The sequence below is a fragment of the Rutidosis leptorrhynchoides genome, chromosome 5 (assembly GCF_046630445.1).
Source record: "Rutidosis leptorrhynchoides isolate AG116_Rl617_1_P2 chromosome 5, CSIRO_AGI_Rlap_v1, whole genome shotgun sequence".
Classification (NCBI taxonomy): domain Eukaryota; kingdom Viridiplantae; phylum Streptophyta; class Magnoliopsida; order Asterales; family Asteraceae; genus Rutidosis; species Rutidosis leptorrhynchoides.
In genome coordinates, this window is record NC_092337.1 from 252,949,692 (window position 1) to 253,021,780 (window position 72,089).

Consider the following 72,089-nt stretch of genomic DNA (forward strand, 5'->3'; position numbering starts at 1 on the left):
GTATTAGGATTGTGATACACTACGATTTAACCTAAATTGTTAGACAAATATTGACCAACATATAAATATATATAATTAATATAGGTTCGTGAATTCGAGGCCAACCTTGCACTTGTTCAATGACGTCATATGTATTTTTACTACGAAATACAATAGGTGAGTTTCATTTGCTCCCTTTTTAAATGCTTTTGCAATATATATTTTTGAGACTGAGAATACATGCGCTACTTTTATAAATGCTTTACGAAATAGACACAAGAAATCGAAACTACATTCTATGGTTGGATTATCGAATCGAATATCACCCTTTTAGCTTGGTAGCCTAAGAATTAGGGAACAGACACCCTAATTGACGCGAATCCTAAAGGTAGATCTACGGGCACTAACTCCCCCATACTGGAAAATAGTATGCTTTAGTACTTCGAGTTTATATTATTCAGATGGATTTCTGTTTTGGGGATATTCTATATGCATGATGTTAATGTCGGTTACCAGGTGTTCAATCCATATGAATGATTTTTAAACACTTGCGAGTGTATGATTATTGAATAAAGGAAATCTTGTGGTCTATTAAAATTATGGAAATGATCGATTATGATAAACTAATGAACTCACCAACTGTCATAACCCGTCCTTAACCATAAGAACGTGTTAGATAACGTATGATTTCATTGCGAGGTATTGACCTCTATATGCGACATTTTTTTTAAAAAGGAAAACTGCATATATTATACATTACAAACCAAACCATTATTTTTGTTACAAGCTTTAGACAATAAAAAGATGATTATCGTTTAACGATAATCTTCGACTTACAAACTTTACAAATGATAATAACAACACGATTTCTAGCATATTTTACAACACACGTCCTCGGATATGCAGTTTTATTTTTGACACAAATATGAGTACGCATGATCCTGCTTAGATTCAACATAATGCAGCGGAAGCTTTAATTATCACCTGAGAATAAACATGTTTAAAAACGTCAACATAAAGTTGGTGAGATATAGGTTTAGTGCGCAGCAATATATATATATAGACCACAAGATTTCGTATATAAACAGTTTAATAAAAGTATTCTAAGTGGTTGAGCACTTGGTAACCATACTTAACATTTTCACGTCGCATATTCCCTTTAATATGAAATCTTACTACACCGTACCAAGTGTAGTCACAAAACGAAGTACTGTGCAACCGTTGAATACTGGTCGTCCAGTCCGGTTGGGGTTGTCAGGCCCGATAGATCTATCAACAGGATTCGCGTTTACAATACCGCTGTAAATAATAGTTACCAAGCTACAGGGAAGTATGCCAGTGGTACAACTCAACGTAGAATATATTTTTCAGTTACTTGTGTCCATAACGTAAAACATAAAATACATGTATTCTCATCCCGAAATATTTAGAGTTTAAAAGTGGGACTATATACTCACTCTTGTCTTGATGATATATATATTTTGACTCGGTCTTCCGGTTGATATCACGAACCTATCCATATATAATATATCAATATGTTTTCATTTTAAAACAAACGTTATATATATATATACTTGTTATACTTTTAATATTTTGAATATTTCCTTAGTCCGTAGTTAGCATTCCGATGTTAGTAATTCAATTTTTAATGGTTCATTTTTAGATGTTTAATATACCCGCAATAAACAAAACCCCCAACGAAATAAATAAAACCCCATCGTATATGTATTGGTCGAGATTAATCTTGACCCATGGTACCGGTGTTGTCAAATGACGTGTTGCGTACATAAAGTACCGGTGTTGTCAAATGACGTGTTGCGTACAATCATGGGATCTTATGATTAATCTTCTCGTGTTGTTTACGGGTGATCCTGAACCATATAAAATTGAATTATAAGTACATATATATAAAATATCATGTTATCTTAGAAATATGTGATTTATATCATTTTTTTCCAATTGATCCCGTAGTTGAAATGATCTAGGATAACCAATTTTGTTTCGGTCATAGTTTCTTCGTTACAAATCCGTTTTCGTTGATTCAAATTGCCATCTTCTTGGATCGAGTTCTTCTTTAAGACTATGAACTGTAAATACCTTGGTTTGTATTCAAAATCATACGGCATAAGTGAAACATTAGTGAAACATATGAAGTTAAACATTTTTGTTACAACAAAATCATTTAATGACCATTTTTCTAAAAAATACTTATACTTTGAAAAACCAAGTTTTACCTTGTTAAATTAGCATATACATAAGTTATATTACAGGTCTTGAAGTATTTTAAAAGTTAAGTTAGAAGGATCTATTTAGTTTGTAAACAAGTTTGAAAACATTCAAACTATGTTCTTGTTGTTAAAATTTTATACCATAAAATAAGATAGCTATACATATATGAATCGAATAAGGTTATGAACATAGTTACTACCTCAAGTTACTTGGACAAGATTGCTGTAAAAGAGGAGTAAGAAGCTAGAATCAAAAGGGTGATAGAAGTGGATGAAAGATTGGAAGTAAGTTGGTGTTCTTGGAGGGTTTTCTTGAAGTGTTTTTGTATGGTTTTCTTATGGTGTTTTAGTATGGTTTTTGAAGCTAGATCTTTATGGAACTTTGCTGGATTGTTATGGAGTTTAGAGAGTAAGAAAGAGTGTGTGTTTTTAGTTAAGAGATTGAAGTAAAAATGAATCAAAAATGATGATACATATATACTCCTAAAAATGTGATCTTTAAGGATAACATGACAAAATTTTAGTTTGTATTTTTGTAATTAGTCTTGCAATGATTCAAAAGTAATTACCTTATACATAAGGCATGAATAAGGGCTGGTTAGGTGGTGATTTGATGTGTATATACCAATAGTAAATACGTATAGAAGCTTGGTATGATACGAGTACAAATACTCTAGGTATACGTATAGAAATTTTGTGAAAAATGGAATGAGGATTCAAATATAGCTATCTTTTGTGAATACACTTATATGATTTTATGTATTTAAGTTCTTAAAAGTGATTAAATACATTACTTATACAATATATGTATAAACATTATAGTCTTAAGTATTTAAGTCAAATAACGTTACGTATTGTTATCGTTTTGAAAACTTAAGTTAGTAGTTTCAAAATACACATATAACTTGTTGTTATTAATACAAAATGAGATATTAAAACATTCATTAATCATGTTAAATATGTATATATACATATATATACACAAACGTATAATTATCATATATTGTATAGTTCGTGATATCATCGGTCAAACTAGACGGTCAAACGTTGTGTAAAATTCTTTTCGGAAATATAAATCTCGACAATTTGGATTGCTTATCATGTTGGCAAGGTTTAATTTATGTAAATATTAATCTTATAAGTATAGTATGATCGAAAAAGTGCGGGTCGTTACATTACCTCCCCGTTAAATAAATTTCGTCCCGAAATTTTAAAATTGTACCTATTTTGCGTCATCGAGAAACAAATGCGGATACTTTCGTTTCATCTGATCCTCTCGTTCCCAAGTAAACTCGGGACCTCTTCTAGCATTCCAACGAACCTTAACAATCGGTATATTGCTCTGTTTGAGCTTTTTAACTTCACGGTCTATGATTTCAATTGGTTCTTCGACGAATTGTAGTTTCTCGTCGACATGGATTTCTTCAAGAGGAATGGTGAGGTCTTCCTTTGCAAGACACTTCTTCAGGTTTGAGATGTGAAAGGTATTATGTACTCCAGCGAGTTGTTGCAGTAACTCGAGCCGATAAGCTACCGGTCCAATGCGTTCGATGATCTTAAACGGGCCTACGTACCTTGGGTTCAGTTTACCCCTTTTTCCAAAACGTATCACACCTTTCCAAGGTGACACCTTTAGCATAACCATGTCCCCGACCTGAAACTCTAATGGTTTCCTTCGAACATCGGCGTAGCTCTTTTGGCGACTACGAGCTGTTTTCAATCTCTCCTTGATTTGTACTATCTTCTCGGTCGTTTCGTGTATGATTTCGGGACCAGTTAAATGTCGATCTCCTACTTCATTCCAACAGATAGGAGATCTACACTTCCTTCCGTACAATGCTTCGAATGGCGCAGCTCCAATGCTCGCATGATAACTATTATTATACGAGAATTCTGCTAACGGTAGATATTTATCCCATCCGTTTCCAAAATCGATCACACATGCCCTGAGCATGTCTTCGAGAGTCTGAATCGTTCTCTCACTCTGTCCATCGGTTTGTGGATGATATGCGGTACTCATATCCAACCGAGTTCCTAGTGCCTCCTGTAGTGATTGCCAGAATTTTGAGGTAAATCTACTATCACGATCGGATATAATGGAAATAGGTATTCCATGCCTTGAAACAACTTCCTTTATATACAATCGTAATAGTTTCTCCATTCTATCCGTTTCCTTTATAGGCAAGAAATGTGCAGACTTGGTGAGACGATCAACAATCACCCAAATGGTGTCGTATCCCCAGGCAGTCTTTGGTAACTTCGTGATGAAATCCATGGTAATACCGTCCCATTTCCATTCTGGAATTTCTGGTTGTTGAAGTAACCCTGACGGCTTCTGGTGTTCTGCTTTAACCTTGGAACAAGTTAAACACTCCCCAACATATGTTGCAACGTCTGTTTTTAAATTAGGCCACCAATAATGCGTCTTAAGATCTTGGTGAAATGTCCCGTTCTTATTGATTAAAAACGTTCCATATTAATTGATTTCGTTGCGAGGTTTTGACCTCTATATGAGACGTTTTTCAAAGACTGCATTCATTTTTAAACAAACCATAACCTTTATTTCATCAATAAAGGTTTAAAAAGCTTTACGTAGATTATCAAATAATGATAATCTAAAATATCCTGTTTACACACGACCATTACATAATGGTTTACAATACAAATATGTTACAACAAAATAAGTTTCTTGAATGCAGTTTTTACACAATATCATACAAGCATGGACTCCAAATCTTGTCCTTATTTAAGTATGCGACAGCGGAAGCTCTTAATAATCACCTGAGAATAAACATGCTTAAAACGTCAACAAAAATGTTGGTGAGTTATAGGTTTAACCTATATATATCAAATCGTAACAATAGACCACAAGATTTCATATTTCAATACACATCCCATACATAGAGATAAAAATCATTCATATGGTGAACACCTGGTAACCGACAATAACAAGATGCATATATAAGAATATCCCCATCATTCCGGGACACCCTTCGGATATGATATAAATTTCGAAGTACTAAAGCATCCGGTACTTTGGATGGGGTTTGTTAGGCCCAATAGATCTATCTTTAGGATTCGCGTCAATTAGGGTGTCTGTTCCCTAATTCTTAGATTACCAGACTTAATAAAAAGGGGCATATTCGATTTCGATAATTCAACCATAGAATGTAGTTTCACGTACTTGTGTCTATTTTGTAAATCATTTATAAAACCTGCATGTATTCTCATCCCAAAAATATTAGATTTTAAAAGTGGGACTATAACTCACTTTCACAGATTTTTACTTCGTCGGGAAGTAAGACTTGGCCACTGGTTGATTCACGAACCTATAACAATATATACATATATATCAAAGTATGTTCAAAATATATTTACAACACTTTTAATATATTTTGATGTTTTAAGTTTATTAAGTCAGCTGTCCTCGTTAGTAACCTACAACTAGTTGTCCACAGTTAGATGTACAGAAATAAATCGATAAATATTATCTTGAATCAATCCACGACCCAGTGTATACGTATCTCAGTATTGATCACAACTCAAACTATATATATTTTGGAATCAACCTCAACCCTGTATAGCTAACTCCAACATTCACATATAGAGTGTCTATGGTTGTTCCGAAATATATATAGATGTGTCGACATGATAGGTCGAAACATTGTATACGTGTCTATGGTATCTCAAGATTACATAATATATAATACAAGTTGATTAAGTTATGGTTGGAATAGATTTGTTACCAATTTTCACGTAGCTAAAATGAGAAAAATTATCCAATCTTGTTTTACCCATAACTTCTTCATTTTAAATCCGTTTTGAGTGAATCAAATTGCTATGGTTTCATATTGAACTCTATTTTATGAATCTAAACAAAAAAGTATAGGTTTCTAGTCGGAAAAATAAGTTACAAGTCGTTTTTGTAAAGGTAGTCATTTCAGTCGAAAGAACGACGTCTAGATGACCATTTTAGAAAACATACTTCCACTTTGAGTTTAACCATAATTTTTGGATATAGTTTCATGTTCATAATAAAAATCATTTTCTCAGAATAACAACTTTTAAATCAAAGTTTATCATAGTTTTTAATTAACTAACCCAAAACAGCCCGCGGTGTTACTACGACGGCGTAAATCCGGTTTTACGGTGTTTTCCGTGTTTCCAGGTTTTAAATCATTAAGTTAGCATATCATATAGATATAGAACATGTGTTTAGTTGATTTTAAAAGTCAAGTTAGAAGGATTAACTTTTGTTTGCGAACAAGTTTAGAATTAACTAAACTATGTTCTAGTGATTACAAGTTTAAACCTTCGAATAAGATAGCTTTATATGTATGAATCGAATGATGTTATGAACATCATTACTACCTTAAGTTCCTTGGATGAACCTACTGGAAAAGAGAAAAATGGATCTAGCTTCAATGGATCCTTGGATGGCTCAAAGTTCTTGAAGCAAAATCATGACACGAAAACAAGTTCAAGTAAGATCATCACTTGAAATAAGATTGTTATAGTTATAGAAATTGAACTAAAGTTTGAATATGATTATTACCTTGTATTAGAATGAAAACCTACTGTAAGAAACAAAGATTTCTTGAGGTTGGATGATCACCTTACAAGATTAGAAGTGAGCTAGCAAACTTGAAAGTATTCTTGATTTTATGAAACTAGAACTTTTGGAATTTATGAAGAACACTTAGAACTTGAAGATAGAACTTGAGAGAGTTCAATTAGATGAATAAAATTGAAGAATGAAAGTGTTTGTAGGTGTTTTTGGTCGTTGGTGTATGGATTAGATATAAAGGATATGTAATTTTGTTTTCATGTAAATAAGTCATGAATGATTACTCATATTTTTGTAATCTTATGAGATATTTCATGCTAGTTGCCAAATGATGGTTCCCACATGTGTTAGGTGACTCACATGGGCTGCTAAGAGCTGATCATTGGAGTGTATATACCAATAGTACATACATCTAAAAGCTGTGTATTGTACGAGTACGAATACGGGTGCATACGAGTAGAATTGTTGATGAAACTGAACGAGAATGTAATTGTAAGCATTTTTGTTAAGTAGAAGTATTTTGATAAGTGTATTGAAGTCTTTCAAAAGTGTATAAATACATATTAAAACACTACATGTATATACATTTTAACTGAGTCGTTAAGTCATCGTTAGTCGTTACATGTAAGTGTTGTTTTGAAACCTTTAGGTTAACGATCTTGTTAAATGTTGTTAACCCAATGTTTATAATATCAAAAGAGATTTTAAATTATTATATTATCATGATATTATAATGTACGAATATCTCTTAATATGATATATATACATTAAATGTCGTTACAACGATAAACGTTACATATATGTCTCGTTTCAAAATCATTAAGTTAGTAGTCATGTTTTTACATATGTAGTTCATTGTTAATATAATTAATGATATGTTTACTTATCATAATATCATGTTAACTATATATATAACCATATATATGTCATCATATAGTTTTTTTTTTTACAAGTTTTAACGTTCGTGAATCACCGGTCAACTTGGGTGGTCAATTGTCTATATGAAACCTATTTCAATTAATCAAGTCTTAACAAGTTTGATTGCTTAACATGTTGGAAACATTTAATCATGTAAACATCAATCTCAATTAATATATATAAACATGGAAAAGTTCGGGTCACTACAGTACCTACCCGTTAAATAAATTTCGTCCCGAAATTTTAAGCTGTTGAAGGTGTTGACGAATCTTCTGGAAATAGATGCGGGTATTTCTTCTTCATCTGATCTTCACGCTCCCAAGTGAACTCGGGTCCTCTACGAGCATTCCATCGAACCTTAACAATTGGTATCTTGTTTTGCTTAAGTCTTTTAACCTCACGATCCATTATTTCGACGGGTTCTTCGATGAATTGGAGTTTTTCGTTGATTTGGATTTCATCTAACGGAATAGTGAGATCTTCTTTAGCAAAACATTTCTTCAAATTCGAGACGTGGAAAGTGTTATGTACAGTCGCGAGTTGTTGAGGTAACTCAAGTCGGTAAGCTACTGGTCCGACACGATCAATAATCTTGAATGGTCCAATATACCTTGGATTTAATTTCCCTCGTTTACCAAATCGAACAACGCCTTTCCAAGGTGAAACTTTAAGCATGACCATCTCTCCAATTTCAAATTCTATATCTTTTCTTTTAATGTCAGCGTAGCTCTTTTGTCGACTTTGGGCGGTTTTCAACCGTTGTTGAATTTGGATGATCTTCTCGGTAGTTTCTTGTATAATCTCCGGACCTGTAATCTGTCTATCCCCCACCTCACTCCAACAAATCGGAGACCTGCACTTTCTACCATAAAGTGCTTCAAACGGCGCCATCTCAATGCTTGAATGGTAGCTGTTGTTGTAGGAAAATTCTGCTAACGGTAGATGTCGATCCCAACTGTTTCCGAAATCAATAACACATGCTCGTAGCATGTCTTCAAGCGTTTGTATCGTCCTTTCGCTCTGCCCATCAGTTTGTGGATGATAGGCAGTACTCATGTCTAGACGAGTTCCTAATGCTTGCTGTAATGTCTGCCAGAATCTTGAAATAAATCTGCCATCCCTATCAGAGATAATAGAGATTGGTATTCCATGTCTGGAGACGACTTCCTTCAAATACAGTCGTGCTAACTTCTCCATCTTGTCATCTTCTCTTATTGGTAGGAAGTGTGCTGATTTGGTGAGACGGTCAACTATTACCCAAATAGTATCAAAACCACTTGCAGTCCTTGGCAATTTAGTGATGAAATCCATGGTAATGTTTTCCCATTTCCATTCCGGGATTTCGGGTTGTTGAAGTAGACCTGATGGTTTCTGATGCTCAGCTTTGACCTTAGAACACGTCAAACATTCTCCTACGTATTTAGCAACATCGGCTTTCATACCCGGCCACCAAAAATGTTTCTTGAGATCCTTGTACATCTTCCCCGTTCCAGGATGTATTGAGTATCTGGTTTTATGAGCTTCTCTAAGTACCATTTCTCTCATATCTCCAAATTTTGGTACCCAAATCCTTTCAGCCCTATACCGGGTTCCGTCTTCCCGAATATTAAGATGCTTCTCCGATCCTTTGGGTATTTCATCCTTTAAATTTCCCTCTTTTAAAACTCCTTGTTGCGCCTCCTTTATTTGAGTAGTAATGTTATTATGAATCATTATATTCATAGATTTTACTCGAATGGGTTCTCTATCCTTCCTGCTCAAGGCATCGGCTACCACATTTGCCTTCCCCGGGTGGTAACGAATCTCAAAATCGTAATCATTCAATAATTCAATCCACCTACGCTGCCTCATATTCAGTTGTTTCTGATTAAATATGTGTTGAAGACTTTTGTGGTCGGTATATATAATACTTTTGACCCCATATAAGTAGTGCCTCCAAGTCTTTAATGCAAAAACAACCGCGCCTAATTCCAAATCATGCGTCGTATAATTTTGTTCGTGAATCTTCAATTGTCTAGACGCATAAGCAATCACCTTCGTTCGTTGCATTAATACACAACCGAGACCTTGCTTTGATGCGTCACAATAAATCACAAAATCATCATTCCCTTCAGGCAATGACAATATAGGTGCCGTAGTTAGCTTTTTCTTCAATAACTGAAACGCTTTCTCTTGTTCATCATTCCATTCAAATTTCTTCCCTTTATGCGTTAATGCAGTCAAGGGTTTTGCTATTCTGGAAAAGTCTTGGATGAACCTTCTGTAGTAACCAGCTAGTCCTAAAAACTGGCGTATGTGTTTCGGAGTTTTCGGGGTTTCCCACTTTTCAACAGTTTCTATCTTTGCCGGATCCACCTTAATACCTTCTTTGTTCACTATGTGACCGAGGAATTGAACTTCTTCCAACCAAAATGCACACTTTGAAAACTTAGCGTACAATTCTTCCTTCCTCAATACTTCTAACACCTTTCTCAAATGTTCACCGTGTTCTTGGTCATTCTTTGAGTAAATAAGTATGTCATCAATGAAAACAATGACAAACTTGTCAAGGTATGGTCCACACACTCGGTTCATAAGGTCCATGAACACAGCTGGTGCATTAGTTAAACCAAACGGCATGACCATAAACTCGTAATGACCGTAACGTGTTCTGAAAGCAGTCTTTGGAATATCATCTTCTTTCACCCGCATTTGATGATACCCGGAACGTAAGTCAATCTTTGAATAAACAGACGAGCCTTGTAGTTGATCAAATAAGTCGTCGATTCTCGGTAGTGGGTAGCGGTTCTTGATGGTAAGTTTGTTCAACTCTCGGTAGTCGATACACAACCTGAATGTACCATCTTTCTTCTTGACAAACAAAACAGGAGCTCCCCACGGTGATGTGCTTGGTCGAATGAAACCACGCTCTAAAAGTTCTTGTAATTGGCTTTGCAGTTCTTTCATCTCGCTGGGTGCGAGTCTGTAAGGAGCACGAGCTATTGGTGCAGCTCCTGGTACAAGATCTATTTGAAATTCAACGGATCGATGTGGTGGTAATCCCGGTAATTCTTTCGGAAATACATCGGGAAATTCTTTTGCAATGGGAACATCATTGATGCACTTTTCTTCAGTTTGTACTTTCTCGACGTGTGCTAGAACAGCATAGCAACCTTTTCTTATTAGTTTTTGTGCCTTCAAATTACTAATAAGATGTAGCTTCGTGTTGCCCTTTTCTCCGTACACCATTAAGGGTTTTCCTTTTTCTCGTATAATGCGAATTGCATTTTTGTAACAAACGATCTCCGCTTTCACTTCTTTCAACCAGTCCATACCGATTATCACATCAAAACTCCCTAACTCTACTGGTATCAAATCAATCTTAAATGTTTCGCTAACCAGTTTGATTTCTCGATTCCGACATATATTATCTGCTGAAATTAATTTACCATTTGCTAATTCGAGTAAAAATTTACTATCCAAAGGCGTCAATGGACAACATAATTTAGCACAAAAATCTCTACTCATATAGCTTCTATCCGCACCCGAATCAAATAAAACGTAAGCAGATTTATTGTCAATAAGAAACGTACCCGTAACAAGCTCCGGGTCTTCCTGTGCCTCTACCGCATTAATATTGAAAACTCTTCCACGGCCTTGTCCATTCGTGTTCTCCTGGTTCGGGCAATTTCTAATAATGTGGCCTGGTTTTCCACATTTATAACAAACTACATTGGCATAACTTGCTCCGACACTACTTGCTCCGCCATTACTCGTTCCGACACCATTTGTTCCTTTCGTTCTATTAACCCCTGGTCCGTAGACCTCACACTTCGCCGCGCTATGACCATTTCTTTTACACTTGTTGCAAAATTTGGTGCAGAACCCCGAGTGATTCTTTTCACACCTTTGGCATAGTTGCTTCTGATTGTTGTTGTTGTTGCGGTTATTATTGTTGTTGGGATGATTGTTGTAGTTGCTGTTGTTGTTGTTGTTGTTGTTGTTGTTGTTGTTGTTGTTGGGCCGTTTGTTGTAGTTGCGATTGATGTTGCGATTGTTGGGATAATTGTTGCGATTATTGTTGTAATTGTTGTTGTTGTTGTATTGGTGATTCTTATCACCGTTTTCCTCCCACTTTCTTTTGACTTGCTTCACATTGGCCTCTTCAGCAGTCTGTTCTTTAATTCTTTCTTCAATCTGGTTCACTAGTTTGTGAGCCATTCTACATGCCTGTTGTATGGAGGCGGGCTCGTGTGAACTTATATCTTCTTGGATTCTTTCCGGTAATCCTTTCACAAATGCGTCGATCTTCTCTTCCTCATCTTCGAATGCTCCCGGACACAATAGGCACAATTCTGTGAATCGTCTTTCGTACGTGGTAATATCAAATCCTTGGGTTCGTAACCCTCTAAGTTCTGTCTTGAGCTTATTGACCTCGGTTCTGGGACGGTACTTCTCGTTCATCAAGTGCTTGAATGCTGACCACGGTAGTGCGTACGCATCATCTTGTCCCACTTGCTCTAGATAGGTATTCCACCATGTTAACGCAGAACCTGTGAAGGTATGCGTAGCGTACTTCACTTTGTCCTCTTCAGTACACTTACTTATGGCAAACACCGATTCAACCTTCTCGGTCCACCGTTTCAATCCGATCGGTCCTTCGGTTCCATCAAATTCCAAAGGTTTGCAGGCAGTGAATTCTTTGTAGGTGCATCCTACACGATTTCCTGTACTGCTAGATCCAAGGTTATTGTTGGTATGTAGCGCAGCCTGTACTGCGGCTATGTTTGAAGCTAGAAAAGTACGGAATTCCTCTTCATTCATATTCACGGTGTGTCGAGTAGTCGGTGCCATTTCCTTCAAAATAGTTAAATGGAACAAGTTAATCATACAGAATATTAAGAGTAGTTAATAGTATTTCGTAGCATAATATGAACTCATTTATAAAAGCTTTTTCTTCATATTAGCGTTTTATAAGTTTAAATTCGGGTAGTACCTACCCGTTAAGTTCATACTTAGTAGCTAATATACAATTCAACTACTACAATTCTATATGAAAAACTGATTATAATAATATTTCGCGTTCAAACTTTTATACAATATTTTACAAACTTACAATACCGCTTATTTTACATAAAGCATGAAATATAGCACACAATAACTTTGATACAAGATAGTTGTGAAGACAATTCTAGCTAGTACACAAGTCGTTCAGCAAAGGCAATAAAGACACGTAATTCATACGTCCAGAAACAAGTCATGCATTCTGGTTTTACTAGGACTACTTCCCATCCTTGGTCTTGTGCAACATAACCGTTATGGCCGTTGATAAGACAGCGTGTTGTAACGTCATCAAAGGGACGAGGGTTACGTAATGTCCAACAGTCCCGTAATAATCTAAAAACCTCATTTCTTACCCCAATTACCGACTCCGTCACTTGTGGAAACGTTTTGTTTAATAGTTGTAGCCCGATGTTCTTGTTCTCACTTTGGTGAGAAGCGAACATTACTAATCCGTAAGCATAACATGCTTCTTTATGTTGCATGTTAGCCGCTTTTTCTAAATCACGAAGTCCAATATTCGGATATATTGAGTCAAAATAATTTCTTAACCCGTTGCGTAAAATAGCATTTGGGTTCCCCGCAATATATGCGTCAAAGTAAACACATCGTAACTTATGGGTTTCCCAATGTGATATCCCCCATCTTTCAAACGAAAGTCTCTTATAAACCAAGACATTCTTGGAACGTTCTTCGAATGTCTTACAAACTGATCTCGCCTTAAATAGTTGTGCCGAAGAATTCTGGCCGACTCTAGACAAGATTTCATCAATCATGTCTCCGGGTAGGTCTCTTAAAATATTGGGTTGTCTATCCATTTTGTGTTTTTAAACTGTAAAATAGACAAGAGTTAGATTCATAAAAAAATACTTATTAATACAAGCAAATTTTACATATATCATAAAGCATAAGAACACTATATTCCATATATTACACCACACGAATACAACTATCTTATTCCGACTCGCTCGTTTCTTCTTCTTCGGTTTTGGTTCGTTTTGCCAAGTTTCTAGGGATATATGATGTTCCCCTAATACGAGCCGTCGTTGTCCACATTGGTTTAGAAAAACCTGGTGGTTTAGAGGTTCCCGGGTCATTGTTACAACTTAAGGACTTCGGGGGTTGACGATACATATAAAGTTCATCGGGGTTGGAATTAGATTTCTCTATTTTTATGCCCTTTCCCTTATTATTTTCTTTTGCCTTTTTAAATTCAGTTGGGGTAATTTCTATAACATCATCGGAATTCTCGTCGGAATCCGATTCATCGGAGAATTGGTAATCCTCCCAATATTTTGCTTCCTTGGCGGAAACACCATTGACCATAATTAACTTTGGTCGGTTGGTTGAGGATTTTCTTTTACTTAACCGTTTTATTATTTCCCCCACCGGTTCTATTTCTTCATCCGGTTCCGATTCTTCTTCCGGTTCCGACTCTTCTTCCGGTTCCTCTTCGGGAACTTGTGAATCAGTCCACAAATCATTCCAATTTACATTTGACTCTTCGTTATTATTAGGTGAGTCAATGGGACTTGTTCTAGAGGTAGACATCTATCACATAATATCAAACACGTTAAGAGATTAATATATCACATAATATTCATATGTTAAAAATATATAGTTTCCAACAAAAATGTTAAGCAATCATTTTTAAAGAAAACACGGTCGAAGTCCAGACTCACTAATGCATCCTAACAAACTCGATAAGACACACTAATGCAAATTTTCTGGTTCTCTAAGACCAACGCTCGGATACCAACTGAAATGTCCCGTTCTTATTGATTAAAAACGTTCCATATTAATTGATTTCGTTGCGAGGTTTTGACCTCTATATGAGACGTTTTTCAAAGACTGCATTCATTTTTAAACAAACCATAACCTTTATTTCATCAATAAAGGTTTAAAAAGCTTTACGTAGATTATCAAATAATGATAATCTAAAATATCCTGTTTACACACGACCATTACATAATGGTTTACAATACAAATATGTTACAACAAAATAAGTTTCTTGAATGCAGTTTTTACACAATATCATACAAGCATGGACTCCAAATCTTGTCCTTATTTAAGTATGCGACAGCGGAAGCTCTTAATAATCACCTGAGAATAAACATGCTTAAAACGTCAACAAAAATGTTGGTGAGTTATAGGTTTAACCTATATATATCAAATCGTAACAATAGACCACAAGATTTCATATTTCAATACACATCCCATACATAGAGATAAAAATCATTCATATGGTGAACACCTGGTAACCGACAATAACAAGATGCATATATAAGAATATCCCCATCATTCCGGGACACCCTTCGGATATGATATAAATTTCGAAGTACTAAAGCATCCGGTACTTTGGATGGGGTTTGTTAGGCCCAATAGATCTATCTTTAGGATTCGCGTCAATTAGGGTGTCTGTTCCCTAATTCTTAGATTACCAGACTTAATAAAAAGGGGCATATTCGATTTCGATAATTCAACCATAGAATGTAGTTTCACGTACTTGTGTCTATTTTGTAAATCATTTATAAAACCTGCATGTATTCTCATCCCAAAAATATTAGATTTTAAAAGTGGGACTATAACTCACTTTCACAGATTTTTACTTCGTCGGGAAGTAAGACTTGGCCACTGGTTGATTCACGAACCTATAACAATATATACATATATATCAAAGTATGTTCAAAATATATTTACAACACTTTTAATATATTTTGATGTTTTAAGTTTATTAAGTCAGCTGTCCTCGTTAGTAACCTACAACTAGTTGTCCACAGTTAGATGTACAGAAATAAATCGATAAATATTATCTTGAATCAATCCACGACCCAGTGTATACGTATCTCAGTATTGATCACAACTCAAACTATATATATTTTGGAATCAACCTCAACCCTGTATAGCTAACTCCAACATTCACATATAGAGTGTCTATGGTTGTTCCGAAATATATATAGATGTGTCGACATGATAGGTCGAAACATTGTATACGTGTCTATGGTATCTCAAGATTACATAATATATAATACAAGTTGATTAAGTTATGGTTGGAATAGATTTGTTACCAATTTTCACGTAGCTAAAATGAGAAAAATTATCCAATCTTGTTTTACCCATAACTTCTTCATTTTAAATCCGTTTTGAGTGAATCAAATTGCTATGGTTTCATATTGAACTCTATTTTATGAATCTAAACAAAAAAGTATAGGTTTCTAGTCGGAAAAATAAGTTACAAGTCGTTTTTGTAAAGGTAGTCATTTCAGTCGAAAGAACGACGTCTAGATGACCATTTTAGAAAACATACTTCCACTTTGAGTTTAACCATAATTTTTGGATATAGTTTCATGTTCATAATAAAAATCATTTTCTCAGAATAACAACTTTTAAATCAAAGTTTATCATAGTTTTTAATTAACTAACCCAAAACAGCCCGCGGTGTTACTACGACGGCGTAAATCCGGTTTTACGGTGTTTTCCGTGTTTCCAGGTTTTAAATCATTAAGTTAGCATATCATATAGATATAGAACATGTGTTTAGTTGATTTTAAAAGTCAAGTTAGAAGGATTAACTTTTGTTTGCGAACAAGTTTAGAATTAACTAAACTATGTTCTAGTGATTACAAGTTTAAACCTTCGAATAAGATAGCTTTATATGTATGAATCGAATGATGTTATGAACATCATTACTACCTTAAGTTCCTTGGATGAACCTACTGGAAAAGAGAAAAATGGATCTAGCTTCAATGGATCCTTGGATGGCTCAAAGTTCTTGAAGCAAAATCATGACACGAAAACAAGTTCAAGTAAGATCATCACTTGAAATAAGATTGTTATAGTTATAGAAATTGAACTAAAGTTTGAATATGATTATTACCTTGTATTAGAATGAAAACCTACTGTAAGAAACAAAGATTTCTTGAGGTTGGATGATCACCTTACAAGATTAGAAGTGAGCTAGCAAACTTGAAAGTATTCTTGATTTTATGAAACTAGAACTTTTGGAATTTATGAAGAACACTTAGAACTTGAAGATAGAACTTGAGAGAGTTCAATTAGATGAATAAAATTGAAGAATGAAAGTGTTTGTAGGTGTTTTTGGTCGTTGGTGTATGGATTAGATATAAAGGATATGTAATTTTGTTTTCATGTAAATAAGTCATGAATGATTACTCATATTTTTGTAATCTTATGAGATATTTCATGCTAGTTGCCAAATGATGGTTCCCACATGTGTTAGGTGACTCACATGGGCTGCTAAGAGCTGATCATTGGAGTGTATATACCAATAGTACATACATCTAAAAGCTGTGTATTGTACGAGTACGAATACGGGTGCATACGAGTAGAATTGTTGATGAAACTGAACGAGAATGTAATTGTAAGCATTTTTGTTAAGTAGAAGTATTTTGATAAGTGTATTGAAGTCTTTCAAAAGTGTATAAATACATATTAAAACACTACATGTATATACATTTTAACTGAGTCGTTAAGTCATCGTTAGTCGTTACATGTAAGTGTTGTTTTGAAACCTTTAGGTTAACGATCTTGTTAAATGTTGTTAACCCAATGTTTATAATATCAAAAGAGATTTTAAATTATTATATTATCATGATATTATAATGTACGAATATCTCTTAATATGATATATATACATTAAATGTCGTTACAACGATAAACGTTACATATATGTCTCGTTTCAAAATCATTAAGTTAGTAGTCATGTTTTTACATATGTAGTTCATTGTTAATATAATTAATGATATGTTTACTTATCATAATATCATGTTAACTATATATATAACCATATATATGTCATCATATAGTTTTTTTTTTTACAAGTTTTAACGTTCGTGAATCACCGGTCAACTTGGGTGGTCAATTGTCTATATGAAACCTATTTCAATTAATCAAGTCTTAACAAGTTTGATTGCTTAACATGTTGGAAACATTTAATCATGTAAACATCAATCTCAATTAATATATATAAACATGGAAAAGTTCGGGTCACTACACTTGGTACATCTTTCCAACTCCAGGATGTATCGAATATCTTGTCTTATGTGCCTCGTTCAATATCAACTTCCTTAATCCACCCAACTTCGGTACCCAAATACGATTTGCAAAATATCGAATTCCATCTTCCCGCATAACGAGTTGCTTCGCATACTTCTTCATTATTTCATTTCCTATATTTTCTTTAGTAAGTGCTTCTCGTTGAACTTATTTGATTTGTGAGTTGAGATTCATACGAATTTTTATGTTCATTGCTCGAACTCGAATTGGTTCTCGTTCTTTTCTGCTTAAAGCATCAGCCACCACATTCGCCTTCCCGGGATGATAACGAATTTCACAATCATAGTCGTTTATTAACTCGACCCACCTACGTTGCCTCATGTTCAGCTGTTTTTGATCGAAAATATGTTGAAGGCTTTTATGATCAGTAAACACAGTGAATTTAACCCCATACAAGTAATGTCTCCACATCTTCAATGCAAACACGACTGCTCCCAGTTCTAGATCATGCGTCGTATAATTCCGCTTGTGAATCTTCAATTGTCGGGATGCAAATGCAATTACTTTCTTTCGTTGCATAAGAACACAACCAAAACCTTGTCGCGAAGCGTCACAATATATTTCAAAATCATCGTTCCCTTCAGGTAACGATAAAATAGGCGCCGTAGTTAACTTCTTCTTCAATAATTGAAATGCGTTCTCCTGCTCCGAGGTCCATTCGTATTTCTTCCCTTTTTGCGTTAATGCTGTCAACGGCTTAGCTATTCGAGAAAAATCTTGAATAAACCTTCTATAATAACCGGCTAAACCCAAAAATTGGCGTATCTGCATTGGTGTCTTAGGAGTCTCCCATTTTTCAATGGCTTCAATTTTTGCTGGATCAACCTGAATTCCTTTGCTACTAACAACGTGGCCAAGAAATTGTACTTCTTTCAACCAGAAAGCACACTTAGAAAATTTAGCATAAAGTTGTTCTTTTCTCAACAACTCCAGTATCAACCTTAAATGCTCTTCATGCTCTTGCTCACTCTTGGAATAGATAAGAATATCATCAATGAAAACGATAACAAACTTATCTAAATACGGACTACAAACTCGATTCATGAGGTCCATGAATACAGCTGGCGCATTCGTCAATCCAAACGGCATAACCAAAAATTCGTAATGACCATAACGTGTCCGAAAAGCAGTTTTCGGAATGTCCTCTTCTTTGACGCGTAGTTGATGATAGCCCGATCTTAAGTCGATTTTCGAATAAACACATGATCCTTGCAATTGATCAAATAAGTCATCAATTCTCGGTAGTGGATACCGATTCTTGATAGTTAACTTATTTAATTCACGATAGTCTATACACATCCTAAAAGATCCATCTTTCTTCTTAACAAACAAAATTGGAGCTCCCCACGGTGAAGTACTCGGTCGTATGAATCCACGGTCCAGTAATTCTTTTAACTGACTTTGAAGTTCTTTTAACTCGGACGGTGCAAGTCTATATGGAGCACGAGCCACTGGTGCAGCTCCTGGTACTAAATCTATTTGAAATTCTACCGATCTAAATGGAGGTAATCCCGGCAATTCTTCCGGAAAAACTTCAGGAAAATCTCTTGCCACAAGCACGTCGTTGATGCACTTTTCTTTCTTTTCGATTTTATTAACATGTGCTAAAATAGCGTAACATCCCTTTTCTAAACACTTCTTGGCTTTCAAACAGCTAATGAGTTTTAGCTTTGAATTACCCTTCTCTCCATAAATCATCACCGGTATTTTATCCTTACCAGGAATACGAATTGCCTTCTTAGCACAAACAACTTCCGCTCCTATTTTGGACATCCAGTCCATGCCGACTATTACATCAAAACCTCCTAATTCTACGGGTATTAAGTCGATTTTAAACGTTTCTCCGGCTAGATTTATTTCACAACCACGACAAATTTTATCGGCTTTAATTAGTTTACCATTAGCTAACTCAATCAAGTACTTAGCATCTAGAGGTAATGATGAACAATTCAATTTAGTGTAAAAATTTTTACACACATAACTTCTATCGGCGCCAGTATCAAATAAAATAGATGCTGATAAGTTATTAATGGTAAACGTACCCGTAACAAGCTCCGGGTCTTCTCGTGCCTCTCTAGCATTAATAACAAACGCTCTTCCACGTGCAGGTCCGCCATTCTGATTCGGGCACTGACTCTTATAGTGACCTTGTTTTCCACAACCAAAACAAGTAATGGTAGCCAAAGCAGTTCTATTTGCGTTGGTGGCAGGAGTCTTGTTGCCATTTGTAACGAGAGCCTTACAATCTTCCGCAAGATGACCTTGTCGATTACACTTGGTGCATAACACACTACAGTAACCAAAGTGATGTTTGTGGCAACGGTTGCATAAAGGATTTTGTCCTTTATAACCAAAGCTTAAACCACTACCCGCACCTTGCGTGTTTTCTTGTTTCTTAAAAGATTGTTGTTGGTTACCTCGATCATAATTTCCATTCCACTTTCTTTTGTTACCTGATACCTTCACATCAGTATTGGATACTTTCTTATCCATGATGACCTGATCCATTAGCTCGTTTGCCATGGTTATAGCTTCATGAATTGTCTTAGGTTTCGATGCTGTAACATTTGCCTTGACCTTTTTGGGCAAACCAGCTTTGTACATTTCAATCTTCCGTTCTTCGGTTGGAACCAATTCAGGACATAGCAAAACTAATTCCATGAATCGCTGGTTGTAGTTGGTGATTTCAGTACCAACCACCTTCAAACTTCGTAACTCATCTTCTAACTTAATAACCTCATTCCTTGGACAATACTCGGTGATTATCATTGCTTTGAATTCTTCCCATGGAGTATCATAAGCTACATCTCCTCCTACCGCCTTCACATAATTCTTCCACCATGTGAGTGCACTATCTTGTAAAGTGCACGATGCAAACTTGGTCATGTCTTTTTCATCACAACCGCTGATTTTGAACACCGTCTCCATCTTTTCTATCCATCGGGTTAAACCGATAGGTCCTTTCGTTCCACTGAATGATGATGGCTTGCAAGCTTGGAACGTCTTGTAGGAGCATCCTACACGAGGATTTGGATTAACTGCAGCAGCTCTTGCAGCCTCAACCCATAACATTCTGTCGTTCACTCGCTGGTTGATGAGTTCCTCGAGTTCTTGTTCCGTCATTCGATTCAATCGCGCCATTTCCTAATGAAAGAAAATAATTATTCACATGGATTATTATAGATGTAGTGTGTATTTATAGTACATTATAGCTTATTAATAATATGAACTAGGTATTATTATAAAAGCCTTTTCTTCTTATTAGCGTTTTATAATTATATCTTGGGTAGTACCTACCCGTTAATGTTCATACTTAATAGCTTAGTACAGAATCAATTACTACAATCTAAATAATACTTAACCATGGAAAATTATTGCATTTCATACTTCAATATTTTACATATGCTTATCTTACATCGAACATTAAGCAAACCACACTATTAATATTATACAAAACATTATTCGGTTCCATGGTTTGACACAGCAGCGCATTGTTTGATCTATTTTCTAGGACGTTTAGACACAAAGATTTGCTTAACGCTTATCCTAACTGTCTGCCTATATTTTGGCTGTGGGACTGAAGAACTGGATGCCGGGACAGAACGAATAGGAATAGCGGGGATAGGGGTGGTAGTGTTGAGTGGAATTGGTGCCACATCATTCTCATTAAACTCGGGATTTGGATTTTCTAATTCATTAGCCTTTCGTTTCTTTCCTAGTTCGAACTCGTCTTTTGTAATTTCCTGTATTTCTTCCTCGGGTTCACTTTCCTCCTCGGGTTCACTTTCCTCCTCGGGTTCACTTTCCGGGTTCTCTATAGTTGGTTCATCCGGAATTTGTGAGTCTTCCCCAAGGATATCATTTTCGTCATCGGACAGGTTAATGACTGGAACGCCATCTGAAGATTCTGATTCGGAGTCGTTGATTGTGATAACAATTTTTGAGCTCGACATCTATCACACAACAACTAACCCATTAGTACTTATATAATATTTACATATAAATTTTTTAACCAACAGTGATAAGCAATGGTTTTTAAAATCAGACCCGGTCAAAGTCCAGACTTACTAATGTATCCTAATGGCTTCTCGGTTAGACACACTAATGCAGACCTGGTTCGCTAAGACCAACGCTCTGATACCACATGTCATAACCCGTCCTTAACCATAAGAACGTGTTAGATAACGTATGATTTCATTGCGAGGTATTGACCTCTATATGCGACATTTTTTTAAAAAGGAAAACTGCATATATTATACATTACAAACCAAACCATTATTTTTGTTACAAGCTTTAGACAATAAAAAGATGATTATCGTTTAACGATAATCTTCGACTTACAAACTTTACAAATGATAATAACAACACGATTTCTAGCATATTTTACAACACACGTCCTCGGATATGCAGTTTTATTTTTGACACAAATATGAGTACGCATGATCCTGCTTAGATTCAACATAATGCAGCGGAAGCTTTAATTATCACCTGAGAATAAACATGTTTAAAAACGTCAACATAAAGTTGGTGAGATATAGGTTTAGTGCGCAGCAATATATATATATAGACCACAAGATTTCGTATATAAACAGTTTAATAAAAGTATTCTAAGTGGTTGAGCACTTGGTAACCATACTTAACATTTTCACGTCGCATATTCCCTTTAATATGAAATCTTACTACACCGTACCAAGTGTAGTCACAAAACGAAGTACTGTGCAACCGTTGAATACTGGTCGTCCAGTCCGGTTGGGGTTGTCAGGCCCGATAGATCTATCAACAGGATTCGCGTTTACAATACCGCTGTAAATAATAGTTACCAAGCTACAGGGAAGTATGCCAGTGGTACAACTCAACGTAGAATATATTTTTCAGTTACTTGTGTCCATAACGTAAAACATAAAATACATGTATTCTCATCCCGAAATATTTAGAGTTTAAAAGTGGGACTATATACTCACTCTTGTCTTGATGATATATATATTTTGACTCGGTCTTCCGGTTGATATCACGAACCTATCCATATATAATATATCAATATGTTTTCATTTTAAAACAAACGTTATATATATATATACTTGTTATACTTTTAATATTTTGAATATTTCCTTAGTCCGTAGTTAGCATTCCGATGTTAGTAATTCAATTTTTAATGGTTCATTTTTAGATGTTTAATATACCCGCAATAAACAAAACCCCCAACGAAATAAATAAAACCCCATCGTATATGTATTGGTCGAGATTAATCTTGACCCATGGTACCGGTGTTGTCAAATGACGTGTTGCGTACATAAAGTACCGGTGTTGTCAAATGACGTGTTGCGTACAATCATGGGATCTTATGATTAATCTTCTCGTGTTGTTTACGGGTGATCCTGAACCATATAAAATTGAATTATAAGTACATATATATAAAATATCATGTTATCTTAGAAATATGTGATTTATATCATTTTTTTCCAATTGATCCCGTAGTTGAAATGATCTAGGATAACCAATTTTGTTTCGGTCATAGTTTCTTCGTTACAAATCCGTTTTCGTTGATTCAAATTGCCATCTTCTTGGATCGAGTTCTTCTTTAAGACTATGAACTGTAAATACCTTGGTTTGTATTCAAAATCATACGGCATAAGTGAAACATTAGTGAAACATATGAAGTTAAACATTTTTGTTACAACAAAATCATTTAATGACCATTTTTCTAAAAAATACTTATACTTTGAAAAACCAAGTTTTACCTTGTTAAATTAGCATATACATAAGTTATATTACAGGTCTTGAAGTATTTTAAAAGTTAAGTTAGAAGGATCTATTTAGTTTGCAAACAAGTTTGAAAACATTCAAACTATGTTCTTGTTGTTAAAATTTTATACCATAAAATAAGATAGCTATACATATATGAATCGAATAAGGTTATGAACATAGTTACTACCTCAAGTTACTTGGACAAGATTGCTGTAAAAGAGGAGTAAGAAGCTAGAATCAAAAGGGTGATAGAAGTGGATGAAAGATTGGAAGTAAGTTGGTGTTCTTGGAGGGTTTTCTTGAAGTGTTTTTGTATGGTTTTCTTATGGTGTTTTAGTATGGTTTTTGAAGCTAGATCTTTATGGAACTTTGCTGGATTGTTATGGAGTTTAGAGAGTAAGAAAGAGTGTGTGTTTTTAGTTAAGAGATTGAAGTAAAAATGAATCAAAAATGATGATACATATATACTCCTAAAAATGTGATCTTTAAGGATAACATGACAAAATTTTAGTTTGTATTTTTGTAATTAGTCTTGCAATGATTCAAAAGTAATTACCTTATACATAAGGCATGAATAAGGGCTGGTTAGGTGGTGATTTGATGTGTATATACCAATAGTAAATACGTATAGAAGCTTGGTATGATACGAGTACAAATACTCTAGGTATACGTATAGAAATTTTGTGAAAAATGGAATGAGGATTCAAATATAGCTATCTTTTGTGAATACACTTATATGATTTTATGTATTTAAGTTCTTAAAAGTGATTAAATACATTACTTATACAATATATGTATAAACATTATAGTCTTAAGTATTTAAGTCAAATAACGTTACGTATTGTTATCGTTTTGAAAACTTAAGTTAGTAGTTTCAAAATACACATATAACTTGTTGTTATTAATACAAAATGAGATATTAAAACATTCATTAATCATGTTAAATATGTATATATACATATATATACACAAACGTATAATTATCATATATTGTATAGTTCGTGATATCATCGGTCAAACTAGACGGTCAAACGTTGTGTAAAATTCTTTTCGGAAATATAAATCTCGACAATTTGGATTGCTTATCATGTTGGCAAGGTTTAATTTATGTAAATATTAATCTTATAAGTATAGTATGATCGAAAAAGTGCGGGTCGTTACACCAACCTTTTGGTTAACACTTTAAAGCATGTTTATTCTCAGGTATTAAAGAAATCTTCTGCTGTGCATTTGCTCATTTTAAAGATATTTCTTGGAGTCATTCATGGCATATTTCAAAATACGTTGCATTGAGGTCGTTGAGTTCAATAGAGATTATTATTAAGTAAAATGACAGATTAGGTCATTTATAGGTTGGTTATCATGAAATGGTATGTATGCCTGTCAACTTTCGATGAAATAAAAATTTGACTTTTAAAACGAATGAAATGTTTGTAAAATGTATCATATAGAGGTCAAGTACCTCGCAATGTAATCATATGTTATTGTATTCGTTCTTATGGATTAGGACGGGTCTTTACATGTGGTATCAGAGTGGTGGTCTTAGCGAACCAGGTCTGCGTTAGTGTGTCTAACTGATAGTCGTTAGGATGCATTTGTGAGTCTGGACTTCGACCGTGTCTGCATGTTAAAAGTTTTGCTTATCATTACTGTCGAAAATTACCTACTTATCATTCTTAGTCTAGACACGTCTTATTGCATTGATTGCATGAATAGTGTATACACAAAAAATTCATATCTTAGCGTATCTGCTAATTCATATCTTAGCGTATCTGTTAGTATAAACTTTACCTGACATATTCCGTAAATTCCTCCGTAATCTACGAAATCTTTTGCTCTATATATATAGATATTCTATGTAATTAGAATACCACCCGATAGCCAAAAAATCATTTCATATCGAAAAATCCTTTATTCAATCATACGAAATGGAATTCGTCATTAGTTCAAGTCACTCGGATTCCAAAATGGAATCCCACTCAAGCTCCGAGAGTAGTGTGACTGGAATGGATCAACCAATCAGCCATCATCTATACTGGATGAATTGGGAATGGGTTCGTAGCCTCCTTAATTATTAGAGACAAGAAGAAGGCGATCCTTTCCATCCACCACATTGCCATCTTGGCGAAGAACCTGAAGCACTTACCGGCGAACCTGTTCAAGACACCATTTTTTTTCTCCTATTTCCAGAGTATCACGTCATGATTATAAACTATCCCAGATTCTAGATCCTATTCATCCGCTCATCTGAACCGCCAATCATCCCGGTATAGTAGAAGAAACCAACGAGCTTCGCGCTCGGGTAGTAGCTTTGGAGAATATGGTGCAAAGGTTACAAACACCAGCAGCAGCACTAGCAGCAGCACCAACAGCATAACCAATACCACCATCATCAACGCCAACAGTACCATTACCACCCCTAACCACAACCGCATCATAAACCTCAACTTACAATTTGTCTCACGAGCACCAATGTCATACGCTTAGTATATACCAAGGAATACCAACAACAACAAACGATGAAGTGTTGATTCAAACCTTCATTGGAGAAACATTCTTAGACGATTATGTAATCTCTAAATCTTAGAGATTATCTATTCTAGCCCTAACCATAAATCAGTTGAGTGAATCAAAATGATATAAGGAAGAGTAGAAACCCTGACAAGAATGATGTGAGATTTACAAGTTAGACTTATTTTACCAACAGCATCAACAATACCGTAGCATTACCATCACAGTCAGTGCCATCAGTATCATCAGAATCAGCAGCACCTATAACATTACAAGCTCCGCAAGTTCAAGAGTCACCGTGAACATCATTACAAATCAACAACAAGTATGTCATATCAACGAGTTATGAAGTATTAACTCATTTCCACTGAAGGATTTATATGTATATCTTATATATATAAATTTTTAAATCATAATAAATCTTTCCGTACTAAGCTATTATGTGTGAATCTTAACTACTCGGTTAATTCATATTAATAATATGCAATAATGTACGTCTTTCGTTCGCAACTTAACCATCGTTAACTAAAATCTCTGTCTCAATTCAATAAATTCCAATTCATGATAAATCAAGTGTATTATATGTTTGATTTTACACTTTCATCATCGATGTACTCGAAACTTTTCAGATAACATCATTCGTACCTTGCAAAGTTTACAAGAATTCCACGAACACCAACATCACGCAAAGTATTAATTCATAATTTCAATTATATTGAAGAAATACTTATGTAATTTCTAAAGTTTTAGAGATTACTCTATTCTAGTTTCAACTGTAAATCAAATGAGTTTAATTTAATATTAACTCGTTAAATCTATGGTACATCTAAAGAGAATGTACACATATATATTTTCATGAAGAATGTAATAAAATTCTTTTGTACAAAATATTAATTGTGAAATTTTTTAACGGGTAGGTAATACCCGAGAGATATATAAATTCACAATTAATATGTTATATTCTTCGAATCTGAATTCAACAATCATCAACTATACTCACTATTTTCTCAATAATATACATTCTTTCATAAAAATCAAAACAACCATACTCATTCAAATTCAATTACATATTTTGATTTTGAAATCACAAAATTAAATTCGAGATATAATCGGTATCATCACTCTTAGATTCTTACATCTTTCAAAGTTATACTTTGACCTCAAAACTGTGCTAAAACATCATTTCTATTCATAGAACCCAGAAGATATTTGTATCATTCAAAATCCTAGAACATTATATGTATATAACGATTACAATCTGTGTTCAAACCCTTCAAAATTCCTGAAGACACTTCAAACAATGAACAATAGAGATGATGATCCAACCACATTTTATCCACCGTTATGTACCTGAAAAACTCTTGAAACCAAAGTCATAGTTGAAAGGACCCGTTCATATACATTATAAACGATTCACAATAGTTGATTTCATCACGAGGTATTTGACCTCTATATGATACATTTTACAAACATTGCATTCGTTTTTAAAAGACAAACTTTCATTTACATTGAAAGTTGACGGCATGCATACCATTTCATAATATATCCAACTATAATTGACTTAATAATAATCTTGATGAACTCGACGACTCGAATGTAACTTCTTTTGAAATATGTCATGAATGACTCCAAGTAATATCTTTAAAATGAGCAAATGCACAGTGGAAGATTTCTTTCATACCTGAGAATAAACATGCTTTAAAGTGTCAACCAAAAGGTTGGTGAGTTCATAGGTTTATCATAAAACAATAAAATTCATCATTTTGATAGACCACAAGATTTAAATGCTGCATGGTACAAATGGGCCCGAATCCTATACCCACCTATAATGTACATGCGATATCTTTTAAATATAGTACACCTTTTTCGTGTACGAAAACATCTTTCATAAATCTTAGTAACCGTACACAAATCTCGTGCACAAAAATAACATAAACATAACCTGTGTATAAAATCATTCTCTTGATACATAACATTCACTTTTCATTTCTTTCATAGCTTAGCTTGGTAACCGATCTTAACATATAATGTGCATCAATAATATCCGCAAAAATAGAACATCACGTCTGTATAATATATAAACCTCGAAGTACTAAACACCATGCCCAGTAGCTCTTCTGTCTAGTGAACATTCTGGGTGGGGGTGTTAAACCCGGTAGCTACCTTTAGGATTCACGTCAATTAGGCGTGCACTAATTCTCAAAATTAGTGATGTTCCCTAATTCTTAGGTTACCAAGCAATAATAATCAGGGGAAAAATATTCATATCAATTGTGGCAATTATCACGTCTACATAATTCAATGGTGGCAATTATCACATCCACATAATTCAATGGTGGCAATTATCACGTCCACATAATTCATTCGAGGAATGTTTTGCTTGTATCTATCTCGTCAAACATTTATAAAAGCATTTCATGTATTCGCAGATCAAAATATATTTCAAAAGCATTTAATAAAGCAGTTGTAAAAGTAGCGCATGTATTCTCAGTCCCAAAAATGTAAAGAGTAAAAGGGAGCGAATGAACTCACTATCCAATATTTTGTAGTAAAAATATTCATACGACGAAACTGAACAATGCAGGGTTGGCTTCGGATTCACGAACCTATATGAATTGTATATCTTATTAAAACATATAATGAAAATCACATAATTTCCTTTATTAATTATATATTATTTATGTGTTTGCAGTTTATATAATTTATATTAAATTCCATTTAAAAATATATACTTATATTATATCTTAAGGTATATGTTTTATATATTTAAAATGATTAGAATCTATACATTTAGTTAAATATATATATATATATATATATATATATATATATATATATATATATATATATATATATATATATATATAGTATTATATTAAAAATATCGACTTTGTTGTATGTAGGTATTTATATAAGAAATGTTAACATGTCTTATATATAGTTATATAGATTAGTAATATAATTGTAGTATACGTAATATGTAGGTTTTATGTACCAAATATCTATTTGTTAAGAATGATAGTTTTGATATTAATGATTCTACTAATAATAACTTTATTAATAACGATAATACTAATAATAAAAATGATAATGATAATAAAGATAATACATATGTTAATAATGATTCTAATAATACTAATAAGTACATAATGATACTAATACTAATATTAATAATAATAATAGTTTGTGTTATTTTGATAATAATAATAATCTTAATCATAATAATAGTAATAATACATATATTAGTAATAATAATAATGATAAAAATTATAATTTTAGTAACAATAACATTAATAATAATAATTTTTGTAATGAAATCTACCTTCCAAAGCTTTTCAAAAAAATATGTCCCGAACAGGGTTCGAACCCGAGACCTCTCGCTCACTCATCAACACCCTTAACCATTCCTCCATTTTAGTTTTTCTGATTTATAATACAAATCCAAATACTTATCTATTACATGTTTCAACCCACTTCATCTTCTTCACCAAAATCTAAACAATCAAACAACTTCATTCTTAATAGTCAATCATCAAAATGGTTTTAGGACTTTTAAACAAACATGAAACAAAAAATAAAAGTGTTCTTGTAATTAAGAAAATTAAAAAAAAAAAACTAAGAAAAAGCCTACTGCTGAAGCTGGTAGCTTCTAAAAAAATTAATGTTTTCAATTTTGAGTTCGTTTTGGACAATCTTTACAACATGAAATATGTTTCAAATCATTCCTAAAAACTATTGGAATCCTCAATTGAACTTAAAACATCAAAACAAACTCTAATTTATTGATGAACAACTTAGTTGACTTTTGACAAAATATCTTTGACTCGCAAATTCGAATTCGTTATTAAGAATTGGAACTTGAGATTTTACAGAAAGTTTAAGTAAATGATTCATAACAACTCTGCATTTTTAGTTTTTGAAATTTGTTTCAAATTCAAGTTTGTGTATCTCACTGTTAAGAACACAAGAACTCAAAAATTGATTTTTAGATTAAGAGTGTTATAGGTTATGATTACAACATGGATTGTGTTGCAAATCATTTCTATAATCTTTATGGATCATCAAATTAACTGGAAATATCAAAACAAACTCGAATTTGATTCAAGAACACTTAGTTGACTTTTAAAATCCAAAACTTTGACTCTCAAATTAGAGATTAATAGAAAGAATTGAGAATTGAAAACTTACATATAGTTTAGTTAGATGAATTCTAACACTTCTGCATTTAAGGATTTTGAAATTTAACACTAAATCAAAATTTGGCTAAAAAGATGAAGAACAGAGGTGTCGAGAAAATTTTGTGATTTTTGGTTTGTAATTCAATCCTTAACTTCAGTAGTTCATTTATAATGTAAAAATCTTTGTTATTGAAGTTGATAGATGACAAAATGCAGACATGAAACAAAAAAATTAAAGCTCGATCGTGATATGTAACAAAATGGGAATCTATTTGTACTATTTTTTTATTTTTATGTTTTTATAATTATTATAAATATAAATATAATAATAAAAGTACTTTTTAATATTATAGAAATAATAATAATATAAATAACAAAAATAATGATTTTTATTAATAATAATCATAATAACCTTAATGATAATTATAACATGTTTGTATCTTGAAAAATAACAATACATATAATTTATTTAGTAATTTCAGTAATAATAATATTGATATTAATAATATTAATATTGTTAGAAATACTAATATTAATATAACACATTATACGTATTAAACTTTTATGTCTATATATATTTAATATTAATGTTACTAATATTATTATTAATATTAGTATTAATATTAATAATGAAGTTAAGAATCTTAATACAGCACTTATATTCAAATTTGTAATTACCTTTAATATTTTAATATTACAATTTATTATTGATTATGTAATTTTAACATATCTTCTATATTTAATAATTATACATTTTATATATTAAAATATCCCTATAGTCACCAATTATATAAATCATGTTCATATATATATATATATATATATATATATATATATATATATATATATATATATATATATATATATATATATATATATATATATATATACATACATACATACATATATTCATTTTAATAGTAATTTATTTATTCTATATCTATTAATTGTATTCGAAACCACTTTCGTATATATTCAATATACTCTGTTTACATATATACATATATATTCGTGTTTCACTTAACACTTTTCATTACATAGATGTTTATCTGAAACAAATAAGTATAACGTTTTACATTTAATACTTCATTAATGTTTCTAAATCTTAATGTATCTCATTATTTTCATATCAATCAGATCGTTTAATGCTTTATTACATTTCTCGTTTAATGAATCGTCAGGAATAGTCGAAGGGTAATTTGAATATATGAACATAGTTTCCAAAATTTTCGAGACTCAACATTACAGACTTTGCTTATGGTGTCGGAATTATATAAAGATTAAGTTTAAATTTGGACGAAAATTTCCGGGTCGTCACAATAGTTTAACACGTATCCGTGTCAGATCCTTTGGCATTTATTAGCTAAAATAACTTTTCAAAGATCAATCGATGGAAGGGAGAATTGCGTGAATAACGAGACCGGCCTAACCTAAAGTGGTTCCTCCCCCCTTTGATGGCGAATCTTGATAATAGACAGTTTTGTCACATCTCCAGCAAGTCAGCTTCGACTTTTCATTCGAACTAGTCTTATTATAACCTTGATAGATATGTTGCTCTTTCGCCATCGTTACCGGGGAACCATTCTCTAACAACCCATCCTAATCCATCTGGACGAAATCATTACATTTGGTTACATCGCGAGGTACTTGACCTCTATATGATACATTTTGCAAACATTGCATTCGTTTTTTAAAAGACAAACTTTCATTACATTGAAAGTTGACGGCATACATATCATTTCATAATATATCCAACTATAATCGACTTAATAATAATCTTGATGAACTCAATGACTCAAATGCAACGTCTTTTGAAATATGTCATGAATGACTCCAAGTAATATCTCTAATATGAGCAAATGCATAGCGGAAGATTTCTTTCAAACCTGAGAATAAACATGCTTTCAAGTGTCAACTAAAAGGTTGGTGAGTTCATTAGTTTATCATAAACATTCATTTCCATCATTTTAATAGACCACAAGATTCTCATTTTTAATAAATATCATTACACTCGCAAGTGTATAAAATCCATTCGTATGATGAACACCTGGTAACCGACATTAACATAATGCATATAGAATATCCCCGCATACTCACAAGTATGCCATAAATATTGGCAATTGCAATCACCATTTAAATCGAAGTACTAAAGCATTCCAAATTCCAGAATGGGGTTTGTTAGGCCCATAGATCTATCTTTAGGATTCGCGTCAATTAGGGGCCATTTCCCTAATTCTTAGGTTACCAAACTTGAAGGGGCAATATTCGGTTTAATAATTCAACCATACAATGTAGTTTTAAGTACTTGTGTCTATTTCGTAAAACAATTATAAAATAGCGCATGTATTCTCAGTCCCAAAAATATATATTGCAAAAGCATTTAAAAATGGAGCAAATGAAACTCACTATACTGTATTTTGTAGTAAAAATACATATGACGATATTGAAAAATGCAGGGTTGGCCTCGGATTCACAAACCTATATAAGTTGTAATTATATTAAAACACATAATTGAATTCGAACAACTTTATATATATATATATATATATATATATATATATATATATATATATATATATATATATATATATATATATATATATATATATATATATATATATATATATGTAAATTTATTAGTTATGTCCTTTTTATATTAATAATATGTATATTTCATATTTTCATTAAAAATATCAATTTTGTTAAAAATGATAATAGTTATAATACTTGATTTTACTAATAAAGGTAATAATTATATTAATGATAATAATAATGATATTTATAATAATAGTTGAAAAATATTAATTTTTATTGTTAATGATATTTATGATAATGATAGTAATAATAGTAATAATAAAGATAATCATAATTCTTAATAATGATAATTTTTAATAACTATAATAACTCTAGTCAAAATGTTAATTTTAATAAAAAGATACTTTAAAAAAATGATAAATTTGATAGTTTTCATTAAAATAATACTTTTGGTAATAATAATTATAATAGTAATAATACTGATACTAATATTAACTACAATAATACTTTTATTACTAGTGATAATAAGTTTAGTAATAACAACGCTAATAACTATATTAATAATAATAATTTTAATAATACTTACTTATCCTAATAAAAATAAAATGGTAAAATCATATTTATTAATGATGTTAATAATATTAATTATAATTTTAGTTATAATCATATTATTAATAATGAATGATACTTAATACATTTTTTTAGCATTTATAATAATAACACTTATAATACTTGTAGTAATAATAATAACTAATAATAACAATACTAATAACAATAATAATAATAATAATAATAATAATAAAACTAATAATAATGATAAGAATAATTAGTTTGATATTGGAACTACCTTTAAGGCTCGAAAAAAAAATATCAAACTGCCCAAGCTGGGACTCGAACCCGTGACCCCTCGCTAACCCACAACACACCCTAACCACTCTGCTATAACCATTTTTTTGTTTGTGTATCAATCTAAAATCCATTTATCCCATTTTACTGTCTCTTCTTCTTCATCCACTCTGCTATAACCATTATATATATATGATTTCTATTAATAATTATAAGGTTGAAACATATATAGAATATATAAATGTTAAAAATTCAAAGGATGTATTCATATCATATATGATATTACAAAATTCATAAATTGTAAATGTAATTAAAAGTTAAAAATAAAATAAAATAATATTAAAAATGTTAGTATTACTTTTATCAAAATAAATACTGATATTAACAATAGAATCTATTATGAATATGTATATGATGAAATATAATGTAATACATGTGATTGATTATACTAGTGTTATTATTATTATTATTATTATTATTATTATTATTATTATTATTATTATTATTATTATTATTATTATTATTATTATTATTATTATTATTATTATTATTATTATTAGAAATAATACAATTGTTATATTATTATTATTATTGTTGTAATTAGTATTATTATTAGTACCATCAATATTATTATTATTATCATTTTATATTTACTTTTATTCTTATTATGAATATTAGTATAATTTCGATATAATTATTATTATTATTATATTTATTTCTATTATTATTAGTATTAGTATTTTATTAAAATTATTAAAAACATATTATTATTATCCTTAGTATTTAAAATATTAATATGTATTATTATTATTATTTAATATGTATTATTATTATTATTCTTTAATATTAATTATATATAATATAACAGCAGATATATTCTTTTACGGGTATGGAATGTTATCTATCATTATCAGTGTTTTTATTTTCTTCTCTTTCTGTTTACTTGTGTGTATATGTCGACTTCATCTCCTCATAATTCAATAAATCGAAATCTCGTTATCAGACTCCAATCATCCGAATACTTCACCTTTGTTCTCAATTATCAATCACAACTACAACCATTTTATCAAGTTAATTGGACAGAAAATATAAAAAAAGGAGGTACGTATCCCTGTTTACAACCCATTTTTTTCAAATTAATCGATTTTGTAACAAATTTCAAATTGTGTTAATGCTGTTCTGTTAGTAAATTGCTAAACAAACTTTTTGTAAAACCTCAATCTTCAATTTTACATAATTAGTTCGAATTTGAAGGTTAAACTTTCAATTTCAAATAGTCAACCAATCTGTTCTTAGTAAAATTTGACTTTTCTGTTATGTTTAAGATTCAATTGATGTTTCCAATAGTTTCTATTAATGATTCACAAACTATTTCATGTTATAATCATTGGCTAATACGCGATCAAATATCATAATCAAAATTTTTATTTTTTTAGTAAACAGCGACGACAGGTTCTGTTTTATTTTTTATTTTTTTTATTTTTTTGAATCAGTTAAATTAAAACACAAATAGAAATCGTTTTCCTGTTTTTATTACAAATTTAAAACAAATAAAATGAGAAGTGGTAAGTGCTCTGGTTGACTAATTCATGAAGAAGAAGAAGAAGAAGAAGAAAAGAGGGAGAAAACAGATATACGAGTTAAGAAAATTAGAATCTCATAATATTCAGAAAAACACAATTGGAGAAATGGTTAAGAGGTAGTGACGGGTTTCTTGAGGTCGCGGGTTCGAGCCTCGTAGTGGGCAATTCTTTTTACACAGGCTTTAAAAGGGTATAAACCTTTTATATTATTATTTTTATTATTATTATCATCATTTTTATTATTATTGTTACTAGTATTATTATTATTATTATCATTGTTATTGTTATTATTAAAGATTTTTAGTGTTACTAGTACAAGTATTAAAATTATTATTATTATTATTATCAAATAAGTATTAGTTATCATTTATTGTTATTATCATAATAATCTTTACAAATATGACTAATATCATTATTAATGTTGCTACTAATATTGTTTTCGTCATAATCTTATCATTTTTTTTATTTAAATGATCATTTAAAATATCTAATAAGATTAAAATCATTATTAAACATACTACTATTATTAAAAATATTATTATTACTAAAACTATCATTATTACTTTATAATTACTAGTGAAACTATCCTTTTAACAAATAAATCTTTTGTATAACATATGTACTTATTACATATACTAGGATTACATTAATATTTTATATAACAAATGATATTTCATGAATACAATATTAATCACATATATAAGTAAATAGGTATATTATTATAACTAAATATTAACCATTATAATATTATATACACAAAATCAATAAATATACAATACAATATAAAACATAATGTAAGTATATGATTTAAAATGAAATTTAGTATAAATTCTATATAACTATAAATATATAAATATATAAATAATACATAATAATAAATAAAATTTTGTGATTTACACTATATGTATTAATAGATATACAATTGATATAGGTTCGTGAATCCGAGGCCAACTCTGCATTGTTCTGTTGTTCAATATCATCATATGTATTTTACTACAAAATACAGTATTGTGAGTTTCATTTGCTCCCTTTTTAAATACTTTTTCAATATATATTTTTGGGACTGAGAATACATGCGCTGCTTTTACAACTGCTTCGAAATAGACACAAATACTTAAAATTACATTATATGGTTGGATTATTAACCGAATATCACCCTTCAAGTCTGGTAACCTAAGAATTTAGGGAAATGGCCCCTGATTGACGCGAATCCTAAAGATAGATCTATGGACCTTGACAAGTCCCATTCGGGGTATGAATGCTTTAGTACTTCAAGATTATTATACAGACGAGAGGTTCTGTTTTGGGGATATTCTATGCATTAAGTTAACGTCGATTACTAGGTGTTCAATCCATATGAATGATATTTTTGTCTCTATGTATGGGACGTATATTTATGAGAAATAAAAATCTTGTGGTCTATTAAAATGTTGGAAATGATTATTTATGTTAAACTAATGAACTCACCAACCTTTTGGTTGGCACTTTAAAGCATGTTTATTCTCAGGTATGAAAGAAATCTTCCACTGTGCATTTGCTCATTTTAAAGATAATATTGGAAGTCATTCATGGCATATTTCGAAAGACGTTGCATTCGAGTCGTTGAGTTCATCAAGATTATTATTAGGTCAATTATAGTTGAATGTATTATGAAATGGTATGCATGTCGTCAACTTTCATTGTAAATAAAGTTTGTCTTTTAAAATCGAATGCAATGTTTGTAAAATGTATCATATAGAGGTCAATTACCTCGCGATGTAATCATATGTTATTGTATTCGTTCTTATGGATTAGGACGGGTCTTTACATGTGGTATCAGTGCGGTTGTCTTAGCGAACCAGGTCTTGCATTAGTGTGTCTAACTGATAGTTGTCTAGATGCATTAGTGGGTCTGGACTTTGACCGTATCTGCATGTTAAAAGTTTTGCTTATCATTCGTGTCAAAAATAATCTACTTATTGTCTTTAGGAAATTACCTGCTTATCATTCCTAGTCTAGACACATCTTACTGCATTGATTGCATAAATAGTGTATAGACAAAATCTATATCTTAGCGTATCTGTTACTTTAGACTTTATCTAAGACGTTTCCTTAATTTCCTCTGTAATCTACGGGATCTTCTGTACTATATTAGATATTCTATATAATTAGAATATTATCCGTTAACTGAAAATCATTTCATATCGAAAATCCTCTAACTAATCATAAAAGATGGATCCTACACCTAGCTTGGATTCCATTAGTTCCGGAAGCGATTTCGAGATGCGTATTGAAGTAGACTCCGAATTCAATAAACCCGAAGTGTCTCCACCGTTTAGCTATTTTTCTTTCTGAAGGAAATGGGGGTGGGTCTGAGACTTACTCAGTCGATGGAGAAATGAAGAAGGCGAGCCCTATCGCGAACCAAACTTACCTCCTAACATCGGAGGAAACGATGTACTCACCGGTGAACCTATGCGCGACACTGTATTCACCCTTCTTGCTAAAGTTTTCCACCTCGAAGGTCGCATTACTACAATCTCAGAAAATATTCAACCTCTACTTCCGAATACCAATCGAAGGGGAATATTAGAAGAAGTTAGGGAACTTTAAATTGATAATTAAGACCTATCAAATCAGATGAGTGGATGGATAGAAATGATAGAGGGTAGGATTGAAACCCTGACAAGAATGGTGCGTGATTTATAAGCTATACTTACTACACCAACATCATCACCAACCTCAGCACCAACAACACTTGTAGCACCGACAGCAACAGTATCACCATCAGCAGCACCAGCAGCATAACCAGTACCAATAACAACATCATCAAACGTCTCAACATCGCAATCTGTACCTTAAGCATAATCATCGTTCTACGAATCATTCTACGTAAACTATCTCCGTCCTTCACGGCGATTATGTAATCTCTAATGTTTTAGAGATTATGTACTCTAGCTCTAGCCGTAAATCTGATGAGTTTAATATCACATTGACTCATTAAAATTCATGATTATGACTGAAGAAAATATATATGTATATATGTGTTCATAAAGATTGTAATTAAAAATTTATTTGTACAAACTGTTAATGGTGAAAATATTTTAACGGGTAGGTAATACCCGAGGAATATTCAGATTTCACATTAATAAGTTACACTGTACATTCTTCCAATCTGATTCAACAGTTATTTACTATCCTACTTACATCCACAGATATACGAATCCGTTCACCACAGAATAACCATATTTATCCAATTTCATATTTGGATTTTGACCTATCAAAATCTAACAAGTGGCATAATGAAGAAAACATTGGACAAATAAAATCTGTTAGAAATAAACAATTTAACTATGAGAAGAATTTTGTTAAGAATCCACGCTAACTGTTCCTAGCTAACTGTTCCTAGCTAACTGGTTACATTTTATTTATCGCAATTTACATTCTCGCCATTTACATTCTCGCAATTTTATTTATCATCATTTAATTTCTGTATTTATTTTACGCACTTTAAATATCGGGACACGTATACAAGGTTTTAACATATCATATCGACGCATATTATATATATATATATATATATATATATATATATATATATATATATATATATATATATATATATATATATATATATATATATATATATATATATATATATATATATATATATATATATATTATTTGGAATAACCATAGACACTCTATATGTAGTAATGATCGAGTTCTCTATACAGGGTTGAGGTTGATTCTATAATAATATATATACTTTGAGTTGTGATCGAGTCTGAGACGAATACAGGTCACGTTACATATTAATTAATTCGAATATTATATATTAAACTATATATGAATTATTGAATTGCTAACTGTGGACTACCAACATTGGACAATTAAAATGAATTAAAATATTGACTATAACATATGAAACTAAACATTTCTTCAAGTTTGCCACTTGATTTCATTATAAACCTCATTTGTATCTTGACGATTACAATCTGCGTTCAAACCTTTCGTAATTCTTGAAAACACCTCAATCGAGAGTATGAATCAACCGCACTTCATCTACGGAAGAAGAGATTGACGCATATAGTTATGCACCTAAAAACACTTGGAACCTGAGTAAACATTTAACACGTAGTTGTACTAATTCCCTAGTGTTATTATTACCCAAAATAACTTGATAATCCTTTTTCAAAGTAGCGAATCTTGTCACAGCTCCAGCAAGACAACTTCGACTTTTCGTTCGAAAAAACCTTATTATAACCTTGATATATATGTGTGCTCTTTTATTGTTACCGGAGAACCTTTCATATTCTACCATATTACCAGCAGACGTACCAGCAACCTCGTTGCTTCTTGGTTTAAATCTCTCCGATAAATCATTATATTTATTCATTGAAACCTTATCATATACTCATCTGTATCTTGTAATGAGAACTGCCATACCAATTATCGGGAGTCAGCAATCAGTACTTTGAAAACGTACAGCATATCTACATCAACAGTTATATGTATAACATTTATCTTTTAGAATTATGGTCTTTTATTTTGAAACTCTGAACAGCACTCAGTCTACAAATCAATACTCTGAATGTTGAAAAAGCTGAATGAAGCAGCAGAAACTGTAGACAACCGTAAATGACCTTAATCGTCGGAAGTTTAATGATAAATAATAGTATGTTGGATAAGCTCAAAAAAATTGGAACTGGAAAACGGATTGAGCTAACCACGAAGGAGACCAAGGACAAATACAAGGACCAAATTCTGTATTTAAAGAATCTGATGATTCTGTTTCTGATGAAATCTTTAGCGAATACCTTGCTTCTGAATCTAAACCCTTATGGATAAATCTTCTTCATCATCCATCGATATTAGAAATTCCAAGATATCATCGTATCTTTCATTATAAATATTCTCCATATTTCTGAAGATATTTTCATAACTGTTCTTATCTGAAATCATTAATCTCATCGTGCTATCAGTGTTACATCATATAGAAACTGTTAGTTTCTATATTTTGTAAACTTTCGAGCTTAAAATATGAATGTTATTGAAGTAATGTTGGGAACTGATGCATGAGTTAGTATAATATAATGACACTTGATCAACGTGATTATATTACAGTAAGTCATGCTGAGTTTCTAAATGGAACATGATGATTCACAGACCATACCATCATCATGTGTCATGTTACATAACTCTTTCATTCTGCTTAACTTCTGAATATATCAAGAAAGTATGTTCTTGATAGTTCTATTCTCAGTGACTCAGGTAATTTGACAAATCAAATCATGCGACTACGTTCTTTCTTGTTTAGGACATTAAATTCATTCGAAACTCCATTGATAATGCTAAAAACGAACGTATATTTCATAGCATTATTCCTCAAGAAAGACAAGCTTTTAGTTGCAATTGTTCTATTTACAAGTGATATTCGTTTAAATAATAAAAGGTGAAGACAAAAGACAGATTCGACGAATTGAAGACGCAAACAACCAAAAAGCTCAAAAGTACAAAAGACAATCAAAAAGGTTCCAATTATTGATAAGAAACGTCTCGAAATTACAAGAGTACAAGATTCAAAACGCAAAGTACATGATATTAAATTGTACGCAAGGACGTTCAAAAATCCGGAACCGGGACCAGAGTCAACTCTCAACGCTCGACGCAACGGACTAAAAATTACAAGATAACTATGTATATAAATATAATATAATATATAATTAATTATATTAATTATATATATATTATAAACCGTCGGTAAACAAAGAGCCAAACTCCTCTGAGCTGTAAAAGCAAACTCCGCGACTCGCGGAGTTTGAAGGCCAAAAAGGCCGCGAGTCGCGGAGCCCCAAAATGAGAAACTGCCTATAAAGCCAACCGAATTCTGAGCATTTATCATCATCTTTTTCTTCCTCATTCATACGTAAAATTTATATTTATATTTATAATTTATATTTTAATTTTAATTATAATTCTAATAATAAGGGTATGTTAGCGAATATTGTAAGGGTGTAAGTCGAAATTCTGTCCGTGTAACGCTACGCTATTTTTAATCATTGTAAGTTATGTTCAACCTTTTTATATTAATGTCTCGTAGCTAAGTTATTATTATGCTTATTTAAAACGAAGTAATCATGATGTTGGGCTAATTACTAAAATTGGGTAATTGGGCTTTGTACCATAATTGGGGTTTGGACAAAAGAACGACACTTGTGGAAATTAGACTATGGGCTATTAATGGGCTTTATATTTGTTTAACTAAATGAAAGTTTGTTAATGTTAATATAAAGATTTACAATTGGGCGTCCCTATAAATTACCATATACACTCGATCGGACACCATGGGCGGGGTATTTATATGTACGAATAATCGTTCATTTAACCGGACACGGGAATGGATTAATAGCCACTAGAATAATTAAAACAGGGGTGAAATTACATTCAAGGGTAATTGGTGTAATTGCTAACAAAGTAGTAAAACCTTGGTTTACACGCAGTTGATAACCTGGTGTATTTATTAAACAAAGTATTAAAACCTTGTTACAATTCGAATCCCCAATTAGTTGGAATATTTAACTTCGGGTATAAGGATAATTTGACGAGGACACTCGCACTTTATATTTATGACTGATGGACTGTTATGGACAAAAACCAGACGGACATATTAAATAATCCAGGACAAAGGACAATTAACCCATGGGCATAAAACTAAAATCAACACGTCAAACATCATGATTACGGAAATTTAAATAAGCATAATTCTTTTATTTCATATTTAATTTCCTTTATTTTATATTTAATTGCACTTCTAATTATCGCATTTTTATTGTTATTGTATTTAATTGCACTTTTAATTATCGTCCTTTTTAATTATCGCAAGTTTATTTTATCGCACTTTTATTATTCGCAATTTCATTATCGTTATTTATTTTACGCTTTAAATTAAGTCTTTTATTTATTTAATATTGTACATTAGGTTTTAACTGCGACTAAAGTTTTAAAATCGACAAACCGGTCATTAAACGGTAAAAACCCCCCTTTATAATAATAATATTACTTATATATATGTTTGTATTTTTATAAAAGTAAATTAATATAGCGTTGAGCTTTGTTTAAAAAAGATTCCCTGTGGAACGAACCGGACTTACTAAAAACTACACTACTGTACGATTAGGTACACTGCCTATAAGTGTTGTAGCAAGGTTTAAGTATATCCATTCTATAAATAAATAAATATCTTGTGTAAAATTGTATCGTATTTAATAGTATTTTCGCACTAAAAATAATACTATTTTGTATACACCCCCTACGACATCAAGTATTTTTGGCGCCGCTGCCGGGGAATTAGCATTTAAACGCCGGAAGCGCAACGCTAATATATATAAAAAAAAAAGAGATTTATTCTATTAAAAGTCGCTTTTGTAAAAATACGTTTTAAATATTCGAAAATATAAAAAGAAAAACAAAAATATAAGTATTTTTAAGATTTTGTTAAATATTTAAGTTTTATAAGTTTCTTTATTTTTATTTTAGTTTATAAAAATATAATTTTTATTTAAATATCTTTTATTTATTTAAAAATAGAAAACAGAAAATAAAAAAAAAATAAATAAAGAAAAACGCGTCGAATTTAATAAGCTGTCATCTGAATTTCTGAACCCCGCGACTCGCGGGGTTTTCTGCATTAATTACCGCGACTCGCGGAGTGACTCTGACACGAGACAGAACCCTAATTCAGCATTTATTACGGATTATTAATAATTATTATTATTATTAACCCTAATTATTATTATTATTATAATTAAGTTTATTTTTAATTTAAGTTTTATTTAATTTATATTTTGTTTAAATTAGTTTAATTAATTTGTAAAATTAATAGTTTTAATAAATAAATAATATAAAAATAATATTTTTATAAAAATTGTAATTTTTACAACTTTTTGTATATTTTTATATTTTGTCCCTTTTTAATCTCTTTAGCGTAACTTTTGTATTTTTAGCTCATATTTAGTTTTAAACTTAGTTTTTGCCATAGTTATTTTTACTCATAGATTTTTAAGCTTTGCCGTAGAATTCCTTAAGTGCTTTTTCTTTAGACTAAGATTTAGATACTTTAGAATTTTGCGACGCCTTTTTAAGTTTTAGTTTCTTTTTAAGTTATTTCCATTTGGGATTTAGTTTTTCCTGTAAGCTTTAATATTTTTAGACGACTTTTACCTATGTATCAATTATCATTCCAATTAGTAATCTCAATTTGCGATTATAATTTTAAGTTAGTTGTAGTAATAAGGTTAGGTTAGTCAAGTATTTTTAAGTTTTATAAGTTTCTTTTATTTTTTCGTCACCTTTTATTTTTCAACCATTTTTCTTTTTCGACCTTTTTCGACGAACTCTTTTTCTTTCTTATTTCTCGCTATTCTAGTTTTAGGACATAGATTTTTTTCTACTTCTTATCTAAATTTCTTAAAATTACGAAAATTTATTTTGAGTAGTTAAATTGATAGACATCAAAATTTTCTGGTTCGTAGTAATAGTTGGATTTGTACGTGGACCGGGTTATTGGAGCCAAACAGTCCTCAATTATATTAAGACCAAACGAATCCTGCCCCTCTGCTGCATCTTTTGGCTATTCGAAACGTGGGCAAAATCAGAAAAGTCTATTGATTGGATAACTTATATAATTTTTCTTTCCTTTTTAAAAACTAATAGGATATTCAGTGAATGCACCGAGCAAGACGTTCACCACCTTTTGTACGTTCACCACCTGTAACTAGATCAAGACATTTAGCAAATATAACCGCCGTTGATTTTTCTTTAGAATCGTCATCCAGTAAACCAAGTACTTCAGTTCAAATTTCCGATAATCCATTTTTTGAACCCGACCTCACAATTGAGAATCCGGAGAATATTCAGGAACGGTTCGTAGATCCTGAACCATTAAACTTTCCTCCAGAGCCACCAATCATTCAAACAGAGATTGTTGAGGAACGAACCATTAAATCAGAATCATCTAGTGATACCGATTCAACAAATTCAATTATGGAGAATCTGGAACCTTTAAGTATGGAAGACCGAATGAGAGCTAAACGCACTGGCCAAGGTCACGCAATTACTCATCCAGACATTAATGCGCCAGATTATGAAATCAAAGGACAAATTCTACACATGGTGACTAATCAATGCCAATTTAGTGGTGCGCCGAAGGAAGATCCAAATGAACATCTACGTACCTTTAATAGGATCTGCACACTATTTAAAATCCGAGAAGTGGAGGATGAACAGATATATCTCATGTTATTTCCCTGGACTTTAAAGGGAGAAGCCAAAGATTGATTGGAATCGTTACCTGAAGGGGCGATCGATACATGGGACGTTTTAATTGACAAATTTCTTAAACAATTCTTTCCTGCATCTAAAGCCGTAAGACTTCAAGCAGAAATTGTTACGTTCACACAGAAGCCAAATGAAACTCTATATGAGGCGTGGACAAGATATGGAAAATTGTTAAGAGGATGTCCGCAACATGGTTTAGACACCTGTCAAATAGTACAAATATTCTACCAACGATGCGACATCACTACAAGGAAAGACATAGATATAGCAGCTGGTGGTTCTATTATGAAGAAAACCGAAACTGATGCTTACAAAATTATTGATAACACTGCTTCCCACTCACATGAGTGGCACCAAGAAAAAGATATCATTAGATCATCTAAAGCAGCTAGAGCCAATTCTAGCCATGACTTAGATTCCATTTCCGCAAAGATAGATGCTGTGGAAAGACGAATGGAAAAGATGACTAAAGATATTCACTCAATACGAATTAGTTGTGAGCAGTGTGGAGGACCACATTTGACAAAAGATTGTCTCAGTATTGAATTAACAATGGAACAAAGAGAGAATATTTCATACATAAACCAAAGGCCTGGAAATAATTATCAGAATAATTATCAACCGCCAAGACCGATTTACAATCAAAACCAGAATTATAACAGAAATATTCCATACAACAACCAACAATCCTAGCAATCAACAAGTAACCAATAATACTTATAATCAGCAAAGACCAAATTTTCAAAACAAACCACCACAACAAACCGATGATAAAAAGCCGAATTTAGAAGATATGATGACGAAGCTAGTTGAAACTCAAACGCAGTTTTTCACATCTCAGAAACAAACCAATGAACAAAATGCTCAAGCATTTAGAAATCAACAAGCTTCTATTCAAAATCTGGAACAAGAAGTAAGTAACCTAGCAAGGTTAATAGGTGAAAGAAAACCGGGAAGTCTACCTAGTGATACAAATGCTAACCCCCGGAATGAAACAGCTAAAGCTATTACCACAAGAAGTGGTACAACACTTAAACCACCTGAAATACCTGTAACTTCTGATGAAGCCATTCCTACTCAACAAGAATCACAACCTGATCAAGATAAGGAAAAAGAACCGGTAGTTGAAAAGGTTAATGAAGATAACACAGTTAAGGATAAACCTTATGTTAAACCATACCAACCACCACTTCCTTACCCGAATAAAATGAAGAAAGAGAAACTTGAAGCCGAGCAATCCAAATTCTTGGATATGTTTAAACAGATAAATGTAAATCTTCCTTTCATTGATGTGATTTCAGGAATGCCTAGATATGCTAAATTCTTGAAAGATCTAATTTCAAATAGAAAGAAAATGGAAGAACTCTCGGCTGTTACTATGAATGCTAATTGTTCAGCAGTGCTGTTGAATAAGATACCAGAAAAATTATCTGATCCAGGAAGTTTCACAATTCCATGTTTTCTGGGTAGTCTTAGTTCAATAGAAGCATTGGCAGACTTAGGTGCTAGTATAAATCTAATGCCGTATTCACTATACGCTAAACTAGACCTTGGAGAATTGAAACCAACCAGAATAAGCATACAACTAGCCGATAGATCAATAAAATATCCTAGAGGGATAATGGAGAACATGCTAGTTAAAGTTGGTACTTTAGTATTTCCAGTAGATTTTGTTGTTTTGGACATGGAAGAAGATTCTCAAGTTCCTCTCATATTAGGAAGACCATTCTTAAACACGGCTAAAGCAATGATAGACGTGTTCGGTAAGAAACTGACCCTAAGTATAGAGGATGAGAGTGTTACCTTTTCAGTTGATAGAGCAATGCAACAACCACAATCTGCAGATGATACATGTTATTATATTCAAACTATAGATGCACATGCAGAATTATTAGAAGAATTTCCAGAATTACAAGGAACAGGAGAATGTTCTTTAGGAGAAGGTAATGAACCAATTGATGAAGTTGAAATGTTAGCTACACTTATAGCTAATGGATATGAACCAACAACAGAAGAAATTCAAATGCTAAAAGAAGAAGACAGATATCGATATAAATCATCGATAGAAGAACCTCCGAAATTAGAGTTAAAGCCACTTCCAAACCATTTGGAATACGCTTATTTACATGGTGAATCTGAATTACCTGTAATAATATCGTCTTCTCTTACTGAAAATGAGAAATCACAACTCATTTCTGTGTTGAAAGCTCATAAACCAGCCATTGCATGGAAGATTCATGATATTAAAGGAATAAGTCCTTCGTATTGCACACATAAAATCCTTATGGAAGAAGGTCATAAAACGTATGTGCAACGCCAACGAAGACTAAATCCTAATATGCAAGATGTAGTTAAGAAAGAGATTAGTAAACTGCTAGATGCAGGTTTAATTTATCCAATCTCTGATTGTCCATGGGTAAGCCCAGTTCAATGCGTGCCTAAGAAGGGTGGCATGACTGTCATTACAAATGAGAAAAATGAGCTTATTCCTACTAGAACTGTAACAGGATGGCGTGTGTGTATTGATTATAAAAAATTAAATGACGCCACCAGAAAAGATCACTTTCCCTTACCTTTCATAGATCAAATATTGGAAAGATTAGCCGGAAATAGTTACTATTGTTTTCTAGATGGATTTTCCGGATATTTTCAAATTCCAATAGCACCCGAAGACCAAGAGAAAACCACATTCACGTGCCCTTATGGTACTTTTGCTTACAAACGCATGCCATTTGGACTTTGTAACACCCCTGCAACTTTTCAAAGGTGTATGATGGCGTTTTTTCACGACATGATAGAAGAATGCATGGAAGTATTCATGGATGACTTTTCAGTCTTCGGTGATACATTTAAATCATGTCTAGTTAATCTGGAACGAATGCTAATTAGATGCGAAAAATCAAATCTAGTTCTTAATTGGGAGAAATGCCATTTCATGGTTAAAGAAGGCATCGTTCTTGGACATAAAATTTCAAAAGAAGGAATTGAAGTGGATAGAGCTAAAGTAGATGTAATTGCTAAACTTCCACATCCCACCAATGTTAGAGGAGTTAGGAGTTTTCTAGGGCATGCCAGTTTTTACCGACGTTTCATAAAAGATTTTTCTAAAATTGCCACTCCTATGAATAAACTCCTAGAAAAGGATGCTCCATTCATCTTTTCAGATGAGTGTATCAAATCTTTTAATTTTCTTAAAGAGAAACTCACTAATGCGCCGATCATGATAACACCAAATTGGAATCTACCATTTGAACTAATGTGCGATGCAAGTGATTTTGCAATGGGAGCCGTTTTAGAACAAAGGATTGAAAAACGATTTCAACCTATATATTATGCTAGTAAGACGTTACAAGGAGCACAAACGAACTATACAACTACTGAAAAAGAACTCCTTGCTATTGTCTTTGCTTTTGACAAATTTCGATCATATCTCGTTCTAGCAAAAACGGTGGTCTATACCGACCATTCTGCTCTTAGATACCTATTTTCGAAACAAGATGCTAAACCAAGATTAATCCGTTGGATCTTACTATTACAAGAGTTTGATATTGAAATCCGAGACAAAAAGGGAGCAGAAAATCTCGCCGCTGATCATCTTTCTCGTCTTGAAAATCCTGAATTAGAAGTTCTAAATGAATCAGCCATACAAGACAACTTTCCTGATGAATATCTATTGAAGATAGATTATAATGAAATCCCATGGTTTGCAGACTATGCAAACTACTTAGTTTGTAGATTCCTTGAAAAAGGATTATCGTACCAAAGACGAAAGAAATTCTTCAGTGATATAAAACACTATTTCTGGGAAGATCCACATTTGTTTAAAAGTTGTCCAGATGGAATAATACGCCGATGTGTATTTGGAGATGAAGCTAGTAAAATTTTAAACCATTGTCACACAGGACCAACAGGAGGGCATTATGGGCCTCAACTAACAGCAAGAAAAGTTTATGAAGCTGGATTCTATTGGCCTACAATTTACAAAGACGCACACCTTCTTTGCAAATCCTGTGATGCATGTCAAAGGGCCAGAAAAATAAGTCAACGTGATGAAATGCCACAAAATGTCATCCAAGTATGTGAAGTATTTGACATTTGGGGTATTGACTTTATGGGTCCATTTCCAAAATCTCATAATAATCTATATATACTCGTAGCCATTGATTATGTATCTAAATGGGAGGAAGCACAAGCTCTCCCAACTAACGATGCACGAGTCGTAGTCAACTTTTTAAAACGTCTTTTTGCAAGGTTTGGAACACCGAAAGCTTTAATAAGTGATCGAGGTACTCATTTCTGTAATAATCAACTTGAGAAAGTTCTTAAAAGATATGGAGTAACTCATAAAATCTCCACCGCATATCATCCACAAACAAGTGGATAAGTTGAAAATACCAACCGAGCTTTAAAACGTATTCTAGAGAAAATCGAAGGATCAAATCCAAAGGAATGGTCCATTAAATTGGAGGATGCACTCTGGGCTTTTAGAACAGCCTACAAAACTCCAATTGAAACCACACCTTTTAGACTTGTTTATGAAAAAGCATGTCATCTTCCAGTAGAAATTGAACACAAAGCATTTTGGGCTTTGAAGACATGTAATCTTGATTTACATGAAGCCGGACGTCTACGATTAAGTCAACTAAATGAATTAGAAGAATTAAGACATGAAGCATACGATAATTCGTTAATCTATAAAGAAAGAACGAAGAAATGGCATGATAAAAGAATCAGAAGTTCAAAAGAATTTAAAGAAGGAGACAGAGTTCTTCTTTTCAATTCACGATTCAAGCTATTTCCTGGAAAATTGAAATCAAGATGGTCTGGACCATTCATAGTCAAAAGAGTTTTCCCATACGGAATGATAGAATTAATAAATTCAAAAGGGATTGAATTTAAAGTTAATGGTAACAGAGTTAAACATTACATACATGGTTCGATGGAAGTCGACAACGAAGTTAATCACAATTTCGACACCACAGCTAACTAAGTGTGGGGAGAATCAAGTCTTTAAAGGATAATATGTATTTCTGTTAGAGTTAGATTGTCTGTTTTCGTGTAGTTCTCGAAAATGGAACCCGAATGGTCTTTCCCTAGCAGACCCTAAAGAACTAGTCTTCTTCCCCCATTCTGAATTTTTATTTTTTTTAGGTTTTTACGAAATGAAGACTGCCTGTGAACTAAACCATGGTCTAATGCTACACGCTTTGATCACTAAACGTAATAATGACATACTACCGAGTGAAATAGTATCAGTAATCAGAGAAAGAATGGACGGAGTTAGAAAAGAATCCAGATGCGAAGATAATAAGTTACAATTTGGTAAAGGAAAATCAAAATCCGCAGCGAAAAGAAGAGCACGACACCTAGAAAGATGTCACAAATGCGGAAAATGGTCACATGGAGGTAAATGTTCAAATAATCAAACCTATTCAAATACCGAATTTGTTACTTTATGCAGAGACGGACCGTTCATATGTTTAGAAGAAAAGACACTGAATGCTCGAGGTTACGCCTATGTAGCCATGGAAAACCAATTAAACCAACTATCGTATGAATGGGATAGATCATATAACTAAGAAATCTATTTCACAGGTATGTCTGTACAGTTTTTATTTTTATTTTTATTTTTAACCTTTTGATAATAAACGCTAATTTGTTCGCTAAAAAGTATTAAATTGGTATTGAATAAAATTAGGTTTGGCGACCGAAATTATTGATATCATTCAAAAATTTATTACATCACTGCGAAATTTAACGTTTATTCTTAAGGTATAAATATCTTTAAACAATCAACCCAAAATATTTCAAAAATTCGTCATGAGTTAAATTAGGTTTTGGAACCGAAATTACTTTACCGAAAATAGGGGCGCATATTTTTGATAATATTTGATTGATTAAAGTGGGATAAAAAGCCAAAAAGATTTTTAATTTTATTTTTACCATGTTTTTAAAATTAATATTTAAATCTTAAATTAATATTGTAAACTTTGTAAAAACAATATATTTAAAATTGTAAATATTTGAAAAATTAATATAAGTTTGGTATGAATTTATAATATGAATTTTTAAATTAAGTTTGGTGTGAATTTTTAATTTTTAAAATATGAATTTTTAATTTTATGCATTTCAAATTTTAAGTTTGGTGTGAAATTTTAATATTAATTTTGAATTTTATATTTAAGTTGTGTGAATTTAAAAACAAAAATTTACTTTATCTCATTAAGTTAAAAATATGATTTTTAAAATTCGTCGTAAGTTGAAGACTAGGTCTTTGAACCGAAATTGCTTTACCCGAGGGAGGGACGAGAACTTTTATTATCATTATTTTTAATCTCATTGAATTAAAGTATGCCAAAAACATAAAAAAATCAAAAATCTTAGCTTTTAAAACAATCGCTACAAAAAGACAAATTTTAAAATTTTGTCGAAGGACGGACTAGAACATCAATCCGAAACGACCTCGTCCTAAATAACAAGGGAAACAAAATTTTAAAATTAATTACTTAATTGTTTTAATAAGTTAAAGTTTATAAAAAAAAAAAAAAAAAAATTACCAAACTCCGCGACTCACGGAGTTTGGAGGGTTAATCCCCGCGACTCGCGGAGGGATGAAAAATCAGAAAAAAAAATAAAGAGCTGGAACAGATCAGTCCCAACCCCAAAACAAAAAAACCTGCGAAAAACTGCACCCGAAAAACCCGAAAAATACACCCCAAAATCACAATTTTTAACCGTTAATCACCAAATCTTTTGCTAAAATCATGTTGAGAAGGATGCTATCTAAGAATTACTCAAGAAAAACGGTAAATTTCTACACCTAAACACCATTTAATTCGAAATTTGATGTTCTTGAGCAATTTTTTTCCCAATTTGATTTTGATGCTTTTTAGTGTAATTAGGCTTAAATTGTTTATGTATTATGCTTGTATAACCTAGATTGATGCTGTTTAACATGATTAGAAGCCTTAAACTTCAAATTTTGAATAATCTAGGGTTTGTGTTCTTGAGCAATTTGGGGCTTTTTGATATAAACAGGTTATGGCCGATTTTTGTCATGAATTGTTGCTAAATTAAGTAGTGTAACATGTCTAGGTAGTTAAATGATCCAAACTTTGAGCCTAAACATGATTTTGAGAATTAAAGTGGACTTTTTCAAGTCTAAAATTCATGAACTTGATTTTTGAAAGATAATGCCATTTGAGACTTGTTTAATTGCTAGTAATGATTATTTTGACATGTTATTTGAGTTGAATGCTTATGAACTTGGCGAACATTTTCGTATATGCTTATTTGAAAAAGTGTAGATTTGATGAAAATGTGAAAATGAGCTTAAGTTTAATATAAATTGATAATGTCATTGTAATTATTTTGATTGATGATTTTGCTGACACTAATGCATATTTGGATGCACAAAAATTGTGTTTGATGTGTTTTGCAGACTGAAAGGGGTGAATCTTCATCTCAAGCCCGCAATGCTCCTCCTGAGAACGCGGAACAACAGGAGGTGGATAACTACTACAAGCAGGATATACCTCATCCAGTCATGACCTTTTCTGATATGCACTTGGAAGAGTTGCACCCGAACCTGAGATTTGACAGACTTTGGATAGATTATCCAAAATATCAAAGGGGTTTGCATACTCTTCATTCTAAGGTTGTTGAGGTACCGAGGGTCATAGAATGGGGACCCTTAGATGCTGTAGAATTGGCCGGGCCAATTAGGGAATTACTTGTACAGAGGTATGGTAATTCTTCTTTTAATGACTGGGTACGTTTATTCACCATGCGTAGACCTGTATATAAAGTATGGTGTGAAGAATTGTTATGTAGTATAGAGTTGAATGATCGGGTAGCTAGTTTAACCGATCGTTCTTTTATTAGATTTTTGTTAGGCGGTTCGATGCGCCACATGTCTTTACTGGACATGGCTCAGGCTTTACGTATATATACGCCTGAGGAGTTAGCGTCTGCCGATTGTAGAGGATTGATACTAAACGGTAGAAAGATAGATGAAAATTTTGATACACACGGTGTGTGGAGTCAAATGACAAGCCATCACCGTTTCAAAGGGGGAAATTACTCTTATTTGGATATAGATAGAGCCGAATTAAGAGTGATACATAGGTTTTTAGCTAATTCGATTACACAAAGGGGTAAAAACAAGGAAAAGGTAAATGAACAAGATTTGTTTTACCATATGTGTATTCGAGACCCACAAAGCGCTGTAAGTATACCATATTGTGTGGGTTATTATTTATCAGCTATGGTTCGGGGGATGCGACCACATAGCATAATAGGAGGTGGTATTTTTATTACTTTGATTGGTGAATATCTCGGTGTGGATATAAGTCGGGGGGAATTATTAGTAGAAGAACCGGAACCCCGCGATACTATAGGTTTAAATGTATACCATGGTGCGAAAGTTTTGAAGAGGCGAAATAACACCGCAGTACGATACCATGGTAGACATCCACAGGTGGAGAGAAACCAACAGCAAGGTAATGTAGGAGGGGGGAATGAGATGCAAGAAATGCAAAGGTTTATAGCTTCTCAGGAATACGAAAATGCTAGACAGAGAGCATTTGAAGATTGGCAAGTTCATCAGAACCAAATCATAGCTCATTGCCAACATATAGGTAGAAACTATATTCCTACACCGAAACCCATCTTCCCTCCCTGGTCTATAGAGATGCAGCCACCGTATCCTACGTATGACCCTGCCGAAGCATTCTATAGCACCTATGGTTATGCCTGGAACCCCTATTGGTACCAATATCATCCTTAGTTTACTTATTATTATTTTTTTTTTTTGTAATTTGTAATTATTGATACGTTTAATACTTTTGTTAATATTGTAATTATTTTTATAATTGTCTAACTTTTATTCTTAAATTTTAATAATTTTTGAATGTGGGGTAATATACCAAACTTCAAAAATATGTATATATGTTTGCAGTTTATCTTATGTACACAACAGGGTAAAATAACGCATTTTCAAAGACTGGCATTAAGTTCAGCACAAGCAACTAATTTTGACGACAAGAAGCAAAATATATGTGAAATAACAACAAGACGGAATGAACAAATGATGTGCACCATTTATCATTCAGCAAACAAACGCCAATATATTTGGAAACTTTGGTAAAATTTAATCATTTTCACACAAATCACCCTCAATAATTTAAATTGTTACTGATTTCTTGCAAATGAGGGCATTGCAAGATCTTAAGTATGGGAAGGGGTTAAATTCTTTCGGATTTTAAAATTTTTTACTTTATACACTTGGTTACCATTAAAAATACTAGTAAAGCAGTAGTTGTATTAGAATCTAGTGCTCTCTGATAAAAAAGAACAGCCCTAGTCTTATATACTGACTACCCAATTCTAGTAAAATTTTTCAAAATTTTCAATTAAATGAACTAAAAATCATGTTTATACATATTTATGAACGATAAAACTAGGTTTTAACACCGAAATTATTGTTACCTCAAAAAGGACATAAATTGAGAAACAAACCAAAATGTTAAAATTCATTTAAAATGGAATAGAGGACGATAAAAAGGAAAATAAAAGCCAAGTGTGGGAAAATTTACCAAGTTATCTTAAACATATGTCACATATATCTGTAACAAATAACTGAAAATACTTTTGCTTTGCACTAAACTAAACTGTTTTACCAAATAAAAGAAAAGAAAAGATGGATCTACACGATGAATCAATTCAATCATTAAAAGGAAGTAAAGTCTTCCGAAAAAGACACGCGCTTCTTAATTTAGGTCATGAAGATGTCGTCCAGACCAGCTGTAGGTTGATGAAAAATCTAGAAAAGTCATCACTAAAATCAGCAGGAAATCCACGGACCTCAGCATTAAACAGGGTCGCCAAGTGGTCAAATTTATCCTAACCATGAGAAGGATTTATTTTGTACAATGGGGGGGCACCATGCAAATTAGCTTGATAAGACTAATGAATCAGACCCCCAGAAAGGATAATCTCCTTAAAGATTAAAAATCAGCTTTTAAGACTGATATTACTCAATCCTTGAGATTGACTTTAAAGATTGAGAATTACAAACTCATGGAATTCGATGATATCTAAACTCGAGCTTGAACGAGAAAATATTTTGATCAAATTAAAACCGATTTGTTTTCTGAAAACCCTATTTTCAATGCGTTCATTACCATTGAACGTAAAATCCTAGGAATTCACCTAGAATTCATTAGGTCACCTGAACTAAATCGGGTGTCAACCGTAAGAACGGTGGTTGCATAGTGGTCAAAGACAGGACCTTGTGCCATACCGAAAAATCATAAGGGTGAGCTTTACTATTGCTCCTACCAAGGATAGTAATTGCGTCCGACACGTTATAAACCATAATTAAAAGCATGTCAGGGGACATTGCCTTAACAGTTGCTTGTTCAACGCTTTCCTTTACAACCGGACGGTAGTTTACTGAAAGGTAATATACGGGACAAGTAAACTGGACGTGTTGCTTTCCAAATACAAGGTTAGTAAGTGGGTAACACAAAACCATAAGTTTTGAGCTAAAATTTTCAAATCTGAAACCCACCAAACCCACAAAAATATTTTGCAAACACCGGAAAAGGGTTATCCCGGAAAACTTATCTAGGGTAAAAACTAGATTTAATTTTCAAAAGATCAAATGTTTTCATAAAGATCCAATTTCCTTAATGGATTTAAATTTTTATAGTCATGTGGGACTGTAAACCATATCGTTACTACCATTGTTCATACCACCGTATAGAAATCACTAATATACAAAGTGTGAAGAATAAAGAAGTGATTCGTGTATTTCAAGACGATATTGCTTGAGGACAAGCAACGCTCAAGTGTGGAAATATTTGATAATGCTAAAAACGAACATATATTTCATAGCATTATTCCTCAAGAAAGACAAGCTTTTAGTTGCAATTGTTCTATTTACAAGTGATATTCGTTTAAATAATAAAAGGTGAAGACAAAAGACAGATTCGACGAATTGAAGACACAAACAACCAAAAAGCTCAAAAGTACAAAAGACAATCAAAAAGGTTCCAATTATTGATAAGAAACATCTCGAAATTACAAGAGTACAAGATTCAAAACGCAAAGTACAAGATATTAAATTGTACGCAAGGACGTTCGAAAATCCGGAACCGGGACCAGAGTCAACTCTCAACACTTGACGCAACGGACTAAAAATTACAAGATAACTATGTATATAAATATAATATAATATATAATTAATTATATTAATTATATATATATATTATAAACCGTCGATAAACAAAGAGTCAAACTCCTCTGAGCTGTAAAAGCAAACTCCGCGACTCGCGGAGTTTGAAGGCCAAAAAGGCCGCGAGTCGCGGAGCCCCAAAATGAGAAACTGCCTATAAAGCCAACCGAATTCTGAGCATTTATCATCATCTTTTTCTTCCTCATTCATACGTAAAATTTATATTTATATTTATAATTTATATTTTAATTTTAATTATAATTCTAATAATAAGGGTATGTTAGCGAATATTGTAAGGGTGTAAGTCGAAATTCTGTCCGTGTAACGCTACGCTATTTTTAATCATTGTAAGTTATGTTCAACCTTTTTATATTAATGTCTCGTAGCTAAGTTATTATTATGCTTATTTAAAACGAAGTAATCATGATGTTGGGCTAATTACTAAAATTGGGTAATTGGGCTTTGTACCATAATTGGGGTTTGGACAAAAGAACGACACTTGTGGAAATTAGACTATAGGCTATTAATGGGCTTTATATTTGTTTAACTAAATGAAAGTTTGTTAATGTTAATATAAAGATTTACAATTGGGCGTCCCTATAAATTACCATATACACTCGATCGGACACGATGGGCGGGGTATTTATATGTACGAATAATCGTTCATTTAACCGGACACGGGAATGGATTAATAGCCACTAGAATAATTAAAACAGGGGTGAAATTACATTCAAGGGTAATTGGTGTAATTGCTAACAAAGTAGTAAAACCTTGGTTTACACGAAGTTGATAACCTGGTGTATTCATTAAACAAAGTATTAAAACCTTGTTACAATTCGAATCCCCAATTAGTTGGAATATTTAACTTCGGGCATAAGGATAATTTGACGAGGACACTCGCACTTTATATTTATGACTGATGGACTGTTATGGACAAAAACCAGACGGACATATTAAATAATCCAGGACAAAGGACAATTAACCCATGGGCATAAAACTAAAATCAACACGTCAAACATCATGATTACGGAAATTTAAATAAGCATAATTCTTTTATTTCATATTTAATTTCCTTTATTTTATATTTAATTGCACTTCTAATTATCGCATTTTTATTGTTATTGTATTTAATTGCACTTTTAATTATCGTCCTTTTTAATTATCGCAAGTTTATTTTATCGCACTTTTATTATTCGCAATTTCATTATCGTTATTTATTTTACGCTTTAAATTAAGTCTTTTATTTATTTAATATTGTACATTAGGTTTTAACTGCGACTAAAGTTTTAAAATCGACAAACCGGTCATTAAACGGTAAAAACCCCCCTTTATAATAATAATATTACTTATATATATGTTTGTATTTTTATAAAAGTAAATTAATATAGCGTTGAGCTTTGTTTAAAAAAGATTCCCTGTGGAACGAACCGGACTTACTAAAAACTACACTACTGTACGATTAGGTACACTGCCTATAAGTGTTGTAGCAAGGTTTAAGTATATCCATTCTATAAATAAATAAATATCTTGTGTAAAATTGTATCGTATTTAATAGTATTTTCGCACTAAAAATAATACTATTTTGTATACACCCCCTACGACATCATCCATACTTACGAATTCCGGACCGTTACTCGCGTTACTACCGGTCGAGAAGACAATAAAAAGGCAAAGAGTTCCAAAATATGAGAGAAAATATAAAGCCCAATAATAACACAGAGGCTACAAACTGTGGATATTAATACGAATAACAATATAAAGACACGGTATAATTAAGAATAGTATCATCCCAAGGTAATAGTATAAGTGAATAAATTTTTCTGGTGGAAGATTGAAAAGAAGGATGACAGAAATGATAAATAGGAAAACATCAAGGATTAGAATTGAATTAAGCATTTTCACAATCTTTTGGATGTATGAACTAAGAAATAAAGTATAGGAATGGTGAGAATAATGGAACGGAAGAGTTTAATTTATAATGGAAATATCAGACAGAGTAATCGAGGCAGATCACCGTATTTAATTATAGAGATCTTAATCTCCTTATTCACCGAAGAATCAAATCTCTCAGATTTCGAAGATTTTCTTTAAATCCCTTGAATTTCGGAATTCAACCAAGATGACGTCAAAAGTTAAGACGTATCTTAGTTTCTAAATTCCACCGTGACTACGTCAAAAGATAAATCTCTATCTCAATCTGTTGCGACAGCTTCATTCTTACGCTTAACCTAATCGAATTGTTTTATCTATATTAGTCAATAATGATAAAACTCCATTTATCAACTCTTATTTTTCATGAAAACATTTTTATTGTTAGCCATGACCACCTCACTCAAATTTCGGGATGAAATTTCTTTAACGGGTAGGTACTGTGACGACCCGGGAATTTCTGACCAAAATTAAACTTAATCTTTATATGAATTCGACACGTTAAGCAAAGTCTATAAGATTGAGTCTCAAAAGTTTGAACTGTGTTCATATTTATATATACATTTAACCTTTGACTAATCCCGACGATTCACGAACAATTGTTTATAAATAAATATGTATATATGTAAATGTAAATATATATATAATAATTTGAAATTAAAAATATAAAATAATAAACAGAATAATTAAGTTGTTATTAAAATGAATATATAAAAATATATATATAAAGTATTATTATGAATCCTTATAAGATATATATATATATATATATATATATATATATATATATATATATATATATATATATATATATATATATATGATTTTTATTAATAATTATTAGGTTGAAACATATATAGAATATATAAATGTTAAAAATTCAAAGGATGTATTCATATCATATATGATATTACAAAATTCATAAATTGTAAATGTAATTAAAAGTTAAAAATAAAATAAAATAATATTAAAAATGTTAGTATTACTTTTATCAAAATAAATACTGATATTAACAATTGAATCTATTATGAATATGTATATGATGAAATATAATGTAATACATGTGATTGATTATACTAGTGTTATTATTATTATTATTATTATTAGAAATAATACAATTGTTATATTATTATTATTGTTGTAATTAGTATTATTATTAGTACCATCAATATTATTATTATTATCATTTTATATTTACTTTTATTCTTATTAAGAATATTAGTATAATTTTGATATAATTATTATTAATATTATTATTATATTTCTATTATTATTATTATTATTAGTATTTTATTAAAATTATTAAAAACATATTATTATTATCCTTAGTATTTTAAATATTAATATGTATTATTATTATTATTATTCTTTAATATTAATTATATATAATATAACAGCAGATATATTCTTTTACGGGTATGGAATTGTTATCTATCATTATCAGTGTTTTTATTTTCTTCTCTTTCTGTTTACTTGTGTGTATATGTCGACTTCATCTCCTCATAATTCAATAAATCAAAATCACGTTATCAGACTCCAATCATTCGAATGCTTCACCTTTATTCTCAATTATTAATCGCAACTACAACCATTTTATCAAGTTAATTGGACAGAAAATATAAAAAAAGGAGGTACGTATCTGTTTACAACCCATTTTTTCAAATTAATCGATTTTGTAACAAATTTCAAATTGTGTTAATGCTGTTCTGTTAGTAAATTGCTAAACAAACTTTTTGTAAAACCTCAATCTTCAATTTTACATAATGAGTTCGAATTTGAAGGTCAAACTTTCAATTTCAAAAAGTCAACCAATCTGTTCTTAGTAAAATTCGACTTTTCTGTTATGTTTAAGATTCAATTGATGTTTCCAATAGTTTCTATTAATGATTCACAAATTATTTCATGTTATAATCATTGGCTAATACGCGATCAAAAATCAAAATCAAATTTTATTTTTTTTAGTAAACAGCGACGACAGGTTCTGTTTTATTTTTTATTTTTTTTTTATTTTTTTTGAATCAGTTAAATTAAAACACAAATAGAAATCATTTTCCTGTTTTTATTACAAATTTAAAAAAAAAATAAAATGAGAAGTGGTAAGTGCTCTGGTTGACTAATTCATGAAGAAGAAGAAGAAAAGAGGGAGAAAACAGATATACGAGTTAAGAAAATTAGAATCTCATAATATTCAGAAAAACATAATTGGAGGAATGGTTAAGAGCTAGTGACTGGTTTCTTGAGGTCGCGGGTTCGAGCCTCGTAGTGGGCAATTCTTTTTACACAAGCTTTAAAAGGGTATAAACCTTTTATATTATTATTTTTATTATTATTATCATCATTTTTATTGTTATTGTTACTAGTATTATTATTATTATCATTGTTATTGTTATTATTAAAGATTGTTAGTATTATTATTATTTTTATTATTATTTTTATTGTTATTATTATTATTATTATTATTATTATTATTATTATTATTATTATTATTATTATTATTATTATTATTATCAAATAAGTATTAGTTATCATTTATTGTTATTATCATAATAATCTTTACAAATATGACTAATATCATTATTAATGTTGCTACTAATATTGTTTTCGTCATAATCTTATCATTTTTTTTATTTAAAAGATCATTTAAAATATCTAATAAGATTAAAATCATTATTAAACATACTACTATTATTAAAAATATTTTTATTACTAAAACTATCATTATTACTTTATAATTACTAGTGAAACTATCCTTTTAACAAATAAATCTTTTGTATATCATATGTACTTATTACATATACTAGGATTACATTAATATTTTATATAACAAATGATATTTCATGAATACAATATTAATCACATATATAAGTAAATAGGTATATTATTATAACTAAATATTAACCATTATAATATTATATACACAAAATCAATAAATATACAATACAATATAAAACATAATGTAAGTATATGTTTCAAAATGAAATTTAGTATAAATTCTATATAACTATAAATATATAAATAATACATAATAATAAATGAAATTTTGTGATTTACACTATATGTATTAATAGATATACAATTGATATAGGTTCGTGAATCCGAGGCCAACTCTGCATTATTCTGTTGTTCAATAATGTCATATGTATTTTACTACAAAATACAGTATTGTGAGTTTCATTTGCTCCCTTTTTAAATGCTTTTGCAATATATATTTTTGAGACTGAGAATACATGCGCTGCTTTTACAACTGCTTTACGAAATAGACACAAATTCTTAAAATTACATTATATGGTTGGATTATTAACCGAATATCGCCTTCAAGTCTGGTAACCTAAGAATTTAGGGAAATGGCCCCTGATTGACGCGAATCCTAAAGATAGATCTATGGACCTTGACAAGTCCCATTCGGGGTACGAATACTTTAGTACTTCGAGATTATTATACAGACGAGAGGTTCTGTTTTGGGGATATTCTATGCATTAAGTTAACGTCGGTTACCAGGTGTTCAATCCATATGAATGATATTTTTGTCTCTATGTATGGGACGTATATTTATGAGAAATGAAAATCTTGTGGTCTATTAAAATGTTGGAAATGATTATTTATGTTAAACTAATGAACTCACCAACCTTTTGGTTGACACTTTAAAGCATGTTTATTCTCAGGTATGAAAGAAATCTTCTGCTGTGCATTAGCTCATTTTAAGGATAATATTGGAAGTTGTCATAACCCGTCCTTAACCGTAAGAACGTGTTAGATAACGTATGATTTCATTGCGAGGTATTGACCTCTATATGCGACATTTTTAAAAGAAAAACTGCATATATTATACATTACAAACCATGATTCTTATTTTTGATACAAGCTTTGGACGAAATAAAGATGATTATCGTTTAGCGATAATCTTCGACTTACAAACTTTACAAATGATGATAACAACACGATTTCTAGCATATTTTACAACACAAGTTCTTGGATATGCAGTTTTATTTTTGACACAAATATGCGTACGCAAGATCCTGCTCAAATTCAACATAATGCAGCGGAAGCTTCTAATTATCACCTGAGAATAAACATGTTTAAAACGTCAACATAAAGTTGGTGAGATATAGGTTTAGTGCCGGTAGCAATATATATATATATATAGACCACAAGATTTCATATATAAACATTTTCATAAAAATATTCTAAGTGGTTGAGCACTTGGTAACCATACTTAACATTTAATCACGTCGCATATTCCCTTTAATATGAAATCTTACTACACCGTACCAAGTGTAGTCACAAAACGAAGTACTGTGCAACCGTTGAATACTGGTCGTCCAGTCCGGTTGGGGTTGTCAGGCCCGATAGATCTATCAACAGGATTCGCGTTTACAATACCGCTGTAAATAACAGTTACCAAGCTACAGGGAAGTATGCCAGTGGTACAACTCAACGTAGAATATATTTTTCAGTTACTTGTGTCCATAACGTAAAACATAAAATACATGTATTCTCATCCCGAAATATTTAGAGTTTAAAAGTGGGACTATATACTCACTTTCGTCTTGAAGATATATATAATTTGACTTGGTCTCCGGTTGATATCACGAACCTATCCATATATAATATATCAATATGTTTTCATTTTAAAACAAACGTTATATATATATATACTTGTTATACTTTTAATACTTTGAATATTTCCTTAGTCCGAAGTTAGCTGTCCGAGGTTAGCAATTCAATTTTTAATGGTTCATTTTTAGATGTTTAATATACCCGCAATAAATAAAACCCCCAACGAAATAAATAAAACCCCAACGTATATGTATTGGTCGAGATTAATCTTGACCCACGGTACCGGTGTTGTCAAATGACGTATTGCGTACATAAAGTACCGGTGTTGTCAAATGACGTGTTGCGTACAAACATGGGATCTTATGATTAATCTTCTCGTGTTGCTTACGGGTGATCCTGAACCATATGAAATTGAATTATGAGTACATATATATAAAATATCATGTTATCTTAGAAGTATGTGATTTTATGTAAATTTTTCCAATGAATCCCGAAGTTGAAAATGTCTAGGATAGCCAATTTTGTTTCGGTCATAGTTTCTTCGTTACAAGTCCGTTTTCGTTGATTCAAATTGCCATCTTCTTGGATCGAGTTCTTCTTTAAGACTATGAACTGTAAATACCTTGGTTTGTATTCAAAATCATACGGCATAGGTGAAAGTTTAGTGAAACATATGAAGTTAAACATTTTTGTTACAACAAAATCATTTAATGACCATTTTTCCAAAAATACTTATACTTTGAAAAACCAAGTTTTACCTTGTTAAATTAACATATAAATAAGTTATATTACATGTCTTGAAGTATTTTAAAAGTTAAGTTAGAAGGATCTATTTAGTTTGCAAACAAGTTTGAAAACATTCAAACTATGTTCTTGTTGTTAAACTTTTGTACCACAAAATAAGATAGCTATATATATATGAATCGAATAAGGTTATGAACATAGATTCTACCTCAAGTTCCTTGGATAAGTTTGCTGTAAAAGAGGAGTAAGAAGCTAGAATAAAAAGGGTGATTGAAGTGGATGAAAGATTGGAAGTAAGTTGGTGTTCTTGGAGGGTTTTCTTGAAGTGTTTTTGTATGGTTTTCTTATGGTGTTTTAGTATGGTTTTTGAAGCTAGATCTTCTTGGAAACTTTGCTGAATTGATTAAGGGTTTTAAGGCTTCAAAGTATGTGTGTGTTTTGCTAGAGAATTTGAGATAAAATGAATCAAAATGATGGAGTACTCATACTCCTTAAAAACGTGGGAATGGGGGGACAAGGACAAAAATTTCAAGTTATGATTTCATGTATCTAGCCTTATTTGTGTCCAAGTTCAATTACCTAGCCCTCATGGCATGAATAATGGCTGGTTAGGTGGTGATTTTGATGTGTATTTACTATTAGTAAATACGTATAGGAGCTTGGTATGATACGAGTACAAATACTCTAGGTATACGTATAGAAATTTTGTGAAAAATGGAATGAGGATTCAAATATAGCTATCTTTTGTGAATACACTTATATGGTTTTACGTATTTAAGTCTTTAAAAGTGATTAAATACATTACTTATACAATATATGTATAAACATTATATGTCTTAAGTATTTATGTCAAATAACGTTACGTATAGTTATCATTTTGAAAACTTAAGTTAGTAGTTTCAAAATACACATATAACTTGTTGTTATTAATACAAAATGAGATATTAAAACATTTATTAATCATGTTAAATATGTATATATACATTTATATACACAAACGTATAATTATCATATATTGTATAGTTCGTGATATCATCGGTCAAACTAGACGGTCAAACGTTGTGTAAAACTCTTTTCGGAAATATAAGTCTCGACAATTTGGATTGCTTATCATGTTGGCAAGGTTTAATTTATGTAAATATTAATCTTATAAGTATAGTATGATCGAAAAAATGCGGGTCGTTACATTACCTCCCCGTTAAATAAATTTCGTCCCGAAATTTTAAAATTGTACCTATTTTGCGTCATCGAGAAACAAGTGTGGATACTTTTGCTTCATCTGATCCTCTCGTTCCCAAGTAAACTCGGGACCTCTTCTAGCATTCCAACGAACCTTAACAATCGGTATATTACTCTGTTTGAGCTGTTTAACTTCATGGTCCATGATTTCGATTGGTTCTTCGACGAATTGTAGTTTCTCGTCAACATGGATTTCTTCAAGAGGAATGGTAAGGTCTTCCTTTGCAAGACACTTCTTAAGGTTCGAGATGTGAAAGGTATTATGTACTCCGGCGAGTTGTTGCGGTAACTCGAGTCGATAAGCTACCGGTCCAATGCGTTCGATGATCTTGAACGGGCCTACGTACCTTGGGTTCAGTTTACCCCTTTTGCCGAAACGTATTACACCTTTCCAAGGTGACACCTTTAGCATAACCATGTCCCCGACCTGAAACTCTAATGGTTTCCTTCGAACATCGGCGTAGCTCTTTTGGCGACTACGGGCTGTTTTCAATCTCTCCTTGATTTGTACTATCTTTTCAGTAGTTTCATGTATGATCTCGGGACCAGTTAATTGTCGATCTCCTACTTCATTCCAACAGATAGGAGATCTACACTTCCTTCCGTACAATGCTTCGAATGGTGCAGCTTTAATGCTCGCATGATAACTATTATTATACGAGAATTCTGCTAATGGTAGATACTTATCCCATCCGTTTCCAAAATCGATCACACATGCCCTGAGCATGTCTTCGAGAGTCTGAATCGTTCTCTCACTCTGTCCATCGGTTTGTGGATGATATGCGGTACTCATATCCAACCGAGTTCCTAGTGCCTCCTGTAGTGATTGCCAGAATTTTGAGGTAAATCTACTATCACGATCGGATATAATGGAAATAGGTATTCCATGCCTTGAAACAACTTCCTTTATATACAATCGTAATAGTTTCTCCATTCTATCCGTTTCCTTTATAGGTAAGAAATGTGGAGACTTGGTGAGACGATCAACAATCACCCAAATGGTGTCGTATCCCCAGGCAGTCTTTGGTAACTTCGTGATGAAATCCATGGTAATACCATCCCATTTCCATTCTGGGATTTCTGGTTGTTGAAGTAACCCTGACGGCTTCTGGTGTTCTGCTTTGACCTTAGAACAAGTTAAACACTCCCCAACATATGTTGCAACGTCGGTCTTTAAATTAGGCCACCAATAACGTGTCTTAAGATCTTGATACATCTTTCCAACTCCAGGATGTATCGAGTATCTTGTCTTATGTGCCTCGTTCAATATCAACTTCCTTAATCCACCCAACTTCGGTACCCAAATACGATTCGCAAAATATCGAATTCCATCTTCCCGTACAACGAGTTGCTTCTCATACTTCTTCATTATTTCATTCTTTATGTTTTCTTCATTAAGTGCTTCTCGTTGAACTTCTTTGATTTGTGAGTTGAGGTTCATGCGAATTTTTATATTCATTGCTCGAACTCGAATTGGTTCTCGTTCTTTTCTGCTTAAAGCATCAGCCACCACGTTTGCCTTCCCGGGATGATAACGAATTTCACAATCATAGTCGTTTATTAACTCGACCCACCTACGTTGCCTCATGTTCAATTGTTTCTGATCAAAAATATGTTGAAGGCTTTTATGATCAGTAAACACAGTGAATTTAACCCCATACAAGTAGTGTCTCCACATCTTCAATGCAAACACGACTGCTCCCAATTCTAGATCATGCGTCGTATAATTTCGCTCGTGAATCTTCAATTGTCGGGATGCGAATGCAATAACTTTCTTCCGTTGCATAAGAACACAACCAAAACCTTGTCGCGAAGCGTCACAATATATTTCAAAATCATCGTTCCCTTCTGGTAACGATAAAATAGGCGCCGTAGTTAACTTCTTCTTCAGTATTTGAAATGCGTTCTCCTGCTCCGAGGTCCATTCATATTTCTTCCCTTTTTGCGTTAACGCTGTCAACGGCTTAGCTATTCGGGAAAAATCTTGAATAAACCTTCTATAATAACCGGCTAAACCCAAAAATTGGCGTATCTGCATTGGTGTCTTAGGAGTCTCCCATTTTTCAATGGCTTCAATTTTTGCTGGATCAACCTGAATTCCTTTGCTACCAACAACGTGGCCAAGAAATTGCACTTCTTTCAACCAGAAAGCACATTTAGAAAATTTAGCATATAGCTGTTCTTTTCTCAATAACTCTAATATCAACCTTAAATGCTGTTCATGCTCTTGCTCACTCTTGGAATAGATAAGAATATCATCAATGAAAACGATAACAAACTTATCTAAATATGGACTACAAACTCGATTCATGAGGTCCATGAATACAGCTGGCGCATTCGTCAATCCAAACGGCATGACCAAAAATTCGTAATGACCGTAGCGTGTCCGAAAAGCAGTTTTCGGTATATCTTCTTCTTTGACACGTAATTGATGATAACCCGATCTTAGGTCAATTTTCGAGTACACACATGATCCTTGGAGTTGATCAAATAAGTCGTCAATTCTCGGTAGTGGATACCGATTCTTGATAGTTAACTTATTTAATTCACGATAATCTATACACATTCGGAAAGACCCGTCTTTCTTCTTGACGAATAAAATTGGAGCTCCCCACGGTGAAGTGCTTGGTCGTATGAATCCACGGTCTAGTAATTCTTTTAACTGACTTTGAAGTTCTTTTAACTCGGACGGTGCAAGTCTATAGGGAGCACGAGCCACTGGTGCAGCTCCTGGTACTAAATCTATTTGAAATTCTACCGATCTAAATGGAGGTAATCCCGGCAATTCTTCCGGAAAAACTTCAGGAAAATCTCTTGCCACAGGCACGTCGTTGATGCACTTTTCTTTCTTTTCGACTTTATTAACATGTGCTAAAATAGCGTAACATCCCTTTTCTAAACACTTCTTGGCTTTCAAACAGCTAATGAGTTTTAGCTTTGAATTACCCTTCTCTCCATAAATCATCACTGGCATTTTATCCTTACCAGGAATACGAATTGCCTTCTTGGCACAAACAACTTCCGCTCCTATTTTGGACATCCAGTCCATGCCGACTATTACATCAAAACCTCCTAATTCTACGGGTATTAAGTCGATTTTAAACGTTTCTCCGGCTAGATTTATTTCACAATCACGACAAATTTTATCGGCTTTAATTAGTTTACCATTAGCTAACTCAATCAAGTACTTAGCATCTAGAGGTAATGATGAACAATTCAATTTAGTGTAAAAATTTATACACACGTAACTTCTATCGGCGCCAGTATCAAATAAAATAGATGCTGATAAGTTATTGATGGTAAACGTACCCGTAACAAGCTCCGGGTCTTCACGTGCTTCTCTAGCATTAATAACAAACGCTCTTCCACGTGCAGGTCCGCCATTCTTTTCTGGATTCGGGCACTGACTCTTATAATGACCTTGTTTTCCACACCCAAAACAAGTAACGTTAGCCAAAGCAGTTCTATTTGCGTTGGTAGCAGGAGTCTTGTTACCATTTGTAACGAGAGCCTTACAATCTTCAGCAAGATGACCCTGTCGATTGCATTTGGTGCACAACACACTACAGTAACCAAAGTGATGTTTGTGACAACGGTTGCATAAAGGACTTTGTCCTTTGTAACCAAAGCCTGAACCGCTACCCGTACCTTTCGGGGTTTCTGGTTTCTTAAAAGATTGCTGTTGATAACCTCGATCATAATTTCCGTTCCACTTCCTTTTGTTACTCGATACTTTCACCTCAGTAGTGAATGCTTTCTTATCCAGAATGACCTGATCCATTAACTCGTTCGCCATGGTTATAGCTTCATGAATTGTCTTAGGTTTCGACGCCGTAACGTTTGCCTTGACCTTTCTGGGCAAACCACCTTTGTACATTTCAATCTTCCGTGCTTCGGTTGGAACCAATTCAGGACATAGTAAAACCAATTCCATGAATCGCTGATTGTAGTTGGTGATTTCAGTACCAACCACCTTCAAACTTCGTAACTCATCTTCCAACTTCCTAACCTCGTTCCTTGGACAATATTCGTTGATTAACATTGTTTTGAATTCTTCCCACGGAGTATCATAAGCTACATCTCCTCCTACAGCCTTCACATAATTTTTCCACCACGTGAGTGCACTATCTTGTAAAGTGCACGATGCATACTTGGTCATGTCCTTTTCAACACAACCACTGATTTTAAACACAGTCTCCATCTTTTCTATCCACCGGGTTAAACCGATCGGTCCTTCTGTTCCACTGAATGATGAGGGCTTGCAAGCTTGAAAAGTTTTGTAAGTGCACCCCACACGAGGATTTGGGTTAACTGCAGCACCTCTTGCAGCCTCGACCCATAACATTCTGTCGTTCACTCGCTGATTGATGAGTTCCTGGATTTCTTGTTCCGTCATTCGGTTCAATCGCGCCATATTCTTCTATAAGAATGAAAAGAAAATAATTATTCACATGGAATATTATAGATGTAGTGTATATTTACAGTACATTATAGCTTATTAATAATATGAACCATGTATTATTATAAAAGCCTTTTCTTCTTATTAGCGTTTTATAATTATATCTAGGGTAGTACCTACCCGTTAATGTCCATACTTAATAGCTTAGTACAGAATCAATTACTACCATCTAAATAATACTTAACCATGGAAAATTATTGCATTTCACACTTCACTATTTTACATATGCTTATCTTACATCGAACTTTAAACAAACCACACTAATAATATTATACAAAACATTATATGATCCCATGGTTTAATACGGCAGCGCATCGTTTGGTCTATTTTCTAGGACGTTTAGGTTCAAAGAATCGCTTAACGCTTATCCTGGCTGTCTGCCTATATTTTGGCTGTGGGACTGAAGAACTGGATGCCGGGATAGAACGAATAGGAATAACGGGAATAGGGGTGGTAGTGTCTAGTGGAGTTGGTGCCACATCATCCTTATTAAACTCAGGATTTGAATTTTCTAATTCATTAGCCTTTCGTTTCTTTCCTAGTTCGAACTCTTCTTTTGTAATTTCCTGTATTTCTTCCTCGGGTTCACTTTCCTCCTCGGGTTCACTTTCCTCCTCGGGTTCACTTTCCTCCTCGGGTTCACTTTCCGGGTTCTCTATAGTCGGTTCATCCGGAATTTGTGAGTCTTCCCCAAAGATATTATTTTCGTCATCGGATAGGTTAATGACTGGAACACCATCTGAAGATTCTGGTTCGGAGTCGCTGAATGTGATAACAAGTTTTGAGCCCGACATCTATCACACAACAACTAACCCATTAGTACTACATAATATTTACATATAAATTTTAACCAACAATGATAAGCAATGGTTTTTAAATCAGACCCGGTCAAAGTCCAGACTTACTAATGTATCCTAACGACTTATCAGTTAGACACACTAATGCAAACCTGGTTCGCTAAGACCACCGCTCTGATACCACATGTCATAACCCGTCCTTAACCGTAAGAACGTGTTAGATAACGTATGATTTCATTGCGAGGTATTGACCTCTATATGCGACATTTTTAAAAGAAAAACTGCATATATTATACATTACAAACCATGATTCTTATTTTTGATACAAGCTTTGGACGAAATAAAGATGATTATCGTTTAGCGATAATCTTCGACATACAAACTTTACAAATGATGATAACAACACGATTTCTAGCATATTTTACAACACAAGTTCTTGGATATGCAGTTTTATTTTTGACACAAATATGCGTACGCAAGATCCTGCTCAAATTCAACATAATGCAGCGGAAGCTTCTAATTATCACCTGAGAATAAACATGTTTAAAACGTCAACATAAAGTTGGTGAGATATAGGTTTAGTGCCGGCAGCAATATATATATATATAGACCACAAGATTTCATATATAAACATTTTCATAAAAATATTCTAAGTGGTTGAGCACTTGGTAACCATACTTAACATTTAATCACGTCGCATATTCCCTTTAATATGAAATCTTACTACACCGTACCAAGTGTAGTCACAAAACGAAGTACTGTGCAACCGTTGAATACTGGTCGTCCAGTCCGGTTGGGGTTGTCAGGCCCGATAGATCTATCAACAGGATTCGCGTTTACAATACCGCTGTAAATAACAGTTACCAAGCTACAGGGAAGTATGCCAGTGGTACAACTCAACGTAGAATATATTTTTCAGTTACTTGTGTCCATAACGTAAAACATAAAATACATGTATTCTCATCCCGAAATATTTAGAGTTTAAAAGTGGGACTATATACTCACTTTCGTCTTGAAGATATATATAATTTGACTTGGTCTCCGGTTGATATCACGAACCTATCCATATATAATATATCAATATGTTTTCATTTTAAAACAAACGTTATATATATATATACTTGTTATACTTTTAATACTTTGAATATTTCCTTAGTCCGAAGTTAGCTGTCCGAGGTTAGCAATTCAATTTTTAATGGTTCATTTTTAGATGTTTAATATACCCGCAATAAATAAAACCCCCAACGAAATAAATAAAACCCCAACGTATATGTATTGGTCGAGATTAATCTTGACCCACGGTACCGGTGTTGTCAAATGACGTATTGCGTACATAAAGTACCGGTGTTGTCAAATGACGTGTTGCGTACAAACATGGGATCTTATGATTAATCTTCTCGTGTTGCTTACGGGTGATCCTGAACCATATGAAATTGAATTATGAGTACATATATATAAAATATCATGTTATCTTAGAAGTATGTGATTTTATGTAAATTTTTCCAATGAATCCCGAAGTTGAAAATGTCTAGGATAGCCAATTTTGTTTCGGTCATAGTTTCTTCGTTACAAGTCCGTTTTCGTTGATTCAAATTGCCATCTTCTTGGATCGAGTTCTTCTTTAAGACTATGAACTGTAAATACCTTGGTTTGTATTCAAAATCATACGGCATAGGTGAAAGTTTAGTGAAACATATGAAGTTAAACATTTTTGTTACAACAAAATCATTTAATGACCATTTTTCCAAAAATACTTATACTTTGAAAAACCAAGTTTTACCTTGTTAAATTAACATATAAATAAGTTATATTACATGTCTTGAAGTATTTTAAAAGTTAAGTTAGAAGGATCTATTTAGTTTGCAAACAAGTTTGAAAACATTCAAACTATGTTCTTGTTGTTAAACTTTTGTACCACAAAATAAGATAGCTATATATATATGAATCGAATAAGGTTATGAACATAGATTCTACCTCAAGTTCCTTGGATAAGTTTGCTGTAAAAGAGGAGTAAGAAGCTAGAATCAAAAGGGTGATTGAAGTGGATGAAAGATTGGAAGTAAGTTGGTGTTCTTGGAGGGTTTTCTTGAAGTGTTTTTGTATGGTTTTCTTATGGTGTTTTAGTATGGTTTTTGAAGCTAGATCTTCTTGGAAACTTTGCTGAATTGATTAAGGGTTTTAAGGCTTCAAAGTATGTGTGTGTTTTGCTAGAGAATTTGAGATAAAATGAATCAAAATGATGGAGTACTCATACTCCTTAAAAACGTGGGAATGGGGGGACAAGGACAAAAATTTCAAGTTATGATTTCATGTATCTAGCCTTATTTGTGTCCAAGTTCAATTACCTAGCCCTCATGGCATGAATAATGGCTGGTTAGGTGGTGATTTTGATGTGTATTTACTATTAGTAAATACGTATAGGAGCTTGGTATGATACGAGTACAAATACTCTAGGTATACGTATAGAAATTTTGTGAAAAATGGAATGAGGAATCAAATATAGCTATCTTTTGTGAATACACTTATATGGTTTTACGTATTTAAGTCTTTAAAAGTGATTAAATACATTACTTATACAATATATGTATAAACATTATATGT